General features: G+C 34.6%; 2 protein-coding genes and 1 long non-coding RNA gene across 5 annotated transcripts in view; 2 read left to right on the forward strand and 1 right to left on the reverse strand.

Annotated features, from left to right (window-relative positions):
* The first annotated feature begins 13,838 nt into the window (after positions 1–13,838).
* Positions 13,839–16,370, forward strand: LOC107952531 (uncharacterized). Of its 2 annotated transcripts, XR_001698828.2 has the most exons (6): positions 13,839–14,196; positions 14,576–14,696; positions 15,247–15,279; positions 15,356–15,464; positions 15,856–16,078; positions 16,166–16,370. It is a non-coding gene; the product is annotated as an uncharacterized lncRNA (long non-coding RNA). The 2 variants fall into 2 exon arrangements; XR_001698827.2 differs by having other exon boundaries at positions 15,356–16,078.
* A 14,239-nt stretch (positions 16,371–30,609) lies between these two features.
* LOC107952530 (WAT1-related protein At4g08300) lies at positions 30,610–37,603 on the forward strand. The gene is made up of 8 exons (XM_016887768.2): positions 30,610–30,821; positions 31,141–31,203; positions 31,489–31,533; positions 36,288–36,359; positions 36,506–36,743; positions 36,825–36,987; positions 37,061–37,208; positions 37,396–37,603. Exons 1-8 carry the CDS (start codon positions 30,610–30,612, stop codon positions 37,601–37,603), a joined length of 1,149 nt encoding a protein of 382 aa, XP_016743257.2.
* Positions 37,604–71,105: 33,502 nt separating this feature from the next.
* The window catches only part of LOC121229432 (uncharacterized), a 2,602-nt gene continuing 1,618 nt past the window's right edge, over positions 71,106–72,089 (reverse strand). Inside the window, exons 5-6 of one of the 2 annotated variants that reach the window (XM_041113745.1) lie at positions 72,079–72,089; positions 71,106–71,361 (exon numbers count right to left, since the gene is read on the reverse strand). The exon at positions 72,079–72,089 is cut by the window's right edge and continues 98 nt beyond it. In XM_041113745.1, coding sequence (XP_040969679.1) covers positions 71,280–71,361; positions 72,079–72,089 — 93 coding nt within the window. In that variant the 3' untranslated portion in view covers positions 71,106–71,279. Of the gene's footprint in view, positions 71,362–72,078 lie in introns of those variants that run through there. The other variant, XM_041113751.1, reaches the window with a different exon arrangement.

The following is a 72,089-nucleotide window of genomic DNA, read 5'->3' on the forward strand; positions in this document are numbered from 1 at the left end:
GATTATTTCTAATTCTTTGATTTGAGCTTAAGTAGTTAATTTCATATTCTGAGAAAAGCTCGTGTTATTCTTTAATAATTTCGATCGATGTAATTATTTAGTATTAGTTTATTTTTTCTAGTTAGGTAATTTATCAATTTGAGCTCGATTCTAACCTTCTTTTTCAGCCTTTATCCACACCTTTAACCCAAGCCCCATTACATCCCTTTAAAGACCTTTTGATTTGTGAATCATCTCATTTACAGTGGTAGAGATTTGATTTTCATGCAAGCTTATGGTAACAATTTTTCATGTTTGACTTTTGAGTGCTTAATTTTTGAACCTTAAACACTTTGAGTGATTTGAGTGAACCGTTAGTGAGGATGTCAAATCTTGTTGGTTTTGAATTAAAGGTAATTACTTAGATAAAGGGAAATACCTACGTTTTCATGCTTTAAAAAAGTGAGACTTGGATTGTTTGAATCTTTAGTGCTCTTTTAGTTGAATTATCAATGTGTGATTATTTATGAATTATGATAAAACATTATTGATGAGAATTATGAATTGAGAAAATTTAATTTTAATTGTGAGTTGAAGATTTTGCTTGAGGACAAGCAAACGCTTAAGTGTGGGGATATTTGATAAACCATAAAAGTAACACATTTTAATCTCAGGCTTAGCATATTTTTGGATGATTTATTATTTAATTTAGTGAATTTGATGCTCTTAATCCTTTAATTTCATGTTTTATACTTAGGTGAGCATAGGGAAACAAAAATAACAGAAAATGGGCCAAAAACGGACAAAACAGGTTGATTAAAGTTTCACAAGACCAAGACCGTTTCCACGCGGACTGAGCACACACCTGTGTAAGCCACACTGGCTAGCCACACATCCATGTGGCAACCCGTTTCGATTTCACTCCCGATTTCCCAAACACGCAAAAAAGTCAATTTTTAGGGTTTCTGAGCATTCTAAAGTCTATATAAACACACTAGAAGTAGACCTAAGGGGGGACACAGAATAGAAAGCAGAAATTACTAGAAGAAAGTCGATGGAATCATCTCGGAAGCAGATCCAGTTTAAGATTGAAGATCTCCATTCAAATTTCTCTCGAAGTTTATTTGAGTTTTTTATGTCTTGTTGCTTTTCTAAATTTGAGATGTCTTCCTTTTACATTATGAACTAAACTCCCTAAATACCTAGGGAGGATGAAAGCTACTATGGATCTTATTATTTAATTATCTGAATTACACGATAAATACTTTTTCTTGTTCTTAATTATGTGTTCTTAATCATTGCCTTGATATTTTCAAGATATTAATCCAAGTTTGATATGCTTATTCAGTGAAGCAAAAGTCCCTGTTAAGAGTAGATCTAGCATAATTAAGCGAAGTTGCATGCAATCCTAGAAATAGGACGACATAAATCTGTCAAATTAGAGTCAAATCTAATAGGGGAATCCATAGATCAAGTTAATACGACGATAAAGGTTTTAATTAGAAAGATATTTCAATTAATCAACCTAGAGTCAGTTGTTCTTAGTCTCGAAAGAGATATTAACATAATTTAGGGATTAATACGGATCAAGACAAGTGAATAAATCATTTGATTCAGAGTCAGAATAATAAGTGAAGTTTATTTGGATTCTTTCCTGGGTATTGTCCTCCTTATAAGTTTTCTTCAAGTATTTTTCCCAATTCGCTCTCTGTCGCGTTCATAGTTAATTAGTTTAATTTTAGATTATAACAAATCTTTTTTATTTTAGGGTAAATAATAGAAAGATAGTTAATACCAATATTTTTAGTCATTGTGGATACGATATTCTGGACTCACCATAGCTATACTACCATTCGATAGGTGCGATTGCCTTTGTCGTGATCGTAGTCTAAATTCTCCACAAAATTGCCAATGGGGTAATTTTGTAATTTTTCTAAACTTCAGGGTCAAGTTTTAATAAAAAAATATCTCTAGAAATCTTCTAAAATAATTTCTTTAGAGGATTTTCTCTCTACAACTTTCTCTTGAATTCAAGCATGTGAAAAATAATGACCCATGACTCTCTTTATATAGGAGAGTTTAGAGAGTTCAACTATAATTAAATTTAATCACTTTAATATTAAATTAATATAATACTTATTAAGATAAATATTAGATTAAATTTAATATTAAATCTATTAAATTAATAGAATATTTATCTGCAAGATAAATATTAAATTAAATTAAATATTAAATCTATTAAAACAATATTATTTTTATAATAGTTAATTTTAAATCAAATTATCCAGTAGAGTCCCAATATGAGTGTGATTCCTCCACAGCTCAACCGCCAAAGGTCCACCCGCTAAAAACTGGAATGTTGCTGTCGCTGTCACCAACATCATCGTGTCTAGTGGTGCCATCACAGATGTGATACCCTCACAACACCTCAAGTCGGTTCAGTCCGGGCTAGTGATAACTTGATTGGTCCAGTCTAGCTACCAATTAGAACGTCAACCCAGTTTCACATACTAGGCCATGTTCGACCAAATTTTGGGTCTCGATTTCATTTTCGGGTTCTTGGGCCCAATTTTCGATCTCAGGTCTAATTTTCAAGTTCAATTACCTATTGGGTCAATTTTCTAACTTGAAAACTAATTTCTAAAAATATCATACTAATTTAATTTTTACTTGATTAATTTTCCCAAAAATCACTGAGATTTTTCAAAATTAATTTTTTTGAAAAATTCTTTAATCAAATTCTCTAGTTGAACAATTCTCACAACCGCCTAATTTAATTCCACATTGAATAAATTGACTCAATTAAATTTTTTCCAAAGTCGTAGAATTTTCTTCTAATTTAAATGCAGTTCGATCGAGCTTTTATTAAGCTAGCGGAAGCTCTAATCGGGCATATACAATTAGGCTCGAGTAATTGCATTTATATCTAGAAGTATCATTCTGATAATTCACAATTTACTTAATCGTGGAGTTAGTCTACAATAAGTACCATTAATAAAAACCCCTTATTGTATACTCTTTACAAAATCAATTCATCCAACTGCTTTGTCTAATAACCTTATCGTGTGTGTTACCCTCATACGATATCCTTGAATCATTTGAATTAAATCCATCCACTCAATACTGTCTTATTTTATCTCATTGTCACCATTGTATCTTCTTAATGATTAATATAATCAATGTCAACAAATGATTGTGATAAATTGTTTTTTTGAGAACAAGCGACTCGTGGTCACGTTCTATATTTATCAATCCATACAATGTCAATGATAGGATATTATTAACTCTTTAACTGAGCTATAAATTTCATTATTTTTAGTAAAGTCATGTCATGCACAAGCTATGTACCCAACATACTGGTTATGGGTTCAATCATTTTTTAGAGCATAAGCCTCCACTTATATTAAAGAACATGTGTTACATACGCATGGTCAGTGGCTAACTCAGGATTTATGTAAATCACACCATGAATATCACAAGTGAATTAATTCACAAATGAAATCAGAATAAATTCATCTTGAGACCAATCGAATGTATCATTCTTCTAGTGAATACATTTATGTCTTGAATCGTGGAGTCAACTGCTTCGATAGCCAAGACTAGTCGCCTCCTCAATTGGAATTGTAGATGACATAATAATTCTTTTAAGTATTTGAATCAAATGCTTACTTTGATTCTTTTACGGGATTACGGACTTGTTTAGATTGTTTACCGAAGTAAGTTATTTTTTTCAGTTCCTACGAAATCCACCCGGTGTGACAACAAACGACAAGAACTCTGTCAAACTTTTTCAGAGAGAAAAACTCATTGGCAGCTACTAGACCTCATACACTATATTTCAGGTATATAAGGTTTTTCTTAAAAACTCTATATTTCCTAATTTGGGAATAGTTGATATCTTAATATGAATCAAAATTCATTATAATAATTAATCGAATATAATAATTATAATTACCATAATTATAATAATGTTTGACCAAAAACTTACAATTACAATAATTATAATAATATTCGATCGTAAATTATAATTACAATAATTATAACAAGGATTTCGGTAAATTATGTTTAGTTAAATTTTATACAAATCAAATTCATATATATATATATATATATATATTAATTTAACCATGTTCTCATTATGTGTACACTATACTTGTACATATAATTAGTTCGATATTTAGCTGCCCAATTAAATTAATTCTATAATCAATTTAATTCATGTGACAGCCAAAAAACAATACCGACTATGTTTGGATTTCGTTCGTTTCAACCATAAGGTGTAACCCTGTAGGTTCTTGTAACGTTAGCAGTAATACTAGAACGATTCTAATTTTACAAACAATGAGTGGCATCTAGCGTCATTGCTACCTAAGTTACAAAAAATCTTCTTTTGGGATGATTTATTGCTGACATGTAAAATCAAATAATCATCACATGTTTATTACCACAGTTACACGTGTAATTTTGTTTAATATTGTCCTTCTTTTAGGCCGATCAATATTAATGTAGCTTAAGTTACATGCACACAACCTTTTATATTTTAAAAAACAAAATAATTTCAAAAACGGATGTCACTTTGGCAAGTTATTATTTCAACTAAGTTATTTTAACATATATATAAACATATCAATATTTAGATTTAAAATTTTCATAATAGTCAAAGGTCAAAACTGAAATTTTTTATTGCACTACAATTTTCGAAATAACCCAAAATAAGGTTGTCTAAATAGCGCAATAAAAAACCAAAAACCTTACTCTTTAACTATTTTTTTAAAACCATATATGTCAAAACTAAACCGAAATAATGTAGTGATTTAGGACCAAATAATTAACAAGCACATGTATTCATAATTTTGGCATGAACAAAACACCAAAGCAATCCACACATATATGTATATTCAAAATCAAATAAAAAAACTTATCATGCATATACCATGTAAATCGAAAATTATATTTATGATTAAACAGATATTCACATGAATGCTTGAAAAATATTTTCAAGCCAATAAATCTATAAAAATTGATCATAATAGTTAGCATGTCCCACAATTCATACAAAAAACCATATCATCATAATTTAACCAAAAATTTGGATCCATAAGATGCCAAAACCTAATATTATAAAACCAAACTTAAAACCAAATTATTTAAACATATATCATGATCAACATCAATTTGCATCAAAACAATAACCATTAAACTAATTCAACCAAAGTTTATAATTGTAACTGTGAAAATTAAATTAAATTAAATTAAATTAAAAAGCACACAGATTTAACGTGGAAACCCTTTCGGGAAAAAACCACGGGCAGAGGAAAAGAAAATTCACTATGTCGAAAATTTTGAATTCAATACAAGAGGAATAGACTATGTCTATTTATAGGTTTGTAAAGCCATATTCTAGTAGGATTGAAACACCTTATCCTAATCAATATAAAATAGATGGAGTTTAATAAGGTTTAAAAAACCTTATTCTAAAATAAAATAAAAGAAGTCTAGTTCTATATGGATTTTACTTTTATTTTATTTTCCATCGTATTTTATTTAAATAAGAATTCGGGTCACTTAATTCTAACTCCGCCTTGACACAAATTCTCAATGAACAAGTTCTTCATCGCAAACTTTCAATGAACAAGTTCTCCACCTCTTCCACAAAACCCCGTAAGGGTTTAACTTCAACAATGAACACCAACCAAGTCTACGCAATGCTTAAACTTGGTTATAGGAAGTGACTTAGTCATCATATCTGCAGGATTTTCATGAGTACTAATTTTGCTCACAACAATATCACCATGAGCAATAATATCACGAACAAAATGATACCGAACATCAATGTGTTTTGTTCTCTCATGAAACATTTGATCTTTTGTGAGGAAGATGGCACCCTGACTGTCCCAAAATGATGTACTGATTTAAAGGTCTTCATTGAGTTCACTAAATAGTCCCTTCAACCAAATAGCTTCTTTACAAGCCTCAGTAATCGCCATGTACTCAGCTTCAGTGGTAGACAAAGTGACTGTAGTTTGCAAAGTGGCTTTCCAACTAATTGAACAACCTCCGATTGTAAAGACATAACCTGTGAGAGATCTTATTTTATCAAGGTCTCCAGCAAAATCAACATCAACATACCCTATGACTCCATCTTTAGTTCTTCCAAACTGTAAGCAAACATCAGTAGTGCCTCGTAAATATCTTAAAATCCACTAAACTACATCCCAATGTTCTTTACCGGGATTTTCCATGTATCTGCTAACTGCACTGACTGCATATGATAAATTTGGACGTGAACAAACCATAGCATGCATGAGAGATCCCACTGCACTAGAGTATGGAACATGTGACATGTACTCAATCTCATCATCTGATTGTGGAGAAAAAGCCGATGAAAGTCTAAAATGGGCTGCTAAAGGAGTACTAACAGGCTTAGCACTCTGCATATTGAACCTGCAAAGAACTTTCTCAATGTACCCCTTCTGACTTAGGTACAATTTACTTACTTTTCTATCTCTGAGAATCTCCATACCAAGTATCTTCTTTGCTGGTCCTAAATCTTTCATCTCAAATTCTTCACTTAGTTGGGCTTTGACCTTTCTTATCTCTTCTTTATCTTTTGCTGCTATCAACATGTCATCAACATAAATAAGTAGATACACAAAAGAACCATCACTGTTTTTCTTAAAGTAAACACAACTGTCTAAACTACTTCTTTTGAAATCATGAGAAGTCATAAAGGAATCAAACCTCTTCTACCACTGTCTTGGTGACTGTTTCAAACCGTAAAGGGACTTCTCAGCAAGCAAACATAATCCTCTTTTTCTGATACTATAAAACCCTCTGGTTGTTGCATGTAAATATCCTCCTCAAGTTCTCCATGAAGAAATGCAGTTTTTACATCTAACTGCCCAAGCTACAAATCATGCATGGCCACAATACCAAGCAAAGCTCGAATTGAACTATGCTTAACAACTGGAGAGAACACATCTGTGAAGTCCACTCTTGGAATTTGACTGTAACCCTTTGCAACAAGCCTTGCTTTATATCTGGGTTCTTCAACTCCTGGAGTCCCTTCTTTCTTTTTAAACACCCATTTATAACGAACAGCCTTTTTACCTTTAGGAAGTTTCACAAGGTCCCATGTTTTGTTTTTGTAAAGTGATTCCATCTCTTCTTGCATAGCAAACATCCACTTTTCTGAGTCTTCACAACTAACCGCCTCAGAATAATTAGATGGTTATTGATTCGCATCTATATCTTTAGCCACATTTAAAGCATAAGCAACTAGATTAGCCTCGGCATACTTCTTTGGAGGTTTAATTTCTCTTCTAGTTCTATTTTTTGTAATAGAGTATTGTGGTGAAGAAGCAACTCTATTATCAATTTTTGTTCTGGCTTGAGGAGTTAACTCCGTATTAATCTGATGCTCCACCTGCTTTTGATTTTCTTTATTGGAAGAGTCTTTAAGAGATAAGTTAGGTAGCATAGCAGTTTCATCAAAAAAAAATATCTCTGCTAATCACAACTTTTCTATCTTCAGGACACCATAACTTATACCCTTTTACACCAGCTTTATAACCAAGAAAAACGTATTTAATGGATCTCGGTTCCAATTTTCCATTATCAACATGAGCATACGCAGGACACCCAAAAATCTTTAAATCAGAATAATTAGCAGGATTACTAGACCATACCTCTTGCGGAGTCTTTTTCTCAATAGCAATGGATGGAGATCGGTTGATCAAAAAACATGCAGTAGAGGCTGCTTCTGCCCAAAATGACTTCGGCAAGTTGGCATTTGACAACATACATCGAACCTTCTCCATGATCATTCTGTTCATTCGTTCTGCAACGTCGTTTTGCTGTGGAGTATGACGAACTGTCAACTGTCTCATGATCCCTTCTGACTTGCACAATCTATTAAACTCATCAGAACAGAACTCTAAGCCATTGTCTGTGTGGAGGTATTTTATTTGTTTTCCCATCTATTTTTCAATCATAATTTTTCAAGACTTAAATGCGAAAAACACATCGCTTTTTTGCTTCAGGAAGAACGCCCAAACTTTTCTGGAAAAATCATCAATAAAGGTTAGCATATAATTAGCTTCACCTCTCGAAGGACTTCTAGATGGCCCCTACAGATCAGAATGAATATACTCCAACATTCCCTTCGTGATATGGATTCCTCTACATAATCGAACTCTCTTTTGCTTCCCAAAAACACAGTGCTCATAGAAATTCAGTTTGCAAACTCCTTGCCCATCAACAAGTCCTCTTTTGCTCAATTCTGCCATGTCATTCTCACTCATATGCCCTAGGTGCATATGCCAAAGTTTAGTAATATCATCATCTGACAAGGAAGAGGAAGCGACAGCTGCATCACCAATAACAGTAGAACCCTACAAAACATATAACTTGGCAATCTTTCTTTGCCCTTTCATCACAACAAGAGACCCTTTGGAAATCTTTAAAACCCCACTTTCAGCTGTGTATTTGTACCCTTTTGAATCAAGAGTACTCAACGAAATTAAATTTCTTTTCAATTCTAGAACATGACATACGTCACTAAGTGTTCTGACAACTCCATCAAACATCCTAACTTTAATTGTTCCAACACTTGCGATTTTAAACAAAGTATTATTTCCCATCAAAACAACACCTTCAGACACTGTTTCGTAAGTTGTAAACCAATCCCGATTGGGACTCATGTGGAAGGTGCAGCCTGAATCAAGTATCCACTTCTCGCTTACTTTAGAATCATTGACAGAAGCGACTAGAAGTTCACCATCGCTGTAGTCTTCTACAACATCCGCTTCACCGAAATTTTTTGGTTGTTTTCCCTTTTGATTCATAGCCTCCCTTTTAATCTTATTTTGTAGCTTATAGCACTCAGATTTAATGTGCCTTTCTTCTTGCAAAAGTTACAAGTTTTACCTCTGTTTGAAGACTTTGATCTACCTTTAGATTTACCGCGAGGATTTCGTTCCCGTGTCCTTCCACAATCATCATAGCATTCCAATCTTGTCTCCCACGAACAATAAGACCCTCTCCCTGAGAGTCAGGTTTAACCATAAGATGCTTCATCTTATCATACGAGGTCAAAGAATCATAAACCTCATCAACTGTGAGAGACTCGCGGCTATATAAAATCGTGTCTCTAAAGGTTGACTAATACGGGGGCAACAAACAAAGTAGAATCAACCCTAGATCTTCCTTATCATACTGAACCTCCATGGCCTCCAAGTTTGAGGGAATTTCTTTAAACACTGTTAAGTGTTCGTGTCCAGATGCACCTTCCTCCAAACGATGAGCATAAAGACGTTGCTTCATATGCAACTTGCTTGTTAGAGTTTTCAACATACATATTTGTTCTATCCTCTTCCATAATGCAGCGGCAGTTTTCTCTTTCATCACATCCTGTAAAATTTCATTGGACAAATGCAGATGTAATTGTGTTAACGCCTTTCGATCCTTACGCTTCTTCTCTTCATCTGTTAATGTCAAAGGCATCTTATCTATCCTTAGTAGGGCATCTTCTAGATCCATCTATGCAAGAACTACTTGTATCTTAATTTGCCACAATGTAAATCTGGTATTGTAATCCAACAACGGAATTTCATACTTCAAAGATGCCATTACTGTGATCGAGATGAACAACCCGGAAGCTCAGATACCAATTTGTGAAAATAAAATAAAATAAAATAAAAATAAAAAGCACACAGATTTAACGTGGAAACCCTTTCGGGAAAAAACCACAGGCAGAGGAGAAGAAAATTCACTATGTCGAAAAATTTGAATTCAATACAAGAGGAATAGACTATGTCTATTTATAGGCTTGTAAAGCCATATTCTAGTAGGATTGAAACACCTTATCCTAATCAATATAAAATAGATAGAGTTTAATAAGGTTTAAAAAACCTTATTCTAAAATAAAATAAAAGAAGTCTAGTTCTATATGGATTTTACTTTTATTTTATTTTTCATTGTATTTTATTTAAATAAGAATTCGAGTCACTTAATTCTAACAGTACCGTTAAAATCAATCTCAATTCATGTAAAATAAAATCTTATAATATTACTATAACCAAAATATTCATCTACCTGAACATGTATACAAAAAGTAAAATTAAAAAACCAAAGCAATTCTTATGAATTGCACCAAAGTAATTCATACCAAACCAATTCTTCGAATCATATATATATATATTAAATTCAATCAACATCAATTCTAATATATGTGGAATTTAATCGAAAATTACCAAAATCAATGATAACTGAAATCACCAAAATTAAAAATTGAAAAACTTTTTCAATTCCTAAATTTTTAACATAAATCTAAAAGATTTAATATGTGTATGATCGAAAACACCAAATCTAAATATCAAATCCATAAAATTTTAAAAATGAATCAACCTAAAAATAATAGAGAATCAATTTGTTCTCAAGTATTCAACATGACGAGGTTCAGATTTCACTTATTAAAATCAGAAAATAATATCTTATATAAAACTTAATAAACTATAAATCAAGATTTGTTATGTCAAATCATCAAGAATAAATCTAAATGCGGAAGCGTACCTAAATTCATGGATTTTTTGAGATATTCTAATCTTATAGTTTAGATCTTTCAAATTAACACAAAGTAATTTTGAGAGGGTGCTCTCTCTTTTTTAAAATGGGATATTAGAAAAGTTACGTATGTATAATTGAGGAATCATAACCCTAATATATAACTTTTACACATTAACCCTAATTTCGAATCAACCAATCATCAATTAGAAATTAATTACTAGAGTATATACACATATTTGACACATACTTTCTTTTATAACTAAAGTCCAATAAACCTTAATCAAATTAGACCACTTTTAATTTAGACTAATCTTATATGATAGTAAATAATAACATGTAATTACTATTATTATATATGTGATGTTCATATCTTTTAACATTTTTTTCAATTCAAACATTTTTTTTAAATATTCTTCATATCCATTTTACGATCCATGTTCGAGGTTCGTAACTACTCCTCTCGAATTAAATGATAAAGAATCTTAAAATACTATTATTCCATAAAAAGAAACTTTGCTTTCAAACAACCAACATGGTAGTTTAAGAATCCAATGATATTAGAAATGGAGGTGACACTACTCATAGCACCCAAACCAAAGCCTTATAAACACGAAATACAAAACAAGACAAGCACTGCATTTGCATCATCCACTACAGCAAAATAGGTTTTTAGCGGCGTTTTTAGCGGCGTTTTAATAGAAAACGCCCCTAAAGGTTGAGCATTAGCGGCGCTTCACCAAAACGCCGCAAAAGATCAAGCATTAGCGGCATTTTAAATAAAGCACCGCTAAAAGATTCAGCAAAACGACGTCGTTTACGTTGAGTTTCCACGGAATTAGTGGCGCTTAGGGAAAAACGCCACAAAATATCAGCATTAGCGGCGTTTTAAGAAAAGCGCCGCTACAATATTAAGGTTAACGACGTCGTTTAAACTAAGGTTACATGGAATTAGCGGCGCTAAAAGGAAAACGCCGCTATATGTCGAGTAGTAGTGGGGCTGAGTTGAAAACGCCGCAAAAGCGATGAGAACGACTACGTCGTTTCGTGGTTGAGCTATACTGGCATTAGCGGCGTTTATTAAAAAACGCTGCAATATATCTGTCTTTAGCGGCGTTTGCCTCTAAAACAGCGCAAATATGTTTAAGATTGCCCAAAAACGTTAGCGTTTTTATATATGCTTGTTAGTGGTGTTTTGGGTTATAAACGCCGCAATTATGTCAAAATTTTTAAATTTTTAATATATATTTTTTATCAAAATAGAAAAAATAACTTATAAGTACGTTATGATGTATTTGAAATTTTTTATATTTTAATTAAAAAAACAAATATTTTTAAAATTTTATTATATTTTTAACGATATCATTAATCATTTTATAATTTTAACATTATGCTAGAGAAAATAATTATATGAATTTTATCATCATCTATTTTAAACTAATATTAGATATAAAAGTATTTTGGTAATTATATTAGAAGGGCAAATTTTACGATTATATCAATCTCGACTAGACCCAAATAATATTGAAATTAGACCGCTTAAAACTCAATTTAAAAAAAAAAAACTAAAACACTACATTATTTGCCCATTTATGGTTTAGGGTGTATAATTTAGGGTTAAATGTTTAAGATTTATTATTTAAAGGTTTAGGGTTTATGGGTTTAAGGATTATGTTTATGGCTTATGGTTTAAGGGTTGGGGTTTAAAGGTTATGGGTTAGTGGTTAGGGGTTAGGGGTTTATGGGTTATGGGTTATGGGTTAATGGTTTAGGGGTTAATGCTTAGGGGTTATTATTTTGTGGTTTAAGATTTAGGGGATATAGTTTAGGGTACTTTAGTAGGGGATATAGTTTAATGGTTTAAGGTTTAGAGTATTGATTAATTAGTGTTATTATTTTGTGGTTTAAGGATCAGAAGATATAGTTTAGGGTTATGATTAATTCATACATTTTGGGGTTAAGGTTTAGGGGTTATTGTTTTGTGGTTTATGGTTAGGAGATATAGTTCAGGGTTTAAGGGATATAGTTTAGGGTACTTTAGTAGGTGATATAGTTTAATGGTTTAAGGTTTAGAGTATTGATTAATTAGTGTTATTATTTTATGGTTTAAGGATCAAGGGATATAGTTTAGGGTTATGATTAATTCATACATTTTGTGGTTAAGGCTTAGGGGTTATTGTTTTATGGTTTATGGTTAGGGGATATAGTTTAGGGTTTAGGGGATATACTTTAGGGTTTAAGGTTATAAGGATATAGTTTAATGGTTTAAGGTTAAGAGTTTTGATTAATTAGTGTTAATAATATTAAGTATTTTGATTAATTAATAATATTATAAAAATATAAAGAGTAAATGATATTCAATTTTACTGGCATTTTATTGAAAAACGCCACAAATATCCATGGAAGCAAAACGCTGTCGTTTGATACTTTGTTATTAGTGGCGCTTTTAGTAAAAACGCTACAAAAGGCATGAATTACCGGTGCTTTTCAGAAACGCCACAAAATTATGTCAACTGAAACGTCGTCGTTTTCATTTTTTTTAGTGGCGAACCCTATAAAACGCCACAAATATCTGTCAATAGACAGCAGACGGCGTCGTTTAGTATTTTGTTATTAGTGGCGCTTTATCTCAAACGCCGCAAAAAGTTGTCATTATCGGCGTTTTTGAAGGAAACGCCACAAATATCTTTTAGGGGATTGGTGGGAAACGTCATCGTTTTTGTTATTTTTATTAGCGGCGTTTTCTAAAAACGCCGCAAACATTTAATTTTTTTAACTTAAACGGCGTCATTTCTGTGAGGCCCGAAATTGCTTTACTCTCTGCCAAAGTCGATTTCCCCGATTTCCCTCAAATTTCCCCCAACTTCTTCTCCCCCAATTATTTTACCCTAGTTTCCCAACATCCAACGCATATTCTCAGTTTTAGAAGGAAACTCTTCGCCTCTTCTCTCCTCCGACGCATCTTCTCCCCTCCGCCACCGCTGGAAATTCGGTTTGTAGAGGTATTTTACTCTTAAAAGCTACGAAGTTATTAAGTTTGATTTCATTTTTTTTTCTAATCAATAATATTTTATGATGATGATTTTAGAAAAAATCAATAAATTAATAAGAAGTTAGATAAATTAATAAGCAATCATTTTAGATTGAGAGTTTGACTTTGGTGCACCCGCATACGTTTTCTTTTGAAAAAGGAGAAAAGGTTGCAGACGAATGTCCACAATCTTGACGGAAAGGCAACCATTTTGACCATTTAATAATAAACTAAACTTGGTTTTTTCTTGACTTTGGCAGAAGACAGAGACAAACCAAATTGTTTTGGTTAATATCAGTTCCATTTATTTATATATTTGGTACACCCGATGAGGAGTTGTTTCAGAAGTGGGTTCAGCAATAAAGAACCTTCAAACTCCATGTTTTATTGGAGATTTTAATCAAGCTGTCTCATCTGACTTTGGGATATCTCTGTTTTTGAAGCTTACAAAATCTGCAGAATCATTGATGACTTCATTCTAGAAGAGTCCAAGTCCGGGCAAGTTGTGTGTCAAACCAGAAGATTGAATTTTGAAGACGTTCAAATCATAAGCACCCATTCAAGCATTTATAGCAGAAAATTTTTGTTAAGGAGAGCTTTGAATATTCATCATATTAACTTCTGTAAGTACTTTGAATGAAGATTGGTATTTGAAACTGCAACTTCAAGTTTCAATCGTATCTTCTCAACCAATCTTCTGTTTTTCTGATTCTTTGATGTTAATTCAACTCTTTTACTAAAGGGAGAGTGCAGAGTCTAGAATTGTTCTTTGGTTGCTCACAAGTCATTGCTTTTACAAAAGTTTTGCATACACTTTATTAGTCTTGCACTCTATGGTAGATAATTCTAGTCATCAATTTTGAGATTTAAACTCAAAATCTTGAAAACCAAGTCTTGTTATTAGGAACTTAATTTCAAGTGTTTTAGTTGTGCTTTAAACTTATCTGAGTGCTTTAAACTTAATGGGTTAGTTAACATACCAAAAAAATGGGTTCCTTCCAGTTTTGTAGAAAAAAACAATGGCAGAGGTCGAGCCCAAGTGGGAAATTTGCTGTGGGAGCGGACTTCCATTGTTTCAAACATAAAATCGAGCCCAAGTGATCCATCTAGTGGGATTCCATCGGTACGAGACATTACCCAATGAGTGTTGGATTTGTTAAGTTTTTTGTCTCCTATCTTTTATATATAATTTCGTTTAAAATATATTATATTTTGAAATATTTTTAACTGGTTCCTATATTTGTATTACATTATTGGTTTTTGTATTTTAATTATATAATATTCAAAAGGGTCAATTCTATGTAAAATTTATTAATAACTTGTTTATACATTTCTTAATCCCTCAAATTCTCTAATTAACTATAGTCATTCGAGGAAACATTACATACAAAAGCTACTTGAACGTGTAATGTAAAAACATTTGCAACAACTGCTGCATATTTTTGGGCTGAGAAGTTTATTTTGACTGAATTATATCGCAAAACTGACATGAAGTTTTACTAAGGAAATGTCATTGTCTTTCAATTTTCCATCACTTGATCTTGAACATTGACTGGATTACTCACATTATGCCTTATATCAATTTTCAATTTAGATGGTTGTAGTTTGAAGATGATCTATTTTGGTACAAATCAGTTGGATTTTGCTGACATTTAATTTTTAAACTTTTTCAGGGTCATTCTTCTGTATCTGTTTCTGAGACTCAAGTAAGTTTTTTACTTAACTACTTTTACATTTATGTTCTGTGTATTGAATCTAATTTGATAAAGCAATGCATTCCAGGGAGCAATTGAAAAAATGATCAGCCATTCAGATTGATAATTTTTGTATAAGTTTGTTAGCATCCTTATCAAGTATCAAATGCCTATCTGTTACTTCTTGTACCCTGCAGGTTGGTTATATAATTCCTTCTTGTTTGGGTTATTCTGTCAAGAATTACTTAGAAACTGTTCTATTTTACAATATTAACTAATGTACTAAACTTCATGATACCGAGTACCTGTTACCAAATTAATATATCATAGTATTTGAATTAATTTTCTACAAAAATATTTTTTTGACTGTTTTTAACCAAAACCTAATTTATTTCTACCCTATTTTTGTACTATGACGATTTTTAATAAATTTAATTATTACTATAATAATTATATGAAGTAATATATATGAAGTAAAATTATATTGTATACTAAATATGGTACATATACTTTAATTCCTTATGTTTTGGCTTTTAGGATAGAGTTCCATGTGTCTGTATTAGTGAATTAATGTTCTATGTCTTTCAGTTACTTCTTCCTGCTCCTCCTGCAACTATTGGTTCAACTGAAGCTGCCATTTAATCTTCGAATTAAAATTTGGTACTGATATAGATAAAGTTTTTATATTTGCTTAAACTGAAATATATTTGGTGCTACTCTTATAATCTTACATCAGTTCTAGGTACTATCGAGCACCTGAATTAATATTTGGTGCAACTAAATACACCACAGCCATTAACATCTGTTCTAGGTACAGGTTTCGTTGCTAAATTTTTTTCCTTATTTCTATGCATTTTCACTTTAAATTACTTAACAAATATTACTTTTTTGAATCCAGCCTCTGTTTGCTGATGAGAGTGGAGTAGACTAGGTTGTTGAAATTATTAAGGTACGTTTTATTTTAAAATTCTTGTAGACACTCAATTTTGCCCGGGCCCAGAAATAATTTCAAAAAAAAAATAAAGTCCAAGTCCAGTACAAAATTACAAACATATAATTTGGCCTAATCGAAATAGCCCATTACTTGAAAAGATTTAAGGTCCATCTACAAGCTTGACTTATATGGAAATATAATCTTCAATGATATGCAATCTTAGATATGATACAATCTTAGATATGATTGCAATCTTAGATATTATATGCAATCTTAGATATGATACAATCTTAGATATGATTGCAATCTTAGATATGATATGCAATCTTAGAAGATATGATTTTGTAATCTTAGAGATTTAATTTGTAGATATCTTTTAATCTTAACCGTTGATGTAATTGATCTGTACCGTTGGATTTGAGGAGGTTCAACTATAAATAGAGGCCTCTCCCTTCATTGTAAATCACTTGAGTTTTGGGAAGCAATAAGAATTCTTGAGAGCATTCACTCAAATTTCTCTCCCTCTTGTGTTCTTACTCTCTGTGATTTGTTCTTATTTTATTCTTCGTCTATCTTAGTTTTTCAACCCTTTTTATATTTTAATTTCTTCATTTTTCAAATATGTATATTTATTCCTATCTTTTATACATTTGATTATGTATTTTATATATTATAATATTTAACCTTTTTATATAGTTTATTTTCAAATATATATTTTCTATGCATGTATGTATATTATATTATCATTTCATGTATTTTGAACTATTGCATTATATTTTTATAATTTGTAAATGTTCTATTTATTCATTTTTTTAGTGTATGTCATTTATCTTATTTGTGCATAGTTTCATTTTTTTATATGCTATGTTTAATTATTTCTTTTATGTGCTATTTTATGATATATATATTGTTGTATAATTTTTGCATGTATTATGTTTTTCTTTTAGTTTACTCATGTTTTTATTTGTTTATTATCTTATATTTACCCTAGTATTTTTTTCCATTAAACGTATGTTCATGTTATTTAGTTTTGTCTTAATGATATTATTTATGTTTGTATGGAAATGTTAGAATATTTTGTACATCTATGCTTCATGATGCATTAATATGTCATCCTAAAACGTCATTTAAAATAATATTCCAAGGTTTTTTTTTAAAAATAAAAATAAAAGGCAATGCTTGATGTTTGGAAACTTCGAGAAAGGTAGTGCCCTAACTTACTGGGTTGTGACTTTTCTCGTTGAATTCGAATAGTCAAGCACCCTTCTAAGTCATTTTGAGTTTTCAAAACTTAAACAATTATTTCGAGATTTCAAAACATAGTGTCCTAACTTACTGGATATGGCGTTTTGTTGTTTCGAGATAGAAATTTTTGAAAGACGAGCTTAGTTTCGAAGGTTTTAAAATGTTGCGTCCTAACTTACTGGATGTGATGTTTTGACTCGTTTAAAATAAGTGAGCCTTAATTTTCAAAATTGAGACATTCTAATTAAAAGAGGTTTGCATCTTAAAACTTTCAAATTTCCGACATTAAAGACACTTGATAATCAATTAGGTACCAATTTTTGGGCGTTACGAGGGTGCTAACCCTTCCTCGTACGTAACCGACTCCCGAATCCATTTTCTCGAATTTCGTAGACCAAAATTAATGTTTTAAAACAAAACATTTTATAAGGTGATCCAATCACACCTAAAAAGATTGGTGGCGACTCCCGTTTTCGTTTTTCTTAAAGTCGATTCCCATTTTCCAAAACTCGGTTTAAAAATGGTTTCGACAATTCTAATCAATAATAGTTTTACCATGATGATTTTGGAAAAATTAATATTTTTGGGTTGCGATTTTGTAAAGATTTAATTGTTGGTTCTGTTTGGAGCAGAACTATATTGTTTCCAAATTAATTTTAAATTTTTGGCTTTTGAAAGTATTTTTAAATTAGTTACACTATAATAAGTTTTAAATTTGATATGTTTTCTTTTTTAATTGAATTCGAATAATTTCACTCAATTTTATTCGATACGACTCAAATTCATTTTGCTTAACTCGATAAAATTTTAAATTGAGTAAAATACTAAAAAATAAAGACATGTTAATTTTTTAAAATTACTTGTGAAAAAAACATACCGTCAATATATCAAATATTAACTCTATTATGATTCAAATTTATCTTTTATTTTCTCAATTTTTCTCTGAGCACTACTCCAAATTCAATAGTTGCTTTTTACGCCCTCTCAACAAGTGAAAATTATTTTAATGATAGCTATAGTTTTTATAAAATGAATCATACAAAAATCTTATTAAAAATATTTTCATCACAAAATTCAATCAAATCCTAAACAATTTATAAAAAAATAAAATATATGGAAATTTCAACATCATAAAGCAGCCATTCGAAATTGACAAATTGAAAAAATTGGGATGACACTTAGCCCACGTTTAAGTGTAAAAGCCAAAATAAAAGTTATATTGTATTGAATCTCTAGTAACAAGAATTGTATAAATTTTAAAGTTTATATGTTATTTAATTTTTTTAATTGATTTTAATTACTTATAAGGTTAGAAAATAGGTTGAATGTGAATATGTGTATAATAAAAATTTTATATTTTTAAAATTTAATAATGTGACTAAATTTTATTGGTGCTTAAAATTTTTTTAAAATCATCATAATGGAAGTTATTCTCATATTTTATTATTTACTTGAAAATAGAAATAGCAAACAGAGTGAGGCTCACCTCGACCCCGGCCCTGGCCAAATATACTCCTAACATACTCAACTTGATCCACTCAATTTAAAATTAAATATTAATTTATTATGTCACATTTATTTTATTTTATTTTATCAAAATAGAGCCATAGTTTTTTTTCCGCAAAAATCGCATTAATTTGACGCAAATCTAATACTTAGCCCACGTTTAAGTGTAAAAGCCAAAACATGAAAGAATTTCCATGTTCCTTCTTGGATTTTGACCACCAAATTTTTTTCTCAAGACTTTCTTTTTACTTTCAACAATCTCTTTTAGTAAAATATCATTCTTCTTCCTTTTGGTGGTTTCTCCCATACTTTCAATTTGACTTTTCATTTAGTGTATTTAAAAATAAAGCTTTTCAAATTTGATGGGAATTTCAAAAATTTTATTTAAATTTGACCATGTTGCTGTTTAGGAAATTATAAGTTTTTTTAAAGAAGGAAATTATGTATTAAATGTTTCTAATTCAAAATTAATATATTTTTTTCAAGTTCACCAGCAACTCACATAATTTACATAATTTACATATACATAACTTACATAATTTAAAGTTCAAATTTCATAACATACATAATTTACTTAACTTACATAAGACATGACTTACATAATTTAAAGATCAAATTTCATAACTTATATGATACATAACTTACATAATTTAAAGACCAAATTTCATAAGTTACATAATTTACATAACTTACATAATAATTTAAAGTTCAAATTTCATAACTTACATAATACATAACTTGCATAATACATAACTTACATAATTTAAAGATCAAAATTCATGATTTACATAATTTACATAACTTACATAATACATAACTTACATAATACATGACTTACATAACTTAATTATACTTATAAATAAACAACTTATCCGTGTAATTTATTATCAACTTTAGACTTCAAGAACAACGATATGGATAGGAGTTGGATGAATTTGTCAAGGGTAAGTAACGGCTATCAAAATAGAGTTCAAACTTTTCTAAATTTAGCATTTCAAAATGCAAGCCAAGAGAATATGATTCTTTGCCCGTGTAAGAGGTGTGGCAACATCAATTGGAATTTTCGTGAAGTTGTCTACGAACATCTAATTGTTGATGGCTTTATTCGGGGGTATAAAAAATGGATTTTCCATGGAGAGTGTACATCTAATGGAACTTCTTCAACAATTAATCCGACTTATCCTGATACTACTTACCCTCAGTATGTTAGAGAACATGACATGGAAGGTATGTTGCGGGATGCATTTAATATGCACAGTCATGGTGAGCAATTGTTTCCACCTAACTTTATTGCATTCGACGATTGTAATATTGGTGGAAATGTTTTTTGCGAAACGGGAACAAGTGCACCTGATGAGGAGCCAAATGAAGAAGCAGCGAAATTCTACAATTTACTTAACGAAATGAACGAAGAACTTTATGAGGGATCAAAATATTCAAAATTGTCTTTTTGTATTAGTCTATTTCACTTAAAATGTTTGGGAGGGTGGACCGAAAACTCTTTTACAATGCTGCTAAAGTTTCTGAGAGAGATGTTTTTGTTTGCAAAAATCCCCCAGTCTTGTCAAGATATGAAGAGACTAATAAAAGATTTGGGCCTTGGGTACGATAAAAGTCATAGTTGCCTAAATGACTGCATGTTGTACTGGGGTGATCAGAAGAACTAGCAGTCTTGTCATGTTGCGGTAAGTCTCGTTGGATGAACGGGAATACAGAAGATGTGAATGGGGATGAAGGTGGGACACATTTAAGAAAGAAGCCAGTCAAGGTTATGCAATATTTTCCCCTAATACCAAGACTTCAAAGGCTTTTCATGTCGTCAAAGACGACCGATTCTATGAGGTGGCATAATGATCAACGAACCGATGATGGATTCTTAAGGCATCCTGCTGATTCTCTAGCTTGGAAATCGTTTGACAGTAAATTTCCAAGCTTTGCAAGCGATCCTCGGAATGTGAGGCTTGGGCTAGCAACTGATGGTTTTAATCCTTTTAAAATCATAAGTACTTCATATAGTACTTGGCCTGTAGTGCTTGTTCCTTACAATTTGCCTCCATGGATTTGCATGAAGCAATCTTCATTTATTTTATCAATGATTATCCCTGGAGAGAAAGGTACCGGAAATGATATTGACATCTATTTGAAACCACTTATTGAAGAGTTAAAACAATTATGGTCGGGTGTTGAAACATATGATGTATTAAGAAAGGAGAACTTTAATTTACGTGCAGCTTTATTGTGGACAATTAATGATTTCCCGGCTTATGCTAATTTATCGGGTTGGAGTACTAAAGGACGTTATGCCTATCCTTGTTGTACTGCGCAAACTTGTTCAAAGTGGTTGTATAATGGGAAGAAGTTCTCTTACATGGGCTATCATCGATGGTTAGATGGAAATCATAAATTTAGGTTTCAGAGGACTCTATTTGACGGTACTGAAGAGTACAAAGGAGCTCCTAAGCAGACCATTGGATCTAAAATCTTGTTTATGTTAAAAGATATCAACTTTAGTTACGGGAAGATAAATCAACCATCTATCACGCAAACAAGGAGAAGATCGAGGGATGAATCTGAGATGACTCTGACGAAGAGGATAATTCTAATGAGGCGGACTTGTGGAAAAAAATGAGTATTTTTTTTAGTTGCCTTATTGAGAGCACAACATTTTACGCCACAATCTTGATGTCATGCATATTGAGAAGAATGTCTGCGAGAACATAATTGGGACAATTTTAAATGTCGATGGAAAATCAAAAGACAATCTTCAGAGTCGACTTGATTTAGTTGACATGAGAATTCGGTGTGAACTTTATACTGAAGTGCTTCCGAATGGGAAATGTCTGTTACGGCGTGATCTTCATACTAAAGTACTTCCGAATGGGAAATGTCTGTTACCGCCTTCTATTTTTCAATGTCAAAGAAAGAGAAAGAGGTGTTTTGCATGGTGTTGAAGGACATAAAGGTCCCAGATGCGTATGCGTCAAATATATCTCGATGTGTGAGTCTTAAAGATCGAAGATTATATTCATTAAAATCACATGATTACCACATCTTGATGCAAGATTTACTCCCAGTTGCTTTACGGTGTTGCATGTCAAAAAATGTAACATCCTGTATAATTGAACTATCCAATATAATGAAAGCTATTTGTGGCAAAGTTTTGGATGTTGAAGAACTTAAGAAAGTACAGGATCGAGCTGCTTTGACTTTATATAATTTGGAGAAGATCTTTCCACCTTCCTTCTTCACTATTATGGTGCACTTGGTAATCCATCTCCCTCACGAAGCAATACTTGGTGGACCAGTGTTTTATCGATGGATGTATCCTATAGAAAGGTGTTAATTTATTTCTCAAGTATTTATTCATTCGACTCTATACATTTAGTTACAACTTTTGATAAATATTGTATATCGTGTTTAGGTTCCTACGCAAATTGAAATCTTATTGTCGCAATAAGCGTTATCCAGAAGGATCAATTGCTGAAAGCTACTTGGCAAAGGAGTGCTTGACCTTCTGTTCTAGATATTTAGAAGATGTTGAAACACGATTAAATAGACTAACTAGAAATGTTGGGCTCAATGATCATAACTTGGCCGAAACTTATTTATTCCAAAGTTACGGAGAATCAATCGGCAAAGTTGAAATTGCAGAATTAGATGATATATCGTGGATACAAGTACATCAATACGTACTTTTTCACCACGATTTAGTTGAACCGTTACGTAAATAAGTTCTAAAATTTCCTCACATATTCGTTGTTTTGATTTGTTTATCTTCTAACCAATTAAACTTGTTTTTAACATAGTGAGTACTAACAAATTTTGAGATCTCGTGCACGTTCTCGAAGATTACAACATCGAGAGATTAATAAGTTATTCACAGAATCTTTTCATGAATGGTTAAGCCAAACGGTATGTAACTAAAGTTAATAAGTTACATATATTCGCAAAATTTAGTTAATCAAATAAGAATGTTTTTACATAATACATTTATAATTATTCAATTTACTTTCGATTCAATAGGTTTGGAGTGGGAAGGACGTCAATGACGAAGTTAAATGGTTTTCCCAAGGTCTGAACAGAGTAGTAAAAAGATATAGTGCCTTCCTTATCAATGGATACAGATTTCATACAAAGTATCGCGAGAGAATGAGGAGAACTCAAAATTGTGGAGTTGTTGTTAATTCTTCAATTACAAGTTATGCTAGTGCTAGGGATAGTAATCCGGTTGAGGGTAATGTGAAGTATTACGGACTTTTTATCGACATTATTGAGTTGGATTACTATGGCAGATGGAAAGTTGTCTTATTTCGGTGTGATTGGGCTGATGTTAATACTACTCGAGGAATTAAAAAAGATCAATTTGGTTTTACAATGGTGAATTTCTCTCGCTTGATTCACACTGGATAACAATTGATGGACGAGTCATATGTATTTTTCTCTCAAGTGAAACAAGTTTTTTATTCGAAAGATCCAATTGATGAGGGTTGGTATGTTGTACTCCGGAACACCCCTAGAGACTTGTTTGACATGGGTAATGGAAATAGAGATGACATCGTCGAAAGATTAGAAACATTACCTTTTCCAGAACAAAACTTAGATAAAAATATCCCTAGTACTAGTACACAACATCAATGGGTTCGACATGATGTGGATGAAGATATTTACGAATAATGATGTAGTAAGATTTTACGATTTTTTAATTATATGTAATATTATAATTTTAATCTTGGTCAAGTTATATAATTTAACTATTTTATATGTACTATTATTGTTGTAATTTGTTACTAAAACTTTAACTATTTTATGTGTATTGTAGGAAAAATGCGTAGAAGAAGATTACGAGATTTAAGTATTGTCCAGAATACTCTAAATTTAGAAGAAGGAAATAGTGAACAGCAGACAGTTGTTGGATCTTCGAATGTGCCAGAGACACTTGACGACCCTGAAGAATTTCAAAGTAATGTTAAGTTCATTTTACATGTATTGACTTTTATTTTTGATTTATTTGACAATTTTAATATAATAATAGTATATCATTTTTCAGCTGAAAGTGGTGGGACTTGCAGAGTTTGAGGACGTACGCTGCTTAGAGATTTATACGACTTTGATCCTGTCGAGTGTGTCAAAGTAAGTAGAAATACTCATGGTCAGCCTGTTGGATCTGAAGCTCGACTTTTAGCAGGCTATTTGGGCATTTTAGCACGAAATGCCAATATGTTTCCCATCAACTATGAATCATGGCATCACATGCCTGATAGCAACAAAAATCAGGCTCTCGCTAATATTAAGGTAACAAAATGTGAATGTAATTTATAATACTTTAGTTTAAGTTTCATTCATATTTACATTCTAAACTTGTGTTTTTTTAGGAGAGATTTGCTTTTGAAGTCTCCGATGATTATATCAAGAAGGCATTGGGTAAAAAATGGAGAGACAATAAAAGCACTTTAAAAAAACAAGATTTTAAGAAAGACATAAGCCTCGAGGAAAAATTAAAAATGTCCCGCCGAGAATGCTAAGGTACCAATGGGAAGTGCGGTTCGATTCTAAAATTCAAAGAAAGGAGAGGTATTGTAACGCCCCAATTTTCGGGAATTCTGGGAGTGTTGGCAAAATTTCATGCTTTGATTTTGTCATTTGTGAGTGAAATTATGAAATAGGACCTATGTGAAAATGTTTGAAAATGCTATAGGCTAATTTGTACTGGTCAAATAAATAGTAGTGCAAAATAGGAAGATTTGTATGTCAAACCTCCCATTTTACAAGAAGTGGCTGGCCATCATGTTGTTGAAGACAATATGTGCACTTGATCTCCGTAATTTATGGTACAAATTGATAAAAAAATTGATAATGAGTTAGGTAAATGTTCCATGATGGGCATGATAAGCATTATGGGCATTTTTTTTATTGACATTATGGCATAGGTATGGCACAAATAATATAGGTTATTTTGTGTCATAAAATGTTGGGTAATAAAATAACAAAAGGATAAAAAGAAAAAAGTTTTGTCCATCTTTGTTCATCATAGCCGAAAGTTAGAGAAGAGAAATGAGAAGAGAAAGCTCTTGAGTATTCGGTCACTAGGAAGAAGAAAATTGAAGGTAAGTTCATGGTAGTTTGCTTCTATCTTGATGTTCATGAGTTCTTCTTAATTCTACCTTAACTCTTGAAGCATATTTTGGTTTTTAGTTATGTTGTGAACATTTAGTCATGAATTAAAATGAAGGAAATGGTTGTTGTTTCATGTTCTTTTGATGAAAAATGAAAGATAGGTGAAGTTGAGCCAAACAAATGAGCATGCATGTGCCTTAGATGCTAAAGGCAAAAATCAGCTAACATGTTGTGCTTTAAAATGATGAAATGGAGATTATACTTAAGTAAAATCATAGATATGTGATGATTGATTGGTGATATACATGTTTAAATAACATGCATGCAAGGTATGTGTGAAAGAGTGATTTGGTAATAAATCTGCTTGGGACAGCAGCAGTAACGTGACTTTGGAAAATCACCATAAATTGTGGGAGATGAATTAGAAGCTGAATAAATTATGTAATTAAAAATTATTGAGTCTAGTTTCAAATGAAATAAACAATAACATATTTTGAATTCTGTACAATGAGAAATTTGATTCGTAATGAAGAGTGGTCAGATTAGTCAAACAGTGAAACATGGGAAACTTTGAGAAAAATCTGGTATTGATTGGATAAACCAAAAATTCTGAAAATTTTATGGATAGAAGATATATGAGTCTATTTTCAGGGAAAATTAACGGCACTTGATTTGGAGTTTTGCAGCTCCAGTTATAAATGATTTAGTGACTGTTGCTCAGGAAGACAGCTTGCAGTGAAATTATGATTATGTGGTAAACACTGACAAAAATTTGTTAATGAGTTGCTTATTGATTTCTTATAAGCTTACTCTGATCTGTAGGTGTGGTTGGCCGAATATTGTAAGGGGTTAATACATAGTTCGTATTTGAATAGTTAGATTAATGTGTTAGTAATCCAATTGTAGGCGGTTCGTGTGTGGATCTCGTCAGCATATCGTCGCAAACAGGTGTGTAACTAACACCCTCTTATAGACTAGATCGGCACAAGCCGAAATGCCGAAATGCCGGTATTTTGAGATCTTGCAAGTGTGTGAATGCTCATGAGATTAATAGTTTGATGTATATGGTAAATTAAAGTGATAAGACTGCAGAGTGCGCGATTCTGTGCATTTCGATATTTTTGGGCTTAATGGGCCAAAAACGCGATAATGGGCCAACAGGCCCAAATTGGTAAGAAAACGCGGTAAGTGTTTCTGATCGTACGTAAATGACTATGTTATGTATGAAAACCTTAAGAATAGTTAAATTACTTGAATACCCCTATGTATGCAAAATTACCATTATACCCCTAGGTTACTTTTGACTGAAAAGCATGACGATCTGATTCTGTATGATGTATGCCATGATTATATATCTGTTGCATGGGGACTTAGGTTATACTATGGAGGAAGCGTCCTGGTGGCTATGCCACAATTATCTGATCTAGTGGCTCTGCCACATATATCTGTTCTGGTGGCTCTGCCACAATATCTGTATCTGGTGACTTCGTCACAATATCTGGCAGTCTCGCTGCGATTTTTGTGGTGTGTAGCGGTTGGGTGGGTTGAGTAGTCTCCCCACATGGTGTAAGGCTGGTACGGGGGTGTTATGGATGAATTTGGGTTGGGTTTCTGCATAAACATGTAATATCTGTTCTGTTCTGTTATGGGCTTATAGGCTTTATTCTGAATTCTGTTCTGGGCTAAGGCCAACTTATTCTATTTCTGTGGTTTGAGCTGATATAGGCTATGGTTGGGTTAATTTACACACTGAGTTTCCCCAAACTCACCCCTTTAATTTTCATCCATGCAGGTAATCCCCAACCATAGTGGGCTTGAAGCTATGAGGGAATTCGGAGTGGCCACCCGTTCTGAAAGTTTGATTTTCTTCTGGTGAACTGGACATCCTTTTATTTACGTCTGAAGTTTTGGGTTTTTAAATGTAATAAGGCTGGTTAATTATTTTTGATGGTTTTAATATGTATTACTAATATAGGTATTACTTATTTTAACTGTTGAAATTGGATAGCTTTAGGGCGCGTTTTCAAAAACAACAATTGATTTCAAAATAACACGACAACAAGCAAAGCTTCCGTAATGAAAGTATTTTCCAAAAGTAATCACTTTTCCTAAAAATGACTTAATCAAATCGGTTTCCTAGAAATATCCATGACGTTAAGGTGTGGCAATGGCAATATGCATGTCTAGGATTGGATCCGAAGGGAGCTTGGTACTTAAGCAGTCCGATGGACTCACCACCCCATTTTCGGTTTCCTACCTGGTGTACAGCTTCCATTCACTTTAACCTATAATGAAATTATCTTTTAAAACACTAAGTAAGTTTTTTTCTGGATCAACAATATAAAATGTTTTGAACGCTTCGATGTGGCATGTCGGATCCGGTCATAACGTCTGGGCCGAGTTTGGGGTGTTACAAGTATTGCGTATTTCCAAACTCTTATATATAGTGTTTATTATATACGTAATAATAATTTCATTATGTAGGACCGTGAGCGAGTTGGAACAAGCAGCAGGCAAAAACAAAAATTCACGCACACGGCAGGGTCGAGAAGTTTTGCTTCTGTAGCTGAGGCCGAGGTATTATGAATTTATTAGTTCTTTCAAATATTAATAACTTTCTACTATTAAATCATATTTTTACTACTATATTGTAGGAAGTCAAATCTGGACAAAAAGTTGGACGCCTTCAGCTTTTTGAGATTACGCATAGGAAGAAAGATGGATCTCCTATGACATCCGAAGCTGGAGAAATTATGGTATATTTACTTAATAATATTTGATTTATTCCAAATATTTATAATCTTTAATTATAATTGTTTAATTCAATTCATCATTAGTAGTTTTAAATAATGTTAAGTTATGTTGCATTCATTTTTATTATATATTTCGTTTCTAACTGTTTAATTGTTTTTTTAGGAGAAACTAAAAGAGAAGAGGCACGAGCGAGGGAGTCAGAGGCAGCAGCAATGGCAGCAGAGCAGAGCAAAAAGTACGATGACCTCCAGCTATAGCTTCAACAGATGATGCAGATGTTTCAGCAATCGCAAAAGCCGCCATCTTAGACATTAGTTTTCTCATTGTAAGAATGTTTTTAATTTTGTCACGTTTAACATTATTGTAAGAATATTTTAAATTATACTTTATTTATTAATTATATCATATATCTTTCGTTAAATTTGAAGTATCATTTAGAATTAATGTTTTTGGTTGTATTTTTTATGCTAAATTTACTGTTTTTGGCTGCATTTTATACTATATTTGTTGTATTTGGTTGGATTTTAATGCAGGAAGGGCTGGATATTGGTGAAAAAAATATATTGCAAATCTGTCAAAATTAGCGGCGTTTGTGGGAAAAGCAGCCATGACTTTTAGCGGCATTTTTTTTAAATAAACGCCACAAAAATTTGTGGCATTACCTATAGCGGCGTTTTTTGCGGCATTTTAAAAAGCGCCGGAAAAAGTTTTAGTGGCGCTTAAAAACGCCGCTAAAGGCTAAAAAAAGCGCCGCTAAAAGTCTATTTTCTTGTAGTGATCCCCACTTAACAATAAAACAATAGACGGTCAATGAATCGAATCCCTTCCGGCCAAACCAAATAAATCAATAAATAAAGACAAAAGCATAAGAGAGATCCACCCAAACAGACCTCCTTTATTATTATTATCATTATTATTATTCTTCTTATTATTATTTTCCTGTGATTCTATGAACAAAGCAAAGTGGATTCTGTGGTTGTTTCGGGTTTAATGGATAAGGGGAATCTAAACTAGAGTGAGAGTTAGAGTTAAGAGTTAGTGCCTTATTGGACTTTTACACATTTATTGGAAAATAATGCATTTCTTTTGCTTTATTTGTAGTGTAATGGAGTGGAGTTCATATTATTACAAGTTTTTAAATTTTATTGGGTTTCATTTTTTAAATTTTAAGAATTTGTTTATACAAATTGCTTAAAATTTTACTTATGGTCTTTCTCCAACACTTCAATAGAAAGATAAAATACATTTTAGGGTGTTCAAACCCACGTCCTTTTGCATAGACAATAATGTCAAACCAACCAAATTAAAACTCAATTGACCAAAATTTTAAGAATTATTTGAACTCATTCAATTAAGTTTATACATATATTTATGTTTTAATTTTATTTGGATCACAGTTGGATATTTAAAAGGTTCGTCTAAACTAAAATTTTGTTTAATTCGATGATATGTTTCATTGATCATGTTGGTGATAAAATATTTACAAATTTTATATTCATATTTATATTTTTTTAATTAAATTTAAATTAAAATATATATGTATTATTTAAATCGAATTTTGATGAAATCGGTTTGAGGTAAAAAGTTCATTACCCAAGGTTGCTGATGAAAATATCTAAGCTTATTCACCTCGTGAAAATTAAGTTTTGAGTCTCGTACCTAATTTCAAATTCAATTACAAAAGTTTTGTAAGTTCTGAGTCTTGTATTTAATTTCAAACTCAATTACAAAAGTAAGTTTTGAGTCTCCTACCTAATTTCAAACTCAATTACTTATTCTCGAACTTGTGTTAAATTAAAAATTATCATAGATAAAAATATATATTAAAAATTTCAAATTCAAATAAAAATCAAATAACTTATAACCACATGTATTTATATAATCTATACTATAAATAGAGTGGCTCGTTGAGTTGGTATCACGAGTTACTCTTACTTTAAAAAGTAATTAATATTATTATAAGAATATTTTTTTCATACTTTTATATAACCTTCAAATAAAACAACTTAAAAACATTATTTAAGAATTGAACACAAGACCAAATTCATATAAAAAAAACTTTTACCACTCCACTAATAATCATTTTTTATATATTTTTATAAATATATATTTTTTAATATAAAATATTTTTGTTCACTCACATCATGGGTGTGATAAAATCTATTATTATTTAAGTATTTCGTTGAGTTGGTATCACCCTTAACCAGATCATTAACTCAATTATGAAATTACAGAAATATCTTTTAATTAATTATAATTAATATTATTACGATGACACTTTTATCTTTTCATAATTTTATATTATCTTTAAATAAAAAAACTAAAACTAACAAATTCAATAATTGAACACATTTTCAATAGTAACTATATTCATTATTGAATAAATTTTATTTTCTTTCACCCATACCGTGGGGGTGACAATTTAAATTTAATAACATAAATATGATAATATCTTATTTTATAATTTTATCATGAATATTAACGGAATTGAAAAAAATATTATATTATACTTTTTATTAAAAATCTATAAATAATATAATCAAAATACAAATACAATAAAAGAAAATCAAACTAGTATAATAATTTATACTAAAACCTAATAACCAAACTAAAATCCATATATACTACCAGCATATAGTCTCACATATATAATTACTCAAGACCAATAACCTCTATGGCAAGCCTTTGACCACGTTTTTGCATTTTCTTGTCTATAAGAAGGCCGTATCTCATTCAGAAGTGTGTCAACCAAAGAGCGAGTAAATACTCGAGAAGAGAGAGAGAAGATTATGGGAGGCCAAACGCCATACGCAGCGTTGAGGAATATGTTTAACAAAGTGAAACCATACCTGTCAATGGTGTCTCTGCAGTTTGGATATGCAGGGATGTTCATAATCTCCATGGTTTCTTTGAAGCATGGCATGAGCAATTTCATCCTTGCTACCTATCATCATCTTGCTGCCATCATTACCATTGCACCCTTTGCTTTTCTTCTTGAAAGGTTCCCCCTTCTTCTCCCTCTTACTTTCTTAGATCACACATTATGTTTACAATTTAGTATATATTATCCTCTTTGAGTATTCACCGCTCCCTAAAGGCTTTATTATCAAAAAAACTCCTATATGTAGAGGTCCTGTTAGTTTAATTGGCTAGGAACAATTGAGTTTCCTGCCAATATCACTAGATTGTGAGAATGGCGCGATGTGATGTTGTCCAGTAAAATGAGAATACCCTTTCACTCATCTCACACCACATTCTTAATATTAATTTCTTAAACCTCTAACCTTAGTTATCACTGCTTTACATACTTCTTTCTGCAGGAAAATAAGGCCAAAGATGACCTTCCCTATCTTCCTCATGATTGTCATTCTTGGTTTCCTCGAGTAATTCTCTAAAACTCTCTTCTTTCTTTGTATCTCCATATGTATCCAAACTTCTTCTACATATGTAAATACATGTATACACACATATACACATATATATAGTTTCTGATCAAGAAACTTATTGATCTCCGACTCGAAAAGGCTTTACACATGCATGCAAAGATGATGATTTTTCTTCGTTTAGCATATATTTATATACGATTCAATGGAAAAGAAAATGGTATATTGTCAACTGCAAACCAATAATGCAAAGGTGTAACCGATGTTTTTGATTTGATGAAATAGGCCAATGCTTGACCAGAATTTATACTTCTTGGGAATGAAGTACACATCAGCTATTAGTATAACTGATAAGTTAGTTAGTCAGTTATAGTTGTTAAGTCAGTTAGCTATTAGCTGTTATTTGCTCCTGCTCACTATTAAAGGAGAGATGTATTCAGCAGTCAAGATATGAAAAGAAGTTATATTCTTCTTGATCATAATCCTCTTTTTGTTCTTCTTTACTATAATCTAACATGGTATCAGAAGTCCATTGATTCCTGGTGTTTTTGTTTCCTCATGTCTCATCCCTCTAGCCCGTCAGCTGCACACTCCGCTACTCCAGCAATGTCTTCTTCTCTTGTTGATGGAGGTGTTGATAGTAGGTTCTTTTCTTCCAAGAAAATAAGTGTTATTCTTGATGACACTAACTTCTTGTTATGGCGTCAGCAAGTTCTTTTGGCGATCAAGACTTACAAACTTCAACAGTTCTTGGATACATGCACAGTTGCACCTCCTTCCCTCCTTCCGGATGCTAATGGTGTTCTTCAGGAGAATCCTGAGTTTGTTAAGTTTGAACAGCAAGATAGTGCACTTGCTTCATGGCTTCTGTCTTCCGTCAGCCAAGCTGTTCTTCCTCACCTTATTGGTATGGATACTTCTGCTCAAATATGGAATACTATTGTAAGTCTGTATGGTAGTAAAACTACTTCTAGGTTAATGTTTTATAAACGTGCCCTTCATTCTCAGTGTAAGGGTGATTTGTCTATGAAAGATTTTTTGATAAAGATTAAGGGGTACTACGATAACCTTGCTAGTTGTGGAGAGGCCATTAGTGATCATGAGCACGTCACTGCTATTCTCAATGGCTTACCATCTGAATATGAGTCAGTAATCACAATAATAACTGCCAGTCTAGTTCCGTACAATGCGCAGGGTGTAACTACTATGCTACTTGATGCTGAAGCTCGTCAGCAGATACTCTTGACTGACGTTCCTAGCTCAGCCAACGTTGTGACTCATCAAGCTACTGATTCCACTACGTCTTCACTAGCTTATCGTCCTCCCTCCAATACTCGAGGTCGTGGGTGTGGTCACTCGTCTGGCTCGCAGTTTCAGTGTCAGTTATGTGGCAAGCGGGGTCATCTTGTAGACCGCTGCTACTATCATTTTGATGCATCATAAAGAGTGCAAGTTATAAACCTCCTCCACCACAGGCAAATGTTTGCATGTATGGTCCTGGATCTCCTATGGTGCCTTGGTCTCATTCGTCCCCTGTGACACCTTCAAGTGCTCCATCTGTCCCTTCATCAGGTTGGTATTTTTCACCTGCTCCAGCACCTACTTGGTATAATCCGTTTCTAGTCAATGCTCTACAGCCTGTCAGTACGACTACTTCGGTGCCTACCTCTCAAGCTCTCATGGCTACTCCAGAAGTTGTCAGTGATAATGCTTGGTATCCGGCTTCTGGGGCTACCCATCATCTTCTCACTCTTTGTCTTCACTGGGTGAAAGCACTTTCTACAACAACCCGAGTAAGGTGTATGTTGGCAATGGTGCTACTCTGCCTGTTTTATCTGCTGGTCAGTCTTCTCTACTTACTCGTACGAGACCATTATACATGAGATCTTTACTGTTTGTACCTGGTATAACAAAGAATTTGTTATCTGTGTCCAAGTTCACAAAAGACAATCAGGTGATCTTTGAATTCCTTCCTACACAGTGTTGGGTACTTGATCTCAACACCAGGGAGGTGCTTCTTCAAGGCTCCGTTCATCATGGTCTCTACAGGTTGCACTTACATGGCTCACCTCAAGTGGATTGCCCTCCGCCCCAGCTCAGTGTTTTACAACAAGTTCGACAGTTCCTATAAATGTCTGGCATGCTAGGTTAGGACATCCTTGCAAAACTGTACTTGCAAAGGCTCTAACTAGTTGTAATGTACCTCTGGGTTCAACTAATGAATTGTCTCATTGTATTGCCTGCCATTTGGGTAAAGAACATAAATTTCCATTTCTGAAATCGTCTACACAGTATACTGCTCCCCTTCAATTAGTTGTTGCGAATGTTTGGGGACCAGCACCAGTCCCTTTTAATGGTTTTTACTATTACGTTTCCTTTACTGATGCATATACACGTTATACTTGGGTTTATTTTTTGAAGAAGGAATCTGAGGTGCTCACTGCTTTCACTCAATTTCATAGACAAGTTGAACGCACTCTGGGTTGTAAACTTCAAACTTTGCAAACGGATGGGGGAGGAGAGTTTCAAGTGTTGAAGTTGTACTTGGCTCAACATGGAATTGTGCATAGGTTTGCTTGCCCCTATACGTCAGCACAAAATGGTATTGTTAAACGCAAGTACAGACAGATAGTAGAAGCTGGTCTCTCTATACTGGCTCATGCAGCAATGCCATTGTCCTACTGGAATGATGCTTTCAGCAGTGCTGTCTTTTTGATCAACAGGTTACCTTCCTATCCTCTTGACCATGTTTCACCATATGAGAAATTATTTCAAGTACCTCCAAACTACTCGTTTCTGTGTGTCTTTGGGTGCATGTGTTTCCCTAATCTTCGACCCTATAACTCTCATAAATTACAATTTAGATCCACACCATGCACATTTTTGGGATACTCTCCGTTGCACAAAGGCTACCAGTGTCAAGATAGTAGTGGTCGGGTATATGTGTCTCGTCATGTCACCTTTAATGAGACTGCCTTTCCTTTTAAAACCATCACCTCAAACTTGGTCACACAATCGACTCCATCCCAGACTAGCTCTCGCTTACTTGTTTTATCTTCAAATTCACTTTCCAATACTCGCCCACCAACTGTTCCTAGTTATTCACCATCCGTGCCCTCATTGTCAACTGCATCCCAATCACAATTTCCTAGTCCAGTATGTTCTTCTTCACCAACCTCTGTTCATAACATCTCCAATACCAACCAATGCAACCAACCACTTCCACCAGCCTATGTTCCACGTAATTTTCATCCTATGATTACTCGTAGTAAAGCGGGGATTTTTAAACCTAAAGCTTATATGAGTACAGCACAGAGTTTTGTTGATCACACACCTGCTGACATCCATGAAGCAATGACTAGTGAATCTTGGAAAGTTGTAGTATGTAATGAGTTGCATGCACTTCTTCAAAATCGCACATGGAGCCTCTATTCTCTGCCTAACAACAGAAGAGCAATTGGTTGCAAGTGGATATTTAAAGTAAAGAAGATGGCTGATGGTTCTGTCGAGCGGTACAAAGCTCATTTGGTTGCCAAAGGTTTCTCACAGCATGCTGGAGTTGATTTTCAAGATACCTTCAGTCCTGTAGTTTGAGCAGCTACTATTCGAACCATTCTTGCTGTTGCAGTCATGAAAGGGTGGCCATTGAGACAAGTGGATGTCAACAATGCTTTCCTTAACGAGGATTTAACAGAGGATATTTACATGACTCAGCCCCCTAGATTTGAAGAGGTAGGTCCAAACGGTCAGAAGTTAGTTTGTAAGCTCAATAAGGCTCTCTATGGCTTAAAGCAAGCTCCTAGGGTATGGTTTCAAACGCTCAAACAGTACTTGGTTGGTCAACTTGGGTTTCATGCATCAAAGGCTGATCCCTCATTATTCATTCGAATCACTTCAGACAGTCATTTGTTCCTTACGGCATATGTAGATGATATTGTGCTCACAGGCAGTTCTAGCAAGGAAATTGATAGTGTTGTTCAACAACTTCATCTCAAGTTTGCTCTTAAAGACATGGGCCAGCTCAACTTTTTCTTGGGTGTTGATGTACGTCATACTTCTCAAGGATTGTTCCTGAATCAGAAGAAATACATTACTGAGATCCTCCATAAGACAGGGATGGCAGGAGTGTCTACTACACCAACTCTCATGGTGAACCTTCCTAAGCTTGTTGCTTCTGATGGCAATCCCTTGCTTAATGATGGACATCTGTATTGCAGTGTTGTGGGTATGCTCTAATATGTTTGCATCACTCGACCTGATTTGTCTTTTTGTGTCAATAAACTTAGTCAGTATATGAATTCTCCAAGTGAGTCTCATTGGAAGGCTGTCAAACGAGTGTTAAGGTATCTCATTGGCACTTTAGATCATGGTCTATATTTTTCAAAGGGACAGTTTGCATTAGTTGGCTATTCTGATACTGACTGGGCATCCTCCGTTGACGATCGACGCTCCACCACTGGTTATATTCTTTACTTAGGGGCGAATTCTGTTGCTTGGTGCTCCAAGAAGCAACCAGTTGTATCCAAATCCTCATCTGAAGCTGAATATCGGAGCCTAGCCAATTGTGTGTCTGAGTTATTGTGGGTCAAGCAGTTGTTAGAGGAACTCCACATACCCCTATGTCAACTCCCTGTGGTCTGGTGTGATAACACCTCTACTGTCTCGATGGCTGCAAATCCCACGCATCATGCCCGAGTTAAGCACGTGGAGATTGACCATCATTTCATTCGTGAGAAGGTCATTGATGGTACACTGCAGGTTAATTTTGTTCCATCTGAGAAACAAATTGCAGATGTCCTCACCAAACCCATCACGCCCAAGCAGTTTGTTCCTTTTCGCCATGCACTTCGAGTTTTGGCTAGTAACAACGTTGTTTAGGGACAATTTTTTACAAGACCAGGAGAATATTAGTATAACTGATAAGTTAGTTAGTCAGTTATAGTTGTTAAGTCAGTTAGCTATTAGCTGTTATTTGCTCCTGCTCACTATTAAAGGATAGATGTATTCAGCAGTCAAGATATGAAAAGAAGTTATATTCTTCTTGATCATAATCCTCTTTTTGTTCTTCTTTACTATAATCTAACATCAGCAACATATGCGTCGGCTTTCCTTAAAATAATTCCTGCTGTTACCTTCATAATGGCAATGATTTTTAGGTGAAATATTCAAACCAATATCCATCACCTTAAATAGTTTTCAAAGTTCCATTATCTTTGTTCTTTTTCCATTTAGTTTTTTGTATATCCACACACTTGGTATTGGTACTGTCAATAGGATATTGAAGGCATTTATCGTTTTTTAGGTTAGAGAAAATCAATGTGAAGAAGATACGAAGTATGGCAAAGATTATTGGAACTGCTATCACAGTCATGGGAGCAATGGTGATGACATTGTACAAAGGTCCCATTATTGACTTTGTCAAGTCCACAGGAGCTACACACCATGGAACTACTACTGAATCTACAGATAAACACCGGGTTGCCGGTACAATAATGCTTCTTGGAAGCGTCTTTTGGGGGTCAAGCTTCTTTATTTTACAAGTGAGTCAAAACATTCTAAAAAAAAAGAAAGTTGATTAAACTTATTTATGAGCTAATATTGGGTTATGATTTCTGGTTCAGTCCTTCACATTGAAGAAGTATCCAGCGGAACTCTCTCTTACAGCTTGGATATGTTACATGGGAATGTTGGAAGGTGCAGGAGTGTCCCTGGTTATGGTCAGTGACCTGAGTGCCTGGAAAATAGGCTGGGACTCAAGGCTTCTTCCTAAAACTTACTCTCTAAGTGACCCATAAAAAACCAAGCAGACACACGTATACTTGACCATTTTAACATAAATTTGTGATTGATTAGGGAGTAGTGTGCTCTGGAATCACATTTTACGTGCAAGGATTCGTGATCCGGGAACGAGGACCGGTATTTGTAACATTTTTTAGTCCTCTATGTATGATCATCACAGCTGCACTAGGGACAATTATTTTAGCAGAAAAAATCCACCTTGGAAGGTATTGAGTTTTGATCTCAACAACCATTGGATGACTATTAGAGATACCTAATGCAGATAGTGACAGAATGCATTGTGAAGTAGCTTTTTTTATGGCTTTAGTAACCATTAAACAAATTAGATGTCTTATTCATCTAGTGGATTCTGCATTGGTTTTCCATCTGATTGCTCTTTTTCGTTGATTTCAGCATACTTGGAGCCATTATTATAGTCTTAGGGCTTTACACTGTGGTGTGGGGTAAAAGCAAAGATGGGAAAAACATAGAAACTGATGAGAAAAGCAATGGCCTACAAGAATTGGTAGTTACAAACAATGCTAAAGCAATCAGTGTTGATGTGGGCATTGGTGGAGCTGACAAAATAGTTAACATCCCAACTTCAAAGAACCCTTTTTAGCACTCCCAAGGGATAGAAAATACTATGTAAACCATCCCATCTCTCTCCATCTCAGAGACAAGTATTTTTTAGCTTACTTATCATCTTTTTGCTTGTACTCTATGGTCTTCAAGTTGGTGAAGCAAAACCATGATGAACCGTTGCAGTTTGCCTATATTTTTGTACAAATATTCTCCTTCCTTACTTCTTTTCTTTAGCTTAAATGTTAAATATCTACAAAAATCAATCATGAGATGATTGTTATCACATACAGTTTGCCATTATCATTTTGAATTTTTTCTGTGTGTACAAATAAACTGATTAATAATAAAATCCTGAGAATAATATGATTATTCTTAAAAGGTCCTCCGACAAGTATTATGTGGGTTTGGATAATGATAATGCATTGATACTAATATAAATTTTATTGATGACAAAGTGTTGTTATTGAAATAGGAATGTCAAAATTGATACAAGAGTATGTGTTAGAGAACAACATAATTGACTGACTCGCTATGAGTATGGTTCTTGGATTATTATGTAATAGTCACAATATTACTTATAGTGATAACTATGTATATGATCCTCAGACTTCAAATCATCATTATCTTAACTTAGTGAGTTGTATATTTTGACACAGTCAAACATCTACCATAATAGGTTATACTATAAAGACCGATGCTGGGCATGTCGCAATCTATGTAGAGGGATATGGTTGGTCAAGATAAGATTTGTCCCTCCTACATAATAGAAGCAATATCTGAGGCCTCTTGATGGAGTGAAACTTGAAATGCATTGTCACACTAGAATAAGTTGATATGAGATATCACATTTATTTATTTATAGTATACTCATAATATCAAGAAATATGATATTAGAATATGCAAATGTGGCTATTCTAAGGCTTGTGTCCTATCTAGATATTAAGGATAAAATGATATAATACATGAAAATATTATCACAGAAAGGTTATATTGAATCACGAGTTCTTGTAACTTGGGTAGCAATGATGCATTGCTAGGTATCACTAATTGCTTGTAATATTAGAAATGTTCTAGTATTACTACTAACGTTACAAGAACCTACAGGGTCACACCCTATAGTTGAAGCTAAAAGAATCCAAATACATTTGGTATTGTATTTAATTGCCACATGAATTAAATTAATTTTTGAATTAACTTAATTTGATAGTTAAATACTGAACACATTATATGTACAAACTTATTGTGCATAAATAGATAATATAGATAAAATTAATATATGAATTTGATTTATACAAAATAATAATTGTATATAGTTTACCGAAATTATTAGTATAAACAATTATAATAATTTATTTCGATCAAAATATAAAAGACATGGAAATTGATTTTCTTTAGGAAAGCATATAATTTTTTTTCTGACTTTCCATTTGTTTCTCTAATAATAAGGGAATAATCTCATTTTCTTTCTAATATATGATATCAAAGAAAATAAAAGGAATATAACCCCTTAGTGCATTAGGGCTACCAAGAAAAAAATATCAAAAGGTCTTGCAACCTTTTTTTTTCCCTTTAAAAAGTTCAAGAAAATTTTGTTGTTCGTTCTTTGACTGGGTGGATTACGTAGAGGTCGAGACGTTATTGTTGCGGCTTGGGATTGACATCATTCAAAGGAATCATATCAAAAACGTTGTTCGTCGCTCTTCCAGTTTTGAAAAGGTATTATTTTGACCATTATTTCAACCAAATTCATTCCTTGTACATGGATCCATGGCTGATGATTGCCGAAATAATTTTTTTGCTGCACCATGGGTCGTACTGGCAATCCAACGCTATAACAAAAAGGATTTATGTGAAAACCAAACTATAAGAATCAAACAACTAAACTTGTTCAAAGATTTGGACCGGCATCTCAAATAATCAAGGGTCGTCATTTATTCAAATGCATTGGAAACACTTAGCCAAAATCAAATTCTAGCACAAAAGCTTAATCTTATGTGTAAGTGCTTTAAAATAGTTGTGGAGCGAAAAAAAAAGTACTAACTAAATTATACCTATGCTTGGGGCCATCAATTCTTTCTTTTTAAGGTTTAGAGAAATGAGTTATAGCTTTTTGTCGAAGGATAATTTTTTTGCGGGCTTCTTTCAATATGAGAGTATTTTTAGAAAAATTGCTCGCTTTTGAAAAAGTGACACCTAATGAGTTAGATCTTGGGTTATAGCTTTTGACGAGTTCATATGGCTACTCAGACCAACAAATGTCACAAAGTAGTCAAATGATAAGTATCGAAGAAATTGGTGAAGGTTTCTACACGCCTACACTCCAAACTTTTTAACCATGGTGGCATGGACAACTCACAGAGCACACATGGAAAGTTATATTAGTTACTCAGATCAATTGTTAGGGTTGATATTTTTTTGGAATCAAATACGGGTTTTTTTTTTGAATGCATAACGTTAAGCTTATTTTTATTGTTAGATTGATTGATGTGTAATGTGATGTAAATTTTACTATTCTTAAATATTTTTTTTTCAATTGAGTGTCTTGTATACATGTGATATAAATAACGATTTGTGCCTCATTATTTTTTCAAGAATATCTACGTAAACCCTAAAATTGAAACCAAATAAATGAAAATGAATTATACAATTAAATGAAACTAAAACCAAAAAACAAAGATGAAGTTGAATCATACCAATTGGTGCATCTTTATTTAAACAAAAAATGTTTGAGTCTATCTAATTAAGTTACACAATTTAATATTCATCTTTGAAATGACTAAACCCTAAACCTTAAAGCTAAAACTTTTCTTTAGCTTAAATTGCCTTTTCCTTGTACAATTAAATGATACTCTAGTTGTTCCTTTATCAGGTACTTTTCCATTGACCTTAAAGCTAGTGCCTTCTTGAATGTTTTCGTTTTGCTTACATAGTAGGATACTAAGATTAGGCTTTTATTTAATTGTTGCAAATAGTATTGCTATATATATAACCTTTGTAGTTTTTGCATTGACGAGGAGTTCAATTTAATGAAATAATTCCAAATTTGAATACTCAGCTTTGGAATTGAGTAATATATTTTTATTATGCTTTTGCTTATGTTCCTTAAGGAAAATGGAAGTTAAGTATCGTTTGTTTGGGTTATTGCAGCTTGTGCATCTGTTGAGTGTTTGTTTTGTTGTTCTCTTCTCAAAGTGGCTCATATACATATATATAAGGCACGGCTAGCTAATATGATGTCTTAAGGGTGACTAGGTGCTATGCGTGGTGACACATTATCCCCCTAAGGGTTACACATGTCCCATATACTCCCCAGAGGATATGGGCGAGTAGGGTAAGACCATGTGATTTGTTGTAATTCGTTGTAGCGGATTAAACTAGCTTTCATACTTAATGAGCTTGAATATGAGCAATTCTATTATGTTTTAGTTAGTTTTTTCTATTTTAGCTTTAATTGAGTTGTTTTATCACCTTAAGAGGCCGAATAAGGCCTAAAGGTAGGTTAACATACTTAGTGAGTGTACAGGACACCATTCAAAGGCATAGGAACTCGAGACTGATCGTCATGTTGCAACATGGGAGTATAATGTTGCAACATAGAGAATAGAGTACCAATATTCCAAGATTACTTTTGGTGTCGCGACACACCCCTGAAGTTGAACCTGAGGCCAAACAAAATGCCTTTGATGTTGTGACACAGGCACTAGATGTCATGACACTGTCCCTGGACAAAAAAGAATTACAAGCTGAGGGCGTTTTGGTCTACACAATGTACTTTTACGTAAAAATGCCAGCCGACCTAGGGTTGATGACAATGACCAACACCAACTCTATAAATAGACTTTTTAGTCACTTGTTTATGGATAACTGTTATAGTTCAAAATTTTCCTTGTAATTTAGTTTTCAGTTTTCAATTTCTTTAGGCTTTAGGTTTATTTCCATTTGTTTTGTTCATGTTTAATGAAGAATCTGATTTGTGGATTCAACCAAATCTCTGTGGATTCTACGCTTTCATCAATCAATATTATCAGGGTTCTCTTAAACCGTATTCTTGATTTGTTCTTTATGTTTATTGTGTTTATGGATTCCATGAGGAACTAATCCTCTTAAAGGGATTAGTGAGTAGAGGTGTGATTAACTAATTGCTATGTAGGGTTTTCTTAACGGATCAACTATTTAGGAGAGGAAAAACTTAAACCTAGACTTGACAACCGCAGGAAGTCATTTAGGTAGGAATTAACACAAAATTGGTATGGCCTATATTTAAACCATTTAACCTCAAATCAATTTGGACTGTGAGGTCGAGAGATAAGTAGTTTTTGCTACCTTGTTAGTTTAATGAAAGATCGAGAGATCTTGCTAGGGTAACGACTAGTTGATTAAATAAAAACCCGAAATAGGAATTAGTTATGACCACCGAAGCGAGCTAATCACCCAGGCTTAGATTTGATTTAGTTTAAAGATAAGGTTTTCCATTGTCATTATTTTATGCATGTTATTTCTTTTATTAGATTTATAGATAATTTCTCTATTTTTATATTCATCATAATACAATTTATTCAAAGTACTAATTAGATCTATTCCCATTTAGTTTAATATTAATTTAGTAATCGCCTCCCCTGGGTACGGTTCTCGGAGTACTCACTTACTTCGTTGTAACTATATTGTAACCTAACCCGTATACTTGTGGACACCACCTTAATTTCATACATTTAGTTGCAGTATTCACACTCTGGATGTTAGTACATCCGGAGGCTATCACCATGCAAGTGGTGAGAACACATAACGGGCAAGCTCTTGAGGAGCTAGCCAAGTTGGTGACAAGCAAGGGCCTAGCTAGCTGGACCGTACTTGGCCAACTAGGATGAGTGGTGAGCAAGGTTTACGTGGCATGCTCTATATTAGTTGTATAACATTTTTCCCCCATCTTGTCAAATGAGAGCTATAAAGTGACTCTTCTAAGACACACTTGCATAAATGAGCATTGTGATTGAAACTTGTTGTATTGTTTGGTACAAATCTTGTCTTATTTTTTGGAATAAAAAACCATTTTTTGAGTTTATTGGTCTTATTTTTTGGAAAAACAAACCATTTTTTGAGTCTTTCTCTTTAAATGATACTTGCTTAACACTAGTTCCCCACTATTTGTTTGAAATTTACCTAAAAATTTACGGGATATCACTGACGAGAAGAAAAGTCTTCGTTTATAGGTAACAACCTTCATACTCTCAACTATTATTTCCATTTTCATCTATCATGGTTAGATTTAGAAATGGTTTGGCTGGTCAAAGTGGTGGCCATACCCAGAAGTGCATATCATAATTCCTCGAGCAGTTTTGAGCCTTGGGGACTTCTTTAGGAGCTAGATATTGCAATACCCAAAGAGGATATTGCGATACCACTGAAGGGAGTCTTTAATTTTCAATATTGTTGGAGGTATCACGATTCCAAGGGTTGGTTATTGTGATACCCTTTCCTTCGGTGTCATTATCGCTCATTTTCAACCTCTAATAAGTCCATACACCACTCAGTCACACGTTAGGCCTCCCAATGCGCTATTGGCTAATTTGGGTCACAAAATGGGAAAAAATGAGACACCTTAACTTATTAACTAAAGATTTAAAAGTAACAAAAAAAACTACGCTACAGATGTTATTTTGCTCGAGGAAAAGCTCCTTAAGTATGTGGAAGAGCCTAATTTTCCACATCAATTTTAGGCAGATAAACTCCCCCACACTTAACTTTTTGCTTGTTCTCAGGAAAACACACAAAACATGCAATAGAAAAGACAATCCTTGGACTAAATTAGGCAATTAAGTTACATAGCATCAAAACATCAAACTCTTACAAGAATTACCTCACATGCAACTTAAGAATGATAGCTAGCTAATTTGCTTATTCCTAATACAAACATTATTAGTTCAATAAGTTAAAGTGTCAATAGATGTAGAGGCAATGTAAATGAACATATGTACAAATGTTATCCATCAAAATAAATTATATGGATAGCTCAATAATATTTAACAAGAATTGATCATGTCCATTCGAATGAACGATAACTATTTACAAATTAATACGTTGGTGACTGATTTGGGTCCCAAAGATCTTCTAGGTTTGTAGCGTTCTGAGTCTTGGGATGGTTCAAAGTTCAAACAATGGATACTCAAAATGGGTTCATGCACTAAAAACGGTTGAGCATATGACACTATTCTCTACTCATTCCCAATGTATTTACGAGCTCACCTCCTTATGTATCCTTCTCTCGCCTACCTCTGAAATGTAAGAAGGTATTACGTGAAATTAGTGCATGCAAAATTTTCAAATGTGAACCAAAAGATTTTAATTTTTGAGCCTACTTTGATTTAGCTCTGGTTTTCTTTATTTGCATTCTTTTGTTCACCCTTTTTTTTAACGTACTAATTCACATAATCCTTTCATTTTCTTTTTACACACACTATGTCGCCATAATGTCTCTACCTATTTCTCAATATTTATGGTTCAACGTTCATTACATAATGCATTTAAAAACAGGACAGAAAAGGCTTGAATACTAGACTCGTTTAGCTCAAGGCTTAAGATTAAGGCTTACAAAAAAAAAGGGTACTCGAGGCTCAAAGTTATAGGAACTAGGGTATATAGCATAGGTAAGCTTTTAGGCTCTAGGCTATATCAAACAATGCCTAAGGTCTTTCCCGAATAAATCACCTAGAACCAATTCTTTTAAGCACACATCTACTTAAACAAACAATTAGCAATTCAAATATTTATCTGCAAAGATTTGTATATTTTATTCATCCTACGATACATTTTATATATTTTCATTTTGGTTATTGCCTCTAGTCTATCATACATATTAACTAATTGTCTACAATTAAGAGTAAGAAATTATCTAATATCATTCAAATTTTACAAGTTTGGCAATTCTACATACTCATTTGATATCTAACTACTAACTTGTTACCTAATTACAGTCCAAGCACCATACAATAACATAAAACAACAAAAAATATTTTTTTTGGTTATTTTAAGGTGTCTATTGATGACTTTTCATTGCCAAAAATGCCCCTACACGGGCCTTGGGTGATTGGCAGATGACCAGTTGCGTAGTGCACAATAAAACAACTAATTTATGAAACAATTTTTAAAGTTCGGTTTTACTACAAGCGTACAGGTCAGTTGTAACACTTATAGTGTTACAATGAAACACCGAAGTATTCCAAGATCAAACCCAAAGGAATAGGCAATTAAGAAATAAATAGCATACATAATAGAGGTTAAGTGGCTTCTAATAAGATTTTATATTACGGCGATTCATAAAAGATAAGGTTGCAATAAAATTAAATATTCTACTATAAGGACTAAATTGAAATAAATGTAAACTAAATGGATTATCTACAAATTAACTAATGGGGTTGGTTAACTTCGGTGTGGTTCACCAAACCTCAAACAAGGGACATAAATTGCGTAAATTACCAAGTGGCTCCATTTTATCTTCCGGTCTCAATTTTACCTACTTAGACTGATTAGGTCTTGTTTTTTTCCGATCTCGCTAGTTACTCTAGGACTAACGAACGAGTGCGTAACAAGATTACCTTCAGGTCTCACTTTTTCTTAATATTCCCTTAGGTGCGTCACTACCTAAGTTCTTAGTTCTATTCGTATTAGTCCAATTTGTTACGATTTAGTCTTCTGTCTAAAGATTTTAATTTATTCACATATTCATCAACCAACCTCCTTAAGGATTTAGCTACACATGCTCAAAATCAAGAAAATAAACATAACAATGGAAAACAAATAAGCCATAAAAGTAAAACTTAAGAAAACATAAAAGTTAAGATTTTTATGCAAGAAAACTTAAATAATATAACGGCCCAAATTTCAGTGGTATCGGAATAGTGATTTGAGATCACTAAATCCGACATGTGAGTTTAGATATTAGTAAGTAAAAGTTAAGTGCGGTTTTAGAAATGATTTCGAATTAGTGAAATTATCAATTAAAAGAATTTTGTAGATTAAATAAGATAAAAACGAGGTATCGAGACCTCGAATTCATAAAATGAGCCATAAATATTTTTATAAATATTTATGGAGTGTTAGTAAGTTAGTATTAAAGTTTCGTTAAGAAATTTTAAGGTTTCGGTAGTCAATTAGGTAAAAAGAACTAAATTGAAAAAAGTGCAAAATTGTGAAATGTGATAAATAATTCTAGTAATAATTAAAGGAGGACTAAATAGGCAATTAAACACCTATTGTTGGGCTAGACGTACGAGTGTGCAGGAAAAATAAAAATCAAGTGTGAACAAGGGGCAAAATTGGAAATAGGGTAAAAATTAAATTGTAAAATATGATATATTATGTAAAATCTAGAGTTTTCTTCATTTTTCTTCATACTCTCCAACAAAAACACCATTGAAAGGTTCTTTTAAACTGGTCTCTCATATTTTTACTACATGTAAGCTCAATTCTTGATTATTCTTGTAAATTTTGTGTTTTTGAGACTTTTACAACTAAGTCCACTTGTTTAATTCATTAGTTTTTGAATTCATGGGTAATTTTGAAAGTTGCCATGAATAAGTGCTGAAATTTTATAATGATTTATCATGAAATTAAGCTTTTAATTTCATTATATGATGATTTTATGAAGAGATTTGCATAGAAATTTATTTTAGGACTTAATTGTGAAAGTTGTTGGAATTAGGGTTTTGTGTTGAAGGTTGGCATGTCTGAGGCTGTGAAGTAGTTTGTAGTGTTTAGATAAAATGATATTTGAAAGAAATTAGTTTAATTGATGAATAAATTGAACAGGGACTAAATTGTAAAAACTGAAAAGTTTAGGGTAATAGTACAATTTCAAAAATTTAGGGGCATAAGTTGTGAAATAGAATAGAATCAAAATAGATGCTAATGAAGAAATGATTCTATAATTATAGATCAAGAAAACGAAGTGAATCGTGGAAAGAAGAAAATTCAAGAATAGTCCCTAACTTTCTACGACTTTTGCAAATTAGCCCAGGTAAGTTCATATTGCAAAATTCAATGTTTGATATGAAAATATTATGATTGTTAAAGTATTTTATTGTAGATGAATATTATCAAATTGTATTAACTAATGAATAATGTGTAACTAAAAGAACAAATTAGTCCAGATATCCCAGATATGGTCACACATTATTCAATGTGTATCTGGGACACGGATCACACTTCATACTGATGCCATAGCCCATATATGGTCTTATACGGAATCACATTATCACATCACACCAATGCCATAGCCCAGCTATGGTATTATACGGGAATACGAATCATATTGTACCGATGCCATAGCCCGGCTATGGTCTTATACGGAAGCATATATCACATCTTTTCCGTCTTATCGGTATGAATAATGTGTCACACAGGCATGTTTCAGGCCACATGGGCATGTCCCAGGCCACATGGGCATGTTCCAGGCCACACGGGCGTGTGCCCCTATTTTAAAGGAAAATTTTCCAAAGTTTCCGGTTTAGTCTCAAATCACTTCCTAAGCATATTTTGGGTCTCGTAGGTCCACAATAAGGACTTTAAGATGAAATTTGATAAAAATTGATCTGAAATATAAAGTTTACGACTCGATTTTGTATAAATGTTAGTGCATAAATCTAGTAATGCCTCGTAGCCATATTTCGGTGATGGCTTGGGGTTAGGGGGTGTTACAAATAACATGAAGCCAAAAGCATTTAATAAAGAAATTTAAAGCAAGAAATATTAAAGGAATAAGCTTTAACAGATTTGAAGTGAAATAAATTGAAATGCATTAAACTAAATCTTAAAGAGACTTGGAAACAAAGTACAAGGGCCAGAAATGTAAATAAACCTTAGCTACAGCGTTAACTAACTTAACTGACATAAAGAACATAAAAAATAAGAAGTAAATGAAGGAAAATAAACTCTAATCTAAGGTAAAAGAAGAGAAAACTAAAAAAACCCTAGAAAAGTGTAGAGAAAAACTAAAGAAAACCTAAAGAAAACTAAACCTAAAACTAAGCTAAACGTGTCTCTCTCCTCCTCAATAATTTTTGGCTATTTTGAAGAGTGCTCTGATGACTTTTCGATGTCAAAATTGCACCTACGTAGGCCTTATGTGATTGGTGGGTTGGATAGATACAGATTGCCATTTTTGTCCAAGTTTGTCCCTTTGACGAAGGCGATATCGCGATACCCAGAAGAGGATGTCGCGATATCTAGGGCAGTGTTGAACTTGAGAGTCTTCTTTGAGAGGTGGATGTCACAATAACAAGTAAGATGTCACGATACCACTAAAGGGTATCATTGGCCTTCTATACTGTCTGGGAGGTCACAATTCCAAGGGTTGGATATCACAATACACTTTCCCTCGATGTCGTTTCCACTCGTTTTTTACCTCCGGCACATCCATACATCACTCAAACACCCGTTAGACCTCCCAATGGCACTATCGGCCAATATAGGTAAAAAAATAGACAAAAATGAGAAATTTTCATTTATTACCTGAAAAATATAAAAATGCAAAAATAACAAAAACCTAAGTTAAAAACTCTATTTAGCTTGAGAAAAAGCTCCGTAAGTGTGTTGAAAAAGTCTGATTTGCCACATCGATTTGTGGCAAATCAGTGGACCAGGTAGACAAAGACTAGCCTTTTTGTCCAAGTTTGTCCCCTAACGAAGGTGATATCGTGATACCCAGAAGTGGATATCGTGATTCCTTGGGCAGTTTTGACCCTTGAGGTCTTCTTTGAAAGGTGGATATCATGATACCCAGAAAGGATATCACGATACCACTAAAGGAAGTATTTAATTTTCTATATTGTTGGAGGTATAGCAATCCCAAGGGTTAGGTATCACGATACCCTTTCCTTCGATGCTATTCTCACTCATTTTAGACCTCTAACAAGTCTCTACACCACTTAATCACACATTAAGCCTCCCAATAGCACTATTGGTCAATTTGGGTCACAAAATAGGCAAAAATGAGACATTTTCACTTATAAACTAAAGATTCAAAAGTAATGAAAAACTACGTTAAAGACACTATTTTGCTCGAGGAAAATATCCTTAAGTATGTCGGAAGAGCCTAATTTTCCACATCAATTTGTGGCAAATCAATGCTAATTTATTACCCCCATAATAAAGGCGTTTGATATATTCCTCTCAGGACTCATCCTCCTTTTGTTTCACTAACATAAGGCCCTTCGAAGTGCTCATTATCATCCTGTGAGCACGAAACCTTCCCAGAAACATATATCCAAGTTGCGTGAAACTTCGTATGGAACCTTTTGGTAAAGAAAAATATCAATCCTTTGCACTCCCTCTCAAAGTTATGGAAAATGTTTTACATTTTACTGCTTCTATGACACCTAAAACATTCATGTAATCAATGTATAGCATCAAATGTGCTCGCGGGTCCATTTTCCCCTCAAAAACTTCCTTTGGGACCCTAAACTTCAGAGGTAAGCCTATAATCGCAATTTTTTTGGCCAAAGGGTTATTGGAACAGAAAAATCCAATCCATATCCTACACATCTGGATGTAATGCTTGAACATTCTAACATAAAGCTTCCACTTCTTACTACCAAGGTCTTGCATGCACACCATAACCCTCCTCCTACAATTGTACAATGTTATTATGGTGGTCTGGTTGCATTTTCCTCATCACGTTTTCATTTTGCCTAAACTGCTCCTCATGAAAGAGTTGTTGTCACTCATACCTCATATTTTGTTGTAGCATTTAACTGGTCCTGATGAAAGAGTTGCTTAAACTTTTATCTGGTCCTACGAATTCGTAAGTTGTTGAAATGTCTCTTGATCAGAAAGGTTGGTGGTTTCTTGATCGGAGGGGAAATTTAGGTTGAAAGATTAGTGGGCATCCTATTGGCTTGAGTTATCCAGATTCTCCAGTCGATTGCAAAACCAACTAGTGAAAAAATCAAACCCTCGAGGGTGGTCTTCAGTCTCGTCTCTCACATTCTTATATGGAAATGGTTAGGCCAAAAATCTCTCTTTTCGATGAGCCATGTCAACTTTTGCTCTTTTTTTCTGATATCCAGAAGTATGTCCATGCTCACCGGACCAATTGTTGAGTGTTTGTTTTTTTGTTCCCTTCTGAGAGTGGCTCATTTACATATATATATAAGGCATGGTTCACTGATGTGACGTGCTAGGTGACACGTTATCGCTCCTAAGGGTTGCATGTGCCCCAGATGCTCATAGAGGATATGGGCGAGTAGGGTAAGACCATGCAAGTGTCAAGCACACATAATGAGCAAGCTCTTGAGGAGCTAACCAGATTGGTAACAAGCAAGGCCCTAGCTAGCTAGATTGTACATCGCCAACTAGGATAAATGGGGAGCACACATGTCGGGCGAGCAAGGTTTACGCGGCATGCTTTATATTAGCTGTATAACATCTTCAAATTTTCCTAAATATGCCTCAGATTGTAGATTGATTGTTCCTAATAGGAGCTATGTTATTATTGCTAGCCACTATGTCCAGTGCAACTATGAATTCAGATGCTCGCATTCATGAGGTCGGATGGGTTTGACATAAGATTTCAATATGTACAAGGGAATTTCTTTCCTCTTCTTATTTCCACCATACAGTTGAAGCTGAACTAGTAACGAGGACTCTTCATTATTTACAAAAAAATTTAGTAATGTAATATTTGCAATTTTTGCAACTAAGAGAAAAGGTCATTATAGCTTTTGTTATAGTTGTGTGATCCAAATTCTAAAAGATTGCTTGCAAATCAAGTTAAACAAATATATCTTCTTTCTAGAAGATTTAGTATTTATGAGTATAATATATTTAGCATTTATTAGCATAATATATTTGACTTTGATTAGAAATAGGTTTTTTCAACCTATAAATAGATATAGTCGAAACTCCTTTTGTAATCATTCAAATTTGACATAGTGAATTTTCTTCTCCTCTGCCCGTGGATTTTTTTCGTAAGGGTTTCTACGTAAAATTTGTGTGTGTTCTTTTTTTTTTTAAAAAGTTGGTATCTGAGCTTCCGGATTGTTCATCTCGATCACAGTAATAGCGTCTTTGAAGTATGACATTCAGCTATTGGATCGCAACACCAGATTTACGTTGTGGCAGATTAAGATGCAAGCAGTTCTTGCACAGATGGATCTGGAGGATGCCCTGCTAGGGATAGATAAGATACCTTCGACATTAACAGATGAAGAGAAGAACCGTAAAGATCGAAAGGCATTAACACAATTATATTTGCATTTGTCCAAAGAAATTTTACAAGATGTGATGAAAGAGAAGATCGCCGCTGCATTATGGAAGAGGCTAGAACAAATATGTATGTCTAAAACTCTAACAAGCAAGTTGCATATGAAGTAACGTCTTTATGCTCATCGTTTGGAGGAAGATGCGTCTGTTTACAAACACTTAATAGTGCTTAAAGAAATTCTCTCAAACTATGAGGCCATGGAGGTTCAGTATGATAAGGAAGATCTAGGGTTGATTCTACTTTGTTCATCGCCCTCCTCTTATTCAACCTTTAGAGACACGATTTTATATAGCCGCGAATCTCTCACAGTTGATAAGGTTTATGATTCTTTGACCTCATATGATAAGATGAAGCATCTTGTGGTTAAACCCGACTCTCAAAGAAAGGGTCTCATTGTTCGTGAGAGACAAGATCGGAATGCTGATGATGATCGTGGAAGGATACAGAAACAGAATCCTTGCAGTAAATTTAAGAGTAGATCAAAGTCTTCAAACAGAGGTAAAACTATAGCTTTTGTAAGAAAAAAGGGGCAAATTAAATCTGAGTGCTATAAGCTTCAGAACAAGATTAAAAGGGAGGCTGCGAATCAAAAGGGAAAACAACTAGAAAATTTCGGTGAAGCTGATGTTGTAGAAGACTATAGCGATGGTGAAATTCTAGTCGCTTCTGTCAACAATTCTAAAGTGAACAATGAGTAGATACTTGATTCAGGCTCCACCTTCCACATGAGTCCCAATCAGGATTGGTTTACAACTTACGAAACAATGCCTGAAGGTGCTATTTTGATGGGAAATAATGCTTCGTGTAAAATCGCAGGTGCTGGAACAATTAAAGTTAAGATGTTTCATGGAGTTGTCAAACCACTTAGTGACGTACGGCATGTTTCAGAATTGAAGAGAAATTTAATTTTGTTGAGTACTCCTGATTCAAAAGGGTACAAATACACAGCTGAAAGTGGGGTTATAAAGATTTCCAAAGGTTCTCTTGATGTGATTAAAGGGCTGAGAATGACTGCCAAGTTATATGTTTTGCAGGGTTCTACTATTACCGGTGATGCAGCTGTCACTTCCTCTTCCTTGTCAGAAGATGATATTACTAAACTTTGGCATATGCGCCTAGGGCATATGAGTGAGAATGGCATGGCAGAATTAAGCAAAAAAGGACTTCTTGATGGGCAAGGAATTTGCAAACTGAATTTCTGTGAGCAGTGTGTTTTTGGGAAGCAAAAGAGAGTTCGATTCACTAGAGGAATCCATAACAAAAAGGGAACATTGAAGTATATTCATTTTGATCTGTTGGGGCCATCCAGAGTGCCTTCGAGAGGTGAAGCTAATTATATGCTAACCTTTATTAACGACTTTTCCAGAAAAATTTGGGCGTTCTTCCTAAAGCAGAAAAGCGATATGTTTTCTGCATTTAACTCTTGGAAAATTATGATTTAAAAATAGATGGGAAAACAAATAAAATACCTCCACACAGACAATGGCTTAAAGTTCTATTCTGATGAGTTTAATAGATTGTGCAAGTCAGAAGGGATCGTGGGACACTTAATAGTTTGCCATACTCCACAGCAAAATGGCGTGGCAGAATGAATGAACAGAACGATCATGGAGAAGGTTCGATGTATGTTGTCAAATGCCAACTTACCAAAGTCGTTTTGGGTGAAGCAGCCTCTACTGTATGTTTTTTGATCAACCGATCTTCATCCATGGCCATTGAAAAAAAGACTCCACAAGAGGTATGGTCTGGTAATCCTGCTAATTATTCTAATTTAAAGATCTTTGGATGTCCTGCATATGCTCATGTTGATAATGGAAAATTGGAACCGAGATCCATTAAAGGTGTTTTTCTTGGTTATAAAGCTGGTGTAAAAGGGTATAAGTTATGGTGTCCTGAAAATAGAAAAGTTGTGATTAGCAGAGATATTGTTTTTGATGAAACTGCTATGCTACCTAACTTATCTCTTAAAAACTCTTCCAATAAAGAAAAACAAAAGTAGGTGGAGCAGCAGATTAATACAGAGTCGACTCCTCAAGCCAGTACAAAAATTGAGAATAAAGTTGCTTCTTCACCGCAATACTCTATCACCAAAAATAGAACTAGAAGAGAAATTACACCTCCAAAGAAGTATGCCGAGGCTGATTTAGTTGTTTATGCTTTAAATGTGGCTAAAGATATAGATGTGAATCAAAAGCCATCTAATTATTCTGAGGCAGTTAACTATGAAGACTTAGAAAAGTGGATATTTGTTATGCAAGAGGAGATGGAATCACTCCAAAAAAATAGAACATGGGATCTTGTGAAACTTCCTAAAGGTAAAAAAGTTGTTCGTTGTAAATGGGTGTTTAAAAAGAAAGAAGGGACTCCAGGAGTTGAAGAACCCAGATATAAAGCAAAGATTGTTGCAAAGGGTTACAGTTAAATTCCAGGAGTGGAATTTACAAATGTGTTCTCCTCAGTTGTTAAGCATAGTTCAATTCGAGCTTTGCTTGGTATTATGGCCATGCATGATTTGGAGCTTGAGTAGTTAGATGTAAAAACTGCATTTTTTGCATGGAGAACTTGAGGAGGATATTTACATGCAACAACCAGAGGGTTTTATAGTCTCAAAAAAGGATGACTATGTTTGCCTGCTGAAAAAGTCCCTTTACGATTTGAAACAGTCACCAAAACAGTGGTACAAGAGGTTTGATTCCTTTATGACTTCTCATGATTTCAAAAGAAGTAGTTTTGACAGTTGTATTTACTTTAAGAAAACCAGTGATAGTTCTGTTGTGTATCTACTTCTTTATGTTAATGACATGTTGATAGCAGCAAAAGATAAAGGAGAGATAAGAAAGGTTAAAGCCCAACTAAGTGAAGAATTTGAGATGAAAGATGTCGAAACCATTTTTTAAAGGGAATGTTTGAAAAATGGGGATCAACTTTTGAAAAACGAAAACGGGAGTCGCCACCAACCTTTTTAGGTGTGATTGGATCATCTTATAAAATGTTTTGGTCTACGAAAATTAAGAAAACAGGTTCGGGAGTCGGTTACGTACGATAAAGGATTAGCACCCTCGCAACGCCCAAAATTGGTACCAAATTGAATAGTTTTCTGTCTTAATGTCAAAAATTTGAAAGGATTTAAAAGTAGGATCCTTTTTTTAAAACCGGAATTATTTAAGTTGAAAAATCGAGATTCCTTAGCTCCAAAAGAATACAAACATCACATCCAGCATGATAGGACACGATATTCTTAAACTCTCGTAATTGAAATCATCTCGTGATTTACAAAATCTATTTAGAAGGATACTTTAGGCATTTAGACAAACGGAAAATCGCAACCCAGCATGTTAGGACACTATTTCCCGAATTCCTAAATACCAAAAATATTGCCTCATTTTAGAAAAACTTTTGGATAAAATATGACAATTAAATGAAATATATTTTTTTAAATAATGATTTGAATAAAATTTAAAAAAATAATTTACTAAGAGTAATACTAAAGAAATTATTAAAAAATGAAAGAGTTTGATATGATACTAAAATTATTAAAAAAATTAAAATATATAAAAAAATCAGGGAAACATGGATTAAATCAAAATAAAAAGGGTTGAAAAACGAAGATGAACAAAGAATAAAATAAGAACAAACCGTAGAAAATAAGAACGTAAGAGGGAGAGAAATTTGAGTGAAAGCTCTCAAAAATTTTTATTGTTTCCCAAAACTCCAGTGTCTTTACAATGAAGGGAGAGGCCTCTATTTATAGTTGAACCTCCTCAAATCCAACGGTACAGATCAATTACATCAACGGTTAAGATTAAAAGGTATCTACAAATTAAATCTCTAAGATTACAAAATCATATCTTCTAAGATTGCATATCATATCTAAGATTGCAATCATATCTAAGATTGTATCGTATCTAAGATTGCATATCATTGAAGATTATATTTCCATATGAGTCAAGCTTGTAGATGGACCTTAAATCTTTTCTAGTAATGGGCCATTCCGATCGGGCCAAATTATATTTGTAATTCTTGACTGAACTTGGACTTCGTTTTTTTTTGGGGGTTTATTATTTTTGTTTTTAGACTTATTTCTGGGCCCGGGCAAAATTGAGTGTCTAAAGCTGCCCCTCTTTACTCATTGTTGTGTAACAGGAATAGAGCAAAGACTATAAAAGGACCAATTTTTCCTAGGCTTGCCGAGTCTTGAGTTCTTGATCCTTGATCTTCTTTACATGGCCTCTTGACGGCTTCAATCTGCTTCACTGCAACTCAGGAAGGCGATATCTACTATCTTTGATCTGCTCCCCATCTAATACAGAGACACCAAATCTGTTATCTTCAATCTTCTCCCCGTCTAATACAGAGATGCCAAATCTGTCATCTTGGATCTGCTTCGATGTAAACACATGAAGGTCAGATCTACTATGTCTTCGATCTGCTCCCCGTCTAATACAAAAATGCCAAATCATCTTGGATCTGCTTCAATAAAGTCCAATCTGTTATGTCTTTGATCTGCTCCCCGTCTAATACAGAGATGCCAAATCATCTTGGATCTGCTTCAATGAAGGTCAGATCTGCTGTGTCTTCGATCTGCTCCTCGTCTAATACAGAGATGCCAAATCATCTTAGATCTATTTCACTGAAGGTTAGATCTGCTATGTCTTCGATCTGCTCTCCGTCAAATATGGAGATGCCAAATCTGTTTCTTTGATTTGTTCTCTGACAGTATAGAGATGCCAAATCATCTTAGATCTGCTTCAACGTAAACACGTGAAAGCCAAATCTGCTATGTCTTCGATCTGCTCCTTGTCAACGTAAGGATGCCAAATCATCTTGGATCTACTTCGATGTGAAAACATCCGAAGGTTAGATCTGCTCTGTCTTCGATCTACTCTCCGTCGAATATGGAGATGCCAAATCTGTTTCTTTGATTTGTTCTCTGATAATACAGAGATGTTAAATCATCTTGGATCCGCTTCAGCGTAAACACTTGAAGGTCAAATCTGCTATGCTTTAGCCTGTTACCCTACTGCTTAGGGAGTTAAGGCGCATCAATCTTCATTGTCCCTTAAAGGACATAACCTGTATAATGTGTATGAGTTCATGCCTAATGATTAGGATGCTATGATCGAAGTGAGTCAAATGCTCCTAATTAAACCTGTTATAATGCAAAATGTTTATGAATATGACCCCTATTCCAGATGTCACTACTAATTCTTTCATTGAAGTTTATCCTTATTTCTCTCGAATTATAATTCCTACTCAGCTTGTGGGTTTGTACCATTCTTCAAATGCTATGACCCACCAAAAATGTCCATAAGATGATCCTCTCTTAGGATCAAATCGTTTGATTTGTCCAATCATCATTTTGGACTAAAGAAAGAATTTCCTCGAGTTCTTTCAAACCTCAATTACGTGAATTCTTCGAACAATTGTTCTGTTTTAGTTTCTTGTATTATCTAGAAATTTCCAGAGTAATGAGCAAAACTTCATTTGTGAAAATTATTTAGTTCATCTATCATTATTTTAATGCAACATACTTTAAGAATAATGGAAGATGAATTTAATCTTGAGAATAATTAGACTTGAATAAATTTGTCAAAAATACAAAGGAAATTAATCTGAAAGCCTATCTTTGAGAAGAAAAGAATCTAAAGATAGCAAACAGGACAAAAGTTAGATGCCCTAGATATCGCCACTTGAGCGTTTATATGCCAGCTCCATGAAGACTTTCTTGAATTCAACATGTGTTTAAAAGATCCAAAGTACTTTGTTGATGCCCCGATATACAACGCACTTCACTCTTCGTTGAATCAAATATAGCAAGATTACCGTGTGCTCTTCAAAATTTGAGCTGCCCTTTCGAGTTTTCAACTCAAAACCACTTTGGTCACAATGCGCCCTTTGCGGGTTTTTACCTTGGCCTCTCCATTTTTTTATTTTTATTTCTTTTTATTTTCTATTTTTTCGAAAACTAAAGGCGCCCTTTGAAGGTTTTCACCCTGAATTCTTCTCTCCTTTATACAAAGTACTTTTTGACTGAGTCTGAATTCACTGGATTGGGCAAACTCTTCCCATCCATTTTCGTTAAGATCAATGCACCCCCAGAGAAGGCCTTCTTCACGACATACGGCCCTTCCCAATTTGGCATCTATTTTCCTCTAAAGTCCTTCTGAATAGGGAGGATCTTTTTTAGTACAAGATCCGCCTCGTGGAATTCTCTTGGTCGCACTTTCTTGTCGTAAGCTCGCATCATTCGCTTCTGATACATCTGACCATGACGAATGGCCTTTAACCTCTTTTCCTCAATCAAGTTCAATTGTTCATATCACGATTGTATCCATTCAGCTTCATTGAACTTTATCTCTGACAAGACTCGAAGATACGGTATTTCCACTTCAATGGGTAACACTGCTTCCATCCAATAAACCAACGAGAAAGGAGTTGCCCTGGTAGAGGTTCTGACAGATGTTCGGTAAGCTAAGAGTGCAAATGGTAACTTCTCATGCCAGTCTCTGTAGGTTTCAGTCATTTTCCCTACTATCTTCTTGATGTTTTTGTTAGCAGCTTCCACTGCCCCATTCATCTTTGGGCGATATGGCGAAGAGTTATGATGCTTAATCCTGAACTGACTGTAAACTTCTGCTATCGTTTTGTTGTTCAAGTTCAGTGTATTGTCTGATATGATCCTTTCAGCCATCCCATACCAACAAATAATCTCTTTCTTCAAGAAACGACAAGAAGCAGCCTCTACCCACTTCGTGAAGTAATCAATGACCACAAAAATAAAGTGATGCCCATTTGAAGCTTTTGGTGATATTGACCTAATGACATCTATGCCCCACATAGAAAAAGGCCATGGAGAAGTCATAACGTGTAGAGATGAAGGTGGTACATGAATCTTGTCTCCTTAAATCTGACATTTATGGCATTTTTTGGCATAGTTGATACAATCCCCTTCCAAAGTAGACCAATAATATCCAAACCTCATGATTTGTCTAGCCATCGTGAAACCATTAGCCGCTCGGAGTCCCATGATGCACACTTCATACTCGGCCATATTGTTTGTGCAATCAAAATCCAACTTGCATGTGAATGGATAATAATCACCATTTAGGGATACCAAGACTGCCCCAATTCCATTTCCCACTGTATTGGATGCCCCATCAAAGCTCAACTTCTAAGGATAATCCTCTGTAGATGCTACACACATCAACTCCTCATTTGTAAATCAAAATTCAACGTCTCATAGTCTTCTAGAGCTCTACTAGCCAGAAATTCCGCTATCGCACTTCCTTTTATAGCCTTCTGGCTCACATAAACTATGTCAAACTCTGAAAGAAGAATTTTCCACCTTGCCATTCTTCCATTCAAAGCTGTTGACTCCATCATATACTTCAGAGGATCAAGTTTTGAAATAAGCCAAGTAGTATGATACAACATATATTTCCTCAACCTTTGAGTCGTCCAAATTAAAGCACAGCACAATTTCTCAATTGGCGAATATCTCATCTCACACTCTGTGAATTTCTTGCTGAGGTAGTATATCGCCTTCTCCTTTCTTCCCGACTCGTCATGTTGGCTAAGCACACATCCCATAGAATTTCTAAACACTGATAAGTAAAGAATTAATGGTCTACCTGGATTAGGTGGAGATAACACAGGAGCATTTAACAAGTATTGCTTAACCTTATCGAAAACACTCTGGCATTTCTCATCCCAAGTACCTTGGTTGTGTTTTCTAAGGAGGTGAAATATAGGGTCACATTTCTCAGTTAATTGTGAAATAAACCGAGCAATATAATTCAACCTTCCAAGAAAACCCCGAACTTCTTTCTGAGTACGCGGTGAAGGCAAATCTTGTATGCCTCTAACTTTGTCTGAATCAACTTCTATTCCTTTTTCACTGACCACAAAACCTAGTAACTTCCCCGACCTGGCTCCGAAAGTGCATTTTGCCGATTAACTTTTAACCGAAACTTCCTTAATCTCAAGAATAGTTTCTTTAAAACCTCAATATGTTCCTCCTCTGTTCGAGATTTGGCAATCATATCATCAACATACACCTCAATTTCCTTGTGCATCATATCATGAAATAAGGTCACCATAGCCCTTTGGTATGTTGCCCCTGTATTCTTTAGCCTAAAGGGCATTACCTTGTAACAGAAAGTCCCCCACAAGGTTATGAAGGTGGTTTTGTCCATGTCTTCAGGATGCATCTTTATCTGATTGTACCCTGAAAAACCATCTATGAAGAAGAACAACGAATATCCCGCTGTGTTGTCTACCAAAGTGTCTATGTGAGGCAGAGGGAAATTATCTTTTGGGCTAACTTTGTTCAGATCCCTGTAATCAAAACATATTCGTACCTTCCTATCCTTCTTAAGAACTGGTACAATGTCAGCTACCCATTCAGAATACTTCACTTCTTGTAAGAATCCTGCATCGAACTGTTTCTTGACTTCATCCTTTATATTTAATACGATATCTGGTCTCATTCTTCGCAACTTCTATTGAAGGTTTACAATCTTGTCTTATTGGAAGACGATGCACCACAATATCAGTATTTAACCCTGGCATATCTTAATAGGACCATGCGAAGATATCCTTGAACTCACGTAACAACTCAATCAATCCTTGCCTTATATCATCAGCAATATACATGCCAATTTTCACCTATTTCCCTTCCTCTAGGGCTACATTCTCTACTGCCTCTTTCTCATGTGGTATGATTTGTTTCTCCACCTGTTTCACCATCCTCAAAAGATCTAGAGACACATCACAATCCTGGACATCTTCAAAATCCTGTGATTCCTCTAAACACATGTCTTGCTCACAAGAAAAATTAGGATTTGTAATATCAATATTCATGTCATTGATATCTAGGGATCTGTGAAGTATAAAGAATATACAAAGAATGAATGAATTTAAGAATGATTATTTATGTGCTATGAATAAAAGAATAAGAATTGCCAAAATTTAACAGAATATTGATTGATAAAAATGAAACAATACTCGTTCAAATTGATAAAAGTTATTCTTTATTAAAAAATAATAAATGATTGTAAGCCCATTTCACAAATAAAATCCTATTACTCCTAGGCTCTAGAGTAACAAGAATATTTCGAGAATTACTCTGAAAAATTCCTAAAGACTACAGGAAGTTCCTCCACAGTCCAATTGTTCAGAGAGCTTCTCGGTTCGTAAGGACGAATGCCCTCAAGGTTTCCTTGCTCCGATCCTTTATCGTGTATAGCATTAATCTGATGGCCTTTTTCTAAAAGTAACCCTCCTGATATAAAGGTTTGGGATATTGGAGGGAATGTCATCGACTCCCACTCCACTTCTCTTCTATTAAGACGCGCCCTTCTTCCCTCTTGGCACTTCTCAACTTCCTTCCTCCTTTGCTTATAGTCTGGCTTGAAGCCTAGACCAAAGCGATCTCTCTTCTCTTTTAGTTCTAGGATTTGACTCCCTCCTTGCAGGTATTTTCCTAACCCTCTTCCTGGTAAGGCTCCCTTTCCCACTATCATTTGTAGAGCCATCCTCGTGGCTCTTGCTATCTTTGGCACCGGTGGCTCACTCCTTTCTGAAATGAAGGTCGCATTCACAAATTCTAAAGAGCAAAAGGAACACTCAATAGACTCTTCGTTCGTCTCGACATAAGGGGCCTTGCTAGTGACTGCGGCTATAATATCCCCCTCCGTATTGATGGTTACTAACCGTCCATCCGTCACTAACGTTAATTTTTTGTGCAACGATGAGGGCATCGCTCCCGCTGAATGTATCCATGGCCTCCTTAATAAGCAATTGTAGGAGGGCTTGATATCCATCACCAAGAAGTCTACTTCGTATATATTCGGCCCAATTTCCAAAGGGATGTCAATCCTTCCCATCACTTTCCTTTCTGTACCGTCAAAGGCTCTTACCACATTTTGACATGTCTTCATGTGAGAATCGTCAATGGGTAATCTGTTCAGAGTAGAAACGGTAGAATATTCAAAGTCGATCCATTATCGACGAGCACGCTTGAGAATGTGTACCCCTTACATCAAATGGTGATGTGCAGGGCTTTTGTTGACCCCCTGCCCCCCGGTGGGATTTCATCGTCATTAAAATAGATGAAATTATCCGCACTTATGTTATTCACCAACCGGTCCAGCTTGTTAACGGATATGTCATGGGTGACATATGTTTCGTTGAGCACCTTCATTAATGCATCCTGATGCATCTCAGAACTCAGAAGTAGAGCCAATACTGATATGCGAGCCGGCTGCTTACGTAATTGCTCGACCACGCTATACTCGCTATGTTTAAGGAACTTTAGAAATTCCTTAACCTCTTCCTCCCTTACTGGCTCCTTGATAGGTGCTTCGGCCTCTTTCTCCTTCTCTGTACTAACATTCTTTGTTTTGTGGGCTCCTTTCTGACGCTCACTGTATCATACCGCTTCCCGCTCCGTGTATGAGAACCCTCACCTTGGACTTCCTTAGAAGCACTTGCTATATCCTCCCTCTCCGGCATTGACACATTGCAATTATAACTCCATGGTACTCTCTTGTTATCCTTATAAGGAAAGGAAACAGGTTTATGAATGATGACTTTCGGTACCATTGGTATTTCAACTTCATTACTTCCTGGTAAAGAAATAATGATCCTTGGCAAATTTTGAATCTTCAGCGCACCTTCTAATGTGCATATATGTCTCTCATTTGGCCCAGCTTCATAAAATCCTAGCTCCTTGTTGTCCATAAGGCTTTGTATCAAGGCCTTAAACTCGTCGCATTCCTGAATCTTGTACCCCTCTTCGACATGGAACTCACAATAATCTCTTGCTTCTTCATTCCTCTCTTTAGAGATTATCATCTCTTTTTTTACCATTTCTTCCCAAATCATCTTCATTGGCGTTCTCACCTCAGCCACGCCTTCCTTTATTCTCCTCTCACTGGTTTCACCAACGGCGTTCACTCCTTGATCGCTATGATTTGGTAATGGGTTTTCAGTATTTGGGGTATTATCGAACTTCACTACCTCCATCTTAATAAGCCTTTCTACGGCCTTCTTAAAACCAGTACAGTTTTCAATCGAATGCCCCGATATTTCAGCATGGTATTCGCATCTGGCGTTTGCGTCATACCATTTAGGATATGGGGGCTGCAATGGCTTAAGGTGAAAAGGAGAAATAACATGTGCATCATATAAGCGTTGATAGAGCTCACGATACATCACAAGGATAGGTGTGAATTGCATCTTTTCAAAATTCTGCCTTATACCTAACTCCTGCCTTTAAGAACTCTGTTACTCAACCGCAGCTGTTTTAGGTTAACCAACTGTGATTGCCCTCGTGTTGAAAGTGCTTGTGTTATTCACTTCACTATCATTTCTCTTTGGGGCCGATCTTTTAGTTGTTTCCCCCTCAATTTTGCCACCCCTTATGGCATTCTCAATCATCTCTCCCGCCATGACTATATCCGCAAAGCTTTTGGTGGTGCTCCCAATCATGTAAGTGATGAATGGAGCTTTTAGAGTGTTGATGAACAACATGGTAGTCTCCTTCTCCAACAACGGTGGTTGAACTTGCATTGCCACCTCTCGCCATCTCTGTGCATATTGCCTAAAATTTTCATTAAGCTTTTTCTTCATGTTTTGCTGCGTGATCCTATCTAGAGTCATGTCAGTCACATGATTGTACTGCTGTATGAAGGCCTGTGCAAGATCCCTCCATGAACTTATTCTGGCCCGGCTCAGTTGATTATACCACTTGGCTGCTGCTCCAATTAAACTGTCTTGGAAACAGTGAATAACAGTTGATCATTATTCACATACCCAATCATCCTCCTACAGAACATCGTAATGTGGGCTTCTGGGCAAGTAGTCCCATTGTACATCTCAAATTCCAGTATCTTGAATTTGTGAGGAAGCACCAAGTCTGGGACCAAGCTTAGATCTTTGGCATCAACCCTATGATGCCCATCAGCATTCTCTAAAGCCTTAAACTTTTCCTCCAACCATTTGCAGCGATCTTCCAACTGTCTTGAAGCCTCAGTTCTTAGATCCTCTTTTTCAGCCATATATAAGTCAGGAATGACATGATTTGCAGGATTGTCACCCAAATTGAATCCTGAACCAGTTGGGAAATTCATGGGGATCCCAGTATCGATCAACCCTTGTTGGGGCCTTATAGTGACAGATAGCCTCCTAGGAAGTGCCTCTGTTTGTGTAGGCACGTGGAGTGGGTTGAAACCTAGAGGATGATCCTCACCCTCCTCGCCAGTAATTGCCATGGGAGCCTTTCCCTTATCAGTGGCCCTCAGAAGTTGGGCCATCTCAGCCATCATGTTCCTTTGTGCCTCCAACATTTGTTCCCTCATGTCATTTTGCATCTTTGCCAATTGCTCTTGCAATTGGTCCTGCATATACTTCTGTAACTGTTCAAATCTTTGGTCCATGTTCTTAGTTTTTACACGAGTTCCGTAGTGATGTGTTGCTTCCAGATTTTCTTTCTCTTACTCTCTTTCTCCCTATTAATTTTAACTAATTAAGGTCTTTCTATAAACTTGAATGCATATGATACAATAAGATGTTATGAAATGCAAATGCATGAATGCAAAAAGATGTCGATTCTGATTCAATTTCATTTTAAAAAATGTTATTTAAGGAACAAAAATCTTTTCATAAAACGGATTACAAATACGCTTTCGCCCGTAGGCCTAGAGTCTTAACCCTATCTAATAACAATGTTAACTCTCGTCCTCTATCTGACGATGACTCATACATTATACTCAGCATTCTAGCTTATACTGCCAGATCCTGCAAGTGTTCAGCAACCTCTCAAATCTGAACTAAGGCTTCCCATGAGATAATCCCTATTTCCAACTTGATCTTGAAGATGGTGAAGTTCTCCCTTCCACTGTTCTTCTCTTGCTTCGAGCTGCTCAATCCGTAGCTCACAGCCCTGTAGTGTTGCTTCCAACTTTCCAATATCGTGCTTTATTTCCTCAATCTTATTCAAGCTTGCCTTTAACTCGATTGCAAGGTTACGACTTCGGTGATGATGAAGAGATCGTCCAAGTTCAGCCACCTTAGTTTTTAATCCTTGATTTTCCTTCTCTAGGGCCTAATTATGCGACTGTATCTCTTGGAACTTCTTCTCCTAATACTCGGCTTTGGCTCTTTCTTCCTGAATCTCTTGCTGCCACTGCTCTGGAAATCTCCCTAATACGACCCTTTTCAACGTTACCTGGGTCTTTTTGTAGTACGTTTTTAAATCATCTCGATCTTCCTCGATCTTTCTCTTTTCCTTTTTCACCTTCTCGACTTCCATCTTTTGAACATCGACGTCGAGACTTAAGCATATTTTTTCCTCTTCGAGCTTCTCAATCCTCTTTTCAATCTCCAAATTCTTTCTTTCTAACTCTTGCTTCATAACCTCCAACTCTGATGGAATCACTCGTAAGCTCTCTTCTAATGATCGAGCCACTCCCAAAATTGGCATAGGGACATTATCGTTGACTCTCCTACTAAACCATCCTTTATACTCAAGGGTTGACGTCGAGCCTTCGGTCAAGATCTTCATACAGAAAGGCTTCTTCCAAGCCTCAGAAATCTCTCGCATCCTCTTCTTATAGTGATCTCCTTTATAAGAGAAATCACTCTGAGCCAAACCCTGTGTAGCCGGTATAAACTGCCTCGCCCGATATTGCCTTAGAATAAGCAATGGTGCATATCCAACTACTCCCCAAATTCCTGGCAGATGAACCCATCAAAACTGCCACAGCAGTAAAGGACTTCACTAGGAACCAACCAATGAGCCTTCCACATAACATCTTGCTCTCGAAGATTCTGAAGAATATCTATCCACCTTTCCTCTGAAATGTCATCTCTCCTAGGCATGTCTACTACTTCCTTTAAAGGAGAATAACCCTCAAAGAATACTCGGCAAGGAACCTTATCAAGCTTCCAGAAGTGGCTATGGAACCAGACTAGCAATAATTACGCACATCCAATAAATCTTCCCTCGCCGGCCCTCCGACATGCAGTCAAAGATCTAAATGTCTCAGCTAAGATTGCTGGTACCGGTGTATTCTGCTTACCAACGCGATCAAACAAATCTGTGACTGCCTCATCTATGTGCCCCAACGCATTCGAAAAAATCACCATACCGTAAATACTCAAAGTTGGGACATCGACCCTTTTCTTTACATCTGGATGTGTCGATATCAAATCCCTCAAAACAGCCCATGGAACACACTTACTATCACCCTTTTGCTGTATACGAGCTACAGCCCACTGCTCACTCATCCTAGTAATCATCACCAACTTCTTTGCAAAAGTTGGAAGACTAGCAGGCCTAACATAAGCCTTGTGACCCTGAATCCTCGGGCAACACAATAAAGTCGTATACTCCTCCAAAGTAGGTACAAGATCAACATCACCAAATGTAAAGCAACTATAAGTAGGGTTCCAGAACTGTACCATTCGAAACAAGTGCCTATCTACTTTGACGTCTAACAAATAGGGAAGGTCTCCATAATTTTGATAGAAAAGCTACTTAGCCTCGTCATCCCATTGGGCCCAAATGTCTCTCAACTCCTGAAACTTATTCTGCGTCGAATTAATACGGGTGAAGTCTCATAACTCTGATGTATGCCCCTCAGTAACACTATCTCTTTTTTCTAACTGGGTTTTCTCTGACCAGGTACAGACAGAGGCATTGTCCTCCACTTTATCAAGATATTTGTTCCCCATTACAAAACTTTCTAACTTAGAAATCGAACCGTGAATCGATATCTTTGAATGTTGAATGACATACAATGATAGCAAAATAAAATAGGTCAGTATCATATATATAAGAAATGATAAACAAGTACTTACAAGGGTAGCTTACTAAAAGCTATCACTATTTTCCCTAGGGTAAGCACTTAAAGTTCACTATATGAGTTTTAGCTCTAAAGCCAGGGTACCTGAACTAACAGATTCCTTGGTCTTCACCCATTATAGGCTCATATAGACCAAGTTCAGTTCAGGGGGACACATTTCCCTATGGCCATAAGGAGATGAAAATCTCACGAAGACATAAGTACAGTATCCCGGAAGCAATCCACTAGCTCATACGAAGGTGAAAACCTTACGAAAGCGTAGCTTCTCACTCCCACTTAAGGGTGTGACCACAACGGTCATGTAAATACAATGTACAGCAATAAGGTAACAAACATATGCAGCAAACACATGTAAAAAGGATCCAATTTTAAATTTTCCAAACTTCTAACATTAAGACAGAAAATACTCAATTTCTTGGCTTGACTCTCTTAAGTCCCCAGTGGAGTCGCCAAGCTGTCGAAACCATTTTTTAAAGGGAATGTTTGAAAAATGGGGATCGACTTTTGAAAAACGAAAACGAGAGTCGCCACCAACCTTTTTAGGTGTGATTGGATCACCTTATAAAACGTTTTGGTCTATGAAAATTAAGAAAACAGGTTCGGGAGTCGATTACGTACGAGGAAGGATTAGCACCCTCGCAACGCCTAAAATTGGTACCAAATTGAATAGTTTTCTGTCTTAATGTCAAAATTTTAAAAAGGATTTAAAAATAGGATCTTTTTTTTAAAACCGGAATTATTTAAGTTGAAAAATCGAGATTCCTTAGCTCCGAAAGAATACAAACATCACATCCAGCATGATAGGACACGATATTCTTAAACTCTCGTAATTGATATCATCCCGTGATTTACAAAATTTATTTAGAATGATACTTTAGGCATTTAGACAAACAGGAAATCGCAACCCAGCATGTTAGGGTACTATTTCCCGAATTCCTAAATATGAAAAACATTGCCTCATTTTAGAAAAACTTTTGGATAAAATATGACAATTAAATGAAATATATTTTTTTAAAAATAATAATTTGAATAAAATTTAAAAAAATAATTTACTAAGAGTAATACTAAAAAAATTATTTAAAAAAAAGAGTTTGATATGATACTAAAATTATAAAAGAAATTAAAATATATAAAAAAAATCAGGGAAACATGGATTAAATCAAAATAAAAAGGGTTGAAAAACGAAGATAAACAAAGATTTGAGTGAAAGCTCTCAAAAATTTTTATTGTGCGACTGTATCTCTTGGAACTTCTTCTCCTAATACTCGGCTTTGGCTCTTTCTTCCTGAATCTCTTGCTGCCACTGCTCTGGAAATCTCCCTAATACGACCCTTTTCAACGTTACCTGGGTCTTTTTGTAGTACGTCTTTAAATCATCTCGATCTTCCTCGATCTTTCTCTTTTCCTTTTTCACCTTCTCGACTTCCATCTTTTGAACATCGACGTCGAGACTTAAGCATATTTTTTCCTCTTCGAGCTTCTCAATCCTCTTTTCAATCTCCAAATTCTTTCTTTCTAACTCTTGCTTCATAACCTCCAACTCTGATGGAATCACTCGTAAGCTCTCTTCTAATGATCGAGCCACTCCCAAAATTGGCCTAGGGACATTATCGTTGACTTCCTACTAAACCATCCTTTATACTCAAGGGTTGACGTCGAGCCTTCGGTCAAGATCTTCATACAGAAAGGCTTCTTCCAAGCCTCAGAAATCTCTCGCATCCTCTTCTTATAGTGATCTCCTTTATAAGAGAAATCACTCTGAGCCAAACCCTGTGTAGCCGGTATAAACTGCCTCGCCCGATATTGCCTTAGAATAAGCAATGGTGCATATCCAACTACTCCCCAAATTCCTGGCAGATGAACCCATCAAAACTGCCACAGCAGTAAAGGACTTCACTAGGAACCAACCAATGAGCCTTCCACATAACATCTTGCTCTCGAAGATTCTGAAGAATATCTATCCACCTTTCCTCTGAAATGTCATCTCTCCTAGGCATGTCTACTACTTCCTTTAAAGGAGAATAACCCTCAAAGAATACTCGGCAAGGAACCTTATCAAGCTTCCAGAAGTGGCTATGGAACCAGACTAGCAATAATTACGCACATCCAATAAATCTTCCCTCGCCGGCCCTCCGACATGCAGTCAAAGATCTAAATGTCTCAGCTAAGATTGCTGGTACCAGTGTATTCTGCTTACCAACGCGATCAAACAAATCTGTGACTGCCTCATCTATGTGCCCCAACGCATTCGAAAAAATCACCATACCGTAAATACTCAAAGTTGGGACATCGACCCTTTTCTTTACATCTGGATGTGTCAATATCAAATCCCTCAAAACAGCCCATGGAACACACTTACTATCACCCTTTTGCTGTATACGAGCTACAGCCCACTGCTCACTCATCCTAGTAATCATCACCAACTTCTTTGCAAAAGTTGGAAGACTAGCAGGCCTAACATAAGCCTTGTGACCCTGAATCCTCGGGCAACACAATAAAGTCGTATACTCCTCCAAAGTAGGTACAAGATCAACATCACAAAATGTAAAGCAACTATAAAATAAGAACAAACCGTAGAAAATAAGAACGTAAGAGGGCCAGAAATTTGAGTGAAAGCTCTCAAAAATTTTTATTGTTTCCCAAAACTCCAGTGTCTTTACAATGAAGGGAGAGGCCTCTATTTATAGTTGAACCTCCTCAAATCCAACGGTACAGATCAATTACATCAACGGTTAAGATTAAAAGGTATCTACAAATTAAATCTCTAAGATTACAAAATCATATCTTCTAAGATTGCATATCATATCTAAGATTGCAATCATATCTAAGATTGTATCATATCTAAGATTGCATATCATATCTAAGATTGCATATCATTGAAGATTATATTTCCATATGAGTCAAGCTTGTAGGTGGACCTTAAATCTTTTCAAGTAATGGGTCATTCATATCGTGCCAAATTATATTTGTAATTCTAAACTGAACTTGGACTTCATTTTTTTTTTGGGGTTTATTATTTTTGTTTTTGGACTTATTTCTGGGCCCGGGCAAAATTGAGTGTCTACAAAAGATTTAAGACCAGCAAAAAAGATACTTGGTATGGAGATTCTCAAAGATAGAAAAGCAAGTAAATTGTACCTAAGTGAGGAGGGGTACATTGAGAAAGTTCTTTACAGGTTCAATTTGCAGAGTGCTAAGCCTGTTAGTACTCCTTTAGCTGCCCATTTCAGACTTTCATCGGCTTTGTCTCCACAATCAGATGATGAAATTGAGTACATGTCACATGTTCCATACTCTAGTGCAGTGAGATCTCTCATGTATGCTATGGTTTGTTCACGTCCAGATTTATCATATGCAGTTAGTCCAATTAGCAGATACATGGAAAATTCCAGTAAAAAACACTAAAAAGCGGTTTAGTGGATTTTAAGATACCTTACGAGGTACTATTGATGTTTGCTTACAGTTTGGAAGAACCAGAGATAGAGTCATTGGGTATGTTGATGCTGATTTTGCTGGAGATCTTGATAGAAGAAGATCTCTCACAGGTTATGTCTTTACAATCGGAGGTTGTGCAATCAGTTGGAAAGCCACTTTGCAAACTACAGTCGCTTTGTCTACCACTGAAGCTGAGTACATGGCGATTACTGAGGCTTGTAAAGAAGCTATTTGGTTGAAGGGACTCTTTAGTGAACTCAATGAAGACCTTCAAATCAGTATAGTATTTTGTGACAGTCAGAGTGCAATCTTCCTTACAAAAGATCAAATGTTTCATGAGAGAACAAAACACATTGATGTTCGGTATCATTTTGTTCGTGATATTATTGCTCGTGGTGATATTGTTGTGAGCAAAATTAGTACTCATGAAAATCCTGCAGATATGATGACTAAGTCACTTCCTATAGCAAAGTTTGAGCATTGCTTAGACTTGGTTGGTGTTCATTGTTGAAGTTAAACCTTTAAGGGGTTTAATGGAAGAGGTGAAAAACTTGTTCGTTGAGAATTCGTGTCAAAGTGGAGATTGTTAAAGTTGTGTGACCCAAATTCTAAGAGATTGCTTGCAAGTCAAGTTAAACAAAATATATCTTCTTTCTAGAAGACTTAGTATTTATGAATACAATATATTTAGCATTTATTAGCATAATATGTTTGACTTTGATTAGAATTAGGTTTTTTCAACTTATAAATAAATGTAGTCGAAACTCCTTTTGTAATCATTCGAATTCGACATAGTGAATTTTCTTCTCCTCTGCCCGTGATTTTTTCCCTTAAGGGTTTTCACGTAAAATCTGTGTGTGTTCTTCTTCTTTTTTAACAGCTTTCATATGGACCCTTTTCCAATTTTATTTAACAACAGACCATCTTCTCCTTTCCCATTTTTCTTCCATTCCTTCTCGCTCCACTAATCTTCATGACAAAATAATTATTAAATCTTTTTAATTAAATTTGCAAAAATAAATTTCATAACGGTTAAATTATTTTCTAAGTATCATAAAACTCAAAAACATGTGTCTACATGCCTTTCACAAATTACAAAAATTTTTTGGTTCTCCAAGTCTTAACAAATGTATCTAAACTTATAGTTTTTAGGCTAAGTCTCGAGATCCAATAATGTAAGTCTTAAGACTTTGCAAGTTAATAGTCAAAGTTCTATTTAGAGAGATTAGATCTTGAGACTCGCCATTCAAATCTTGAGCCTGACAATAATGTCTCACAATTTAAGCTTGCAAGTCTCGAGACTAGTAAAGTCAATAGCCAAAGTTCCATTTTAAGGAGCATATTCTCGAGACGTGTTCATCAAGGATCGAGACTTGTACAAAAAATCTTGAGATCATCTTATGAGTCTCGAGACTTAATTTTTTCTAACAGTTATTTTTAACTAAATCTCAAGACTTAACCATGTAGAATGCATTTAATGCACAAAATCAATGCTCCCAACAACTAGAAACTTCCTCCAATTAACTCCAAATCTTTCCAAAAGATCACTCAAATGGACAAAAATAAGCTTACAAAGTTTTTTGTGCAAAAATCCAAATCTTTCATTATTATACTATCTTTTTTGTAAAGACATTAGTAAGTTTATTTGTTATTCTTTCTTTTTAATATTTAATTGTATTTGTGAAAGTTAAAAATTGTAAATGTACTTTTGAGATGTATTTATTCTCTCAATTTGTGAGACATTACTAATCATTCGAAACTAGAAAATAATGTATCGTAAAAGTTATGCCTTCTTCTTAAGGAAAATCCTTGATAAGAAAATCCTTAGTTATGATAAACTAAGCTAGTGGAAGTGCACAATTGAAGTCGAAACAATCTAAATTCTTGGTATTTTTGTTTTGAGCCTTCATTTTTAAAAAAAATTAAATACTAATTCACCCTTGTTGGGATAATTTGAATAATTATCAACATCAAGCATAGGATGGTAAATACAATTTATCCATTAAATGGTACAAATGCAACCGTATCTATTCACAACATTTACATTTCACACCCACATGACTTAAATAACCATGCATATCTACAGTTTAGATAGACCATTTTTTTTTTTGGTCAATAACTTTCTTTCTCTGCTATAGAACAGATTAATTCATTTATAGTACCCTCATTACAACTTTGCCAGTTGTTTGAATGCCCATTGCAGCAAGTTTCACTATAGTGCGGCTATTATATAACCTGTCCAAGTCACAGAAAAACTGATTAACAAAAGTTTAATTCATTAGATTAGAAACTAAATACGGACATGGTTAAAGCCTAGCACACCGTGTTTAATTCTCGACTCTAAATCTAGTGGCACCTAAGAAGATCTGTCGGGTACCAATCTTTCCATAACCTAAATATATACAACTTTGCAGTAAAAAGAAAAGATTTCTAAGCTATTGATGGTTTGATAGTAAAGGCAAACTTAGAGATCCCAGTTTTATGCTGTAGTATAATAGGTGATAATTTTGTTCAAACAGTACTTCAATAAATTGCGTGAATTTAACTCGCAAGATAACTAATCAAATGTTTCTGCAAGAAGTTTACGTGGTTTATATATAAAAGGCATAGTTGTTTCAACAAATAACAATACTTGCTAAGGTATAAAAAATAGTACAGATGTGTAGGTGTGAGGAGCCATTTATATCTTTCACCTGCTACAAATCAAAGCAGGTGCCATAAATTATCAGAACTGGTTTAATCATCCATGCCAATTGTATATTGGACTTTGATCTTCCTAAAAGAGAATCTATAAGCATTGCTACTAGGATCAAGGTTCAACGATGTACAGAAAGTTTACACAAGCCTATCCTCTCAAAAAAATAAGGACAAGCATGCCATTCTTTTTTTACGTTGAGGGAATGGAATGCGATTTACAAGTACACAAAACAAAGAAGGAACAGCAGAACGTACCCAGCCAATGT

Source organism: Gossypium hirsutum, chromosome A01, assembly GCF_007990345.1.
Source record: "Gossypium hirsutum isolate 1008001.06 chromosome A01, Gossypium_hirsutum_v2.1, whole genome shotgun sequence".
NCBI classification, from domain to species: Eukaryota; Viridiplantae; Streptophyta; class Magnoliopsida; order Malvales; family Malvaceae; genus Gossypium; species Gossypium hirsutum.

What these genes read in the sequence shown, in the direction of transcription:
- LOC107952530 (XM_016887768.2), top strand. Translation starts at nt 30,610, where the DNA reads ATGGGAGGCCAAACGCCATACGCAGCGTTGAGGAATATGTTTAACAAA. An exon ending in TTCTTGGGAATGAAGTACAC is followed by an intron (nt 31,534 to 36,287) that starts ATCAGCTATTAG and finishes CTATAATCTAAC; the next exon opens with ATCAGCAACATATGCGTCGG. An exon ending in ATAATGGCAATGATTTTTAG is followed by an intron (nt 36,360 to 36,505) that starts GTGAAATATTCA and finishes ATCGTTTTTTAG; the next exon opens with GTTAGAGAAAATCAATGTGA.